The sequence below is a fragment of the Chelon labrosus genome (genome assembly GCF_963514085.1).
Source record: "Chelon labrosus genome assembly, chromosome: 6".
Taxonomy (NCBI): Eukaryota; Metazoa; Chordata; class Actinopteri; order Mugiliformes; family Mugilidae; genus Chelon; species Chelon labrosus.
The window spans coordinates 29,119,531-29,191,619 of record NC_140342.1 but is presented as its reverse complement, the minus strand read 5'-3'; the positions used below and the strand labels follow the sequence as shown (position 1 = coordinate 29,191,619).

Here is a 72,089-nt window from a genome sequence, read left to right as displayed (position 1 = left end):
AAAATTAAAACTACTACACACGTTTTCCGTTTTGTTGTGTCTCTTTGTCCCTCTAGACCTCCCACAGCAACAGGTTCTCACTGACCAGCAGCTCTGTAACCAGGAGTGGAACTCCAGTCTGGACCAGGAGGAACCAGAACCAAACAGTGACCAGCTCCTCTCTCCCATCTCTCCAGTAGCTGAGGACTCAGATCAGGAAGGAAGCAAACATGTAGACTCAGGATCAACTAGAAATGTAGAGCTGAATCCAAAGAAGAGACGTCACAGAGACACAAGACACAGTAACAATGTAGACAACTCTCCCATGTCAGAGAGTCAGAGTGATACTGACACAGGTAGAAAGTCTGTAACATGTGACGTCTGTGGGAAAACCTTTAAATATTAGTCCAATACGAAGAGACATTACAGGTGAGAAACCGTATTGTTGTAAATTTTATGGGAAAAGTTTCACGCATAATAGTGGTTTGATTTTTCACACCAGGATTCACACAGGCGAGAGTACGTATTCTTGTAAAACGTGTGGCAAAATATTTCTTATCTGGTCATCAATGACAGACCATATGACAGTCCACTCATGATATATTTGAAATGTTTCAATTAAAGTAGGGATTGGACCGGACACATTACAGAGTTCACACAGGTGAGACACCTTATCATTGTGAAACATGTGGGAAAACCTTCAGTCAGAGGTGTAGCTTAGTTGTCCACACAAGAACTCACACAGGTGAGAAACTGTACCTTTGTAATATCTATGAGAAAAGATTTTATGATTTATCTGCATAAATAAAGTATTTGACAATCTACTCAGATGAGAAACCGCATTGTTGCAGAATCTGTGGGAAAACCTTCAGTAACAGTAGTAATTGAACTCTACACATGAGAAGTAACACAGGTGAGAAGCTGTAGTCTTGCAAAACATGGTAAAAGTTTCAGTCAGAGTAGTAATTTGAATTTGCATATGATGACTCACACAGATGAGAGACCATATTGTTGCAAAACATGCGGGAAATGATTCATTTCCAGTAAGTATTTGACTTCACACCATGATCTTTAAGAAATATGTGGTCAAACCTTCAATCAAAAGGATAACTTAAATATACACATGAGAAGTCATCGCCCTGAAACATCTGTTGGAAAAATATATCTCCAATGGTGAACTTCAAAAAACATGTCAGATCTTTACCTTTAACAGTATAGCTTCTCTTCAAGTGTTCTGGAGTTAAAACTCTCATCTAAGATCTAAACTTTTAGATTCATGTTTCAAGTCATGTTTATTGTCACTTCCACAATATATTAATAAAAACATCCAGAGGTGTGGAATACTGTTTCTCCTAGTCCTATTGTGCTACATATTTGCTGCCAAGACACATTGACTTACTATAACTGCTACTATTGCTGTGCTACTTCACTACTCTATCTCCTACACTACAACATATTACAACACAGAAATACAAATAGATGATCTAAACTGAAGATACACAGAATCTACAAGTTAAATTATGTGTTTTTTACAGGAAATTAATGGATGCATTGAAAATGAACTACACTGATCTGTAGAGTTTCCATTTTGACCAGGACTCAGGGGAGGGGTGGTGTTGTGAGATATGTGGAACATGTTTTGGTGACGAGAGTGGTTTGAAAATCTGCATAAGATGACATGCAGTTAAGAAGCATCACCCCTGTGACACCTGTGTGTCAGGGGTTTTGTAGCATCAGGAACCAAATGCAGGACACAGGGATGAGGCAGGAATAGGAAACAAAACAAATTTAATGAAAACTTATGAAAGATAACAAAAGACGCTGCAGGGATGGTGGAATAATCCAAAAACACTCATCCAAATACAGATAAGGACCAAAACCAAGACAGAAACACTGGAACACGAGGAAGCATGAGTGTAAGACAAACAGGGTAACATCACAGACCAGAACAGAGGTAACATAGCAGACGTCTCAACAGAGAACAAAGGGAAAGGCCGAGCTATACATACACATGGGCAGGGTGGTGACAAGGCACAGGTCAAACGAATGCATACAAGGAGAAACCAATCCAACAATCAAAGGGGGAAAAACACAGGAAATAAAAGAAGACAACACCATGAAAGAACTTTACAAAATAAAACCAGGAAAGACAAGGAAAACCAAACAGGACCACAGAAAATATCCAGAACTCAGAACCATGACATAGTGGGAATAGATTTCGTGTTCATCAGAAAGGACCCCACAATCATTTGTGAGAGTTGAGAGTTTGGATCCTGGTAGAATATGTCTGAGAAAATTTCATGGAAAGTTTGCTATGAAACCCCCAAGGAGAGTTCACAAATATATTTATGTATTTTGTTTCACATGCTAGCTAGCTAGTGCTAGCCTTGTAATACCACTTTTTCACCATAAGATGATGAACAATAAGAAGGTGTAGCATCTTGTTTGCCCTCAGGTCAACATGAGAGGGAGAAGTATCCAATATGATCCAGTATGCAGAGTGGTATTTGGATTATTCCTATCATGTAGCATTGTGTGTTGAGGGTAGACGTGAACACTCGCCCCTCAGATGTCTGACCTTTGTCATTTTTTTCCTTCACCTCAGTTATATGTGGATTGTGAACTCTGATGTTAAAGCTAAGAAAGACTCAAGTCTCCTTCCTGTAAGATGGAGTCTTTTATTTGTTTAGAGTGTTTCATTTGATGTTTTGTATGTATTCTTTACTTTTCTAGTTTTAAGCTTTAGAGGTGACACTGGCAAACTGTAAAAGATGGATGACACAGTGTTACATAAATCATCTTTCTTTAGTCAGAGAAGTTTCATCGTTTCTTTCAAACTGATGGATTCAATGATGAATGAACTTCGAGAGTCATCAGTCTCACTGGTAGTAATGCAGACAATGATCAGAGATGTTTTTTTTCTCATCCCCAGTGTTGGGCCTGGTACTAAGGCACTCAGTATTGGGGTTTGGCTATCATGAATAATTAATAATTATCAAAAATAATTATTTATTATTAAATAATTGGATCTGAATTACTAGATCACCTCGGGGCACCACCCTTCTAGGAAGGGAAAAGATAGCCAATTAATCAAAACAGTCTCATAAATTATACTAAATTGTCAATTTGGAGTTCGGATTAATAATTAACTTAATAACTATAACCAAAATTACCATGTTAACAACTAGTTACAGTTGAAGGAATTTGGAGTTCTTGACAGTGTAGAGGTTGTTAACATCGTAATTTTGGTTATAGTTATTAAGTTAATTATTAATCCGAACTCCAAATTGACAATTTAGTATAATTTATGAGACTGTTTTGATTAATTGGCTATCTTTTCCCTTCCTAGAAGGGTGGTGCCCCGAGGTGATCTAGTAATTCAGATCCAATTATTTAATAATAAATAATTATTTTTGATAATTATTAATTATTCATGATAGCCAAACCCCAATACTGAGTGCCTTAGTACCAGGCCCAACAAATGGTGCCCCGTGTGAGGCAGAGTACTGTTGGCAATTATTCATAATTGTGCAATATTAATTTCAGCATAATTTTGGCCAAAGCCAAAAATATTTTTGAACAACTTTTAGACTTGCCAGAAGTCTTAACGTTCAATCCCACTAGTCTACCACTGGAGTAGATGTCCAGTTGTACTAACAAGAGGTGCAGTGTGGTGATAATTTATGAAATTCATAAATTAATAATTTATTAATAATTCGTTATTAATAACTACCGTTTTAAGTCCCATTGTACTACATTAAGAGTTGCTTTTGCTGCTAGCCAATTCAAGTTAAACCTACTTTTCGTAGTTGTAAGAATTTCGGCATTCGAATACCACGTATTCATGCAATCCAGTCAAGCTGTTTCCTGTTAATTTAAGTGTTCCCCTGTTGAATTAAACCACAGCGTGCCACCGGCCCTGTGTGAAAGAACTTGTGCCAGCTGTTACTGCCATGCATTTCAGCCTAAGTAAGATAAGGAGTCTGAGATAGAGCCACAGTGTGCTACCAGCCCTGTGAAATATAAGTTATATACCTAGCTGCTACTAACACGTTACAGCCCAAGTTAACTTTAAGAATCACGTCTCTAACTGTTACTGCCCTGCATTTCAGTTATTGCATTTTGAGTTTTGGTGAGTAAATTTGCATTTACTGTGTTACCAAATTTGTTGTGCCCACTAGAGCCACTAGATGGTGCCATAGCTATCTTTCTAGCCTCTCTCTTAGAAGCTACTTAGCTACTTAGCATAGCATTGCTAACCCCATTGCTTTGTTGTTGTTTTTGACACCTTACCTCTATCCCACGTAACAATGGAGAACCCCTGTGTAGAGCAATTCATTTCTTCCCTTGCACAGAGCCTAAACCCAGGCTACCCTGAATTCATTAACAAGTTGAATTTCAGTGAGTGCAGGGAAGAGATAGATTCTCTACTGAAGGACAGGTGTGATGCACAGACTGCATCCAAGGGCCCATTGTTAAGATGTTTGCTTCTGAACTTCCACAGGCAATCCAGCCTTGCCTCTCAGAGCAAAGCAGCCTTAGAAAAGGAGGTAGAATCCCTTAAAGCGCGAACGGCTTGTCTCCTCCATGAGGTACAAATGGCCAATAAGAAAGCTATGCGCTACTTATCAGACCTGCACTCAGCAGAGTCAGATCTTTGTGCACACAAAGAGGAATTGTTAAGGCTTAAATCAGGTTGTCTTTCCCCACCACAGTCATTAAGCCAATGTGATTCTGGTTATTCCGATTCACACTCCTCCTGTAGTGAAAGGTTAACACCCTCTACAGTTAGAAGATGGGAACAATTTCCAGCCGACCCTAAGTTCCTGGGAATGGAGTCAGGTCCTCAACCTCCTCTGAGAGACCGAGGTAACAATTACCTGACGTCCCATCTCTCTAATATAGACCGTGAAGAGATGTGTAGTTTATCCTCCAGAAGATATTCTGCCCAATCATCTTTTCAGCCTATGATGTATGACACTCCCATCCGTGCCCATCTCTCCGAAGGGGGGACTACAACCCCACAGGTTTGCTCAGCCCCCGCCTGTCCACCAGAGATAATTGTTGCATGTGATGCACCTGCCCGGACACCACAGTGTCCCCGCTTTAAAGTGCTTGAGTTCCTTGCCAAGGACATTGAACATTTTGATCCAGACAGCTGTGATCATAACGTTGACAATTACGTTAGGGATTTAGACCACGCCCTAATTGATTTGCCCCATGCAACCCAAAGGGAGAAAGTTAAACTTGTATGGAAAACAAGCTCTAAAGCTGTCCATAAGTTTATCCAGTCGCAACCTCCCACAGTCAGAGATGACTACTCAGAGCTCCGTCAAGCACTGCTAGAAGAATTCTCTTCTACTGCTGATGAGATCGGCTCAATGGTTGCAGCTCTTCAAATTAAACATACCCGTCATGAGCATCCTAGAGATTATTACAAACGTTTGAGACATGTGTACTTTCAGGGCAAGAATGCATCAGGCTTAGAAGAAAACTCCCCCTTCAAGTCCTTATTCTTGCAGAACCTTCACCCATGTGTGCGCACTCACGTTGTACTCATGACACGCCAAGGTGACCCCTCGATGCAGGACATCAGGAAGATGACACAGGTGGCTTGGGAAACTGTTGTCACTTCCAAAACAAGAGGGAAGACAGTTGAGCCCTCCAGCTCAACCACCAAGGCATCATCCCGGTCTACCACCTTTAAACATCACCCTCACAACAGACCAAAGGGGGGTGATAAAGGGCCACACAGGGACACTGAGCGTAGCCGCCATGTCCGCCAGCTTCCCCGAGATAGGCATTCACACAGTCGAAGCTGTAGAAAGCCTTACTCCGAAATTATGGCCCAGCAGTATGATCAGCCAATAGACTGCTCAGATGATGATCGCAGCATCTCTGAGTGCAGTTTAGATGGTCGTAATTTAGCAGACAGTGACAATGCCTCTGAATACCTCTGTGCCTCTGGCTACATGGAGCGTTACAGCCCTGAGCCACGAGTTCGGAAAAACTTAAGGCACCTCAGATTCAGAGTTCCTTCCTCCCAGTGATGATAACAACACAGTCCATTCCTGTACTGCCAGTATGTAGGAAGTACTTTACTTTCTTTGCAGTTAAGTAGGCAAACTTGTGATTTGTTAGCAACAGCAGCAAACTCCATAGTTTCCAACTCACTAATAGTCACACCTGCCACTATTAGCTGAGAAAAGCCTAAATTCTGGTTGGACCCAGACCCACTGTCTAACGTTGCAATTACACCTGAACCAACTCCTTGGTAGTATTTTGCAATTTATACATGTCCTTATTCAACACAAATTTTAGGACACATTCAGACAATGATACAGCCATTGACAACCAAGATTTTAAAATGTGATGACATCCTTCCGCAGCAACATCTGCATGAAGGACAAAATTGTTATTTCTGTTTAGATCAGACCGAGTACTGCATTGAATAATAATTATTCCAATAGGATCCAATGAGTAAACCACAAAACTCTTGGACATTTGGAAATGGTTTTATCATTGTAGGTGCCACTCTCTTTCTGCATCTTACCCTAACAATTTACATCACTGACATTCTTCTTTTCCTCACTAACACTGTTAGTAACTGTCAATGTGCTTATGTGTATTTCAGTTTTTCACCTGATGATTTTGTTTTGCTTAGCTAGGATAGTTAGCGTTTACCACAGCCCAGTTGGTTAACAGACTGCCCAGATGTCATTACCATGAATGAACTTTTCCAACTTGGATTATACACGGACACTTGTGCTCTCACGACCACACATCGAGTGAGGTCGTGAGACCAAAGGGGGGAATGTTGGGATCTGAACCTGGTGGTGAGCTATGGATGCTCACCACGCATAATCAAGTTAACCACATGGCTGCCTTTGTCTTGGAAACAAAGGGAAGCACCAGAACTCTATGTCCCACAATCCTCCAGGTGTGAAACTGACCAAGCAGTTCACTGGCTGACAGTGGCATGTGACCTCTGAGGTCATCAGGTCATATAAAATGCGCTGTTTTGCCAGTGTTCTCTCTCTTATTCTCTTATCCTCCTACCCTCTACAACTCCACACCTCCACTTGGAGACCCCCCAGCTGCTTGGCTGCAGCTGGGTGCCAGGCCTGTTCTCCTTACAGTAGCGAAGCGAGATCCTGCTGAGGAATCTACACCAGGTCTTTTAGCCAACAAACAGAAGGTTTGCAGGCTAAACTCCCAAACAACAGGAGCCACACGGCTAGTTAGCACCGAGCTGCTAACAAGCCACTTCAAAGGACTTCAAGGAGCGGCCAGTTTCCCTCCGACGTCTGCCATCAGGAAAACACAGCAAGGACTACAACTTTTCCCAGTTTGGCCTTCCATCAGGAACTGCCAGCTAAAGGAGCAACACACCAGAAATTGACTTTTCCACCAAATCTGGTAGTATGACCTGGGCCTAGTTAAGCTAAGCAAAGCATAGAACTTAAACTTTGATTTGATGTGATATTTGTTTTATTGAGTGTTTAGTATAGTGATTTGATGTTAGTTTAGATTATGCAACACATAGACTCAGGGTCTCTTGCATGCTAAACTAACCATCCTTTCTCTAACCTGGCACCTCTTATCACATTCCACCAAGGCATTTGGCCAGCACACGGCACATGAGTGTCCCCACTCAGCAGCCATCTTGTTTCCTTTGTGTTCAAGACCTCAAGGCCCAGCGGCCATCTTGGCACGCCCACAACCGGCGGCCATCTTGGCACGCCCACAACCGGCGGCCATCTTGACACGCCCACAACCGGCGGCCATCTTGACACGCCCACAACCGGCGGCCATTTTGGCTCACACACAACCAGCGGCCATTTTGGCTCACACACACACACACACACACACACACACACACACACACACCTGTATTGAGTACACTGTAGTTAGCTTGTATGTTAATTTTATTCTTGTTAATAAATGTCTTTTAAACATACCTGTCTGTTTAATATTGCACAAGAGTGAATGTTGCCAACCTCTACACTGCCAAGAACTACAAATTCCTTCACTTTAACTAGTTGTTAACGTGGTAATTTTGGTTATAGTTATTAAGTTAATTATTAATCCGGAAATCCAAATTGACAATTTAGTATATTTTATGAGACTGTTTTGATTAATTGGCTATCTTTTCCCTTCCTAGAAGGGTGGTGCCCCGAGGTGATCTAGTAATTCAGATCCAATTATTTAATAATAAATAATTATTTTTGATAATTATTAATTATTCATGATAGCCAAACCCCAATACTGAGTGCCTTAGTACCAGGCCCAACACCAGTATAGATTTTAACCATAAAGTTCTGTAAAGTGAGCATGTAAGACGAGTAGATTCACACTGAGGTCTGAAGCTCAGTGTTCATCACATGTACAAAGATGTCACTGACATCACAAGTGAAAGTAGTCACAGTGCTTCAACTGAACAATCATATTTACAGAACTGCAGAGTAACTGAGTACATTTACTGAGACAGATGATGGTTCTCACTAAGAAGTATACACTTACTGTATATTTTATAGTATCTTTGAGAAAAAAAGGAAGTATTGATTTGCTGGCTTGATGATGAAGGAAGAAGTCTCTAAAACACTCCACTGACCAGCCCCAATAACAACGCATCAAAGACAGAAGTGAACAGATAGCTGAGATTCATTTTAAAAACTTGATTAGAAGAGCAAGCCAGTAAGACAAGATCACCATCCCAACCATGAAGCATAGGGGTGGCAGCTTCATGTTGTGGGGGTGCTTTGCTGCAGGAGGGACTGGTGCACTTAGAGCTTGGTTTGGATCTTCCAAACCGGCACTGACCCAAGCATACTCCTCAAGGACAACAAAGTCGAGGTATAGGAATGACCAACACAAAGTCCTGACCTCAGTCCAAAAGAAAACATCGTGTAGCTATGGAATTAGAACCCTGCCATAAATCGTGCGCGTGCAATGAGTAGGGTTGCCAACCGTCCCTTGAAAAACGGAATCGTCCCGTATTTAGAAATAAAAGCACCCGTCCCGTATTGAGCTGAAAAGGGACGCACTTTGTCCCGTATTACTGTGAGAGTCAAAAAATAGTCAGTAAAATGCCAATGGAAAATGAATAACAGGACGCTTTATATGAAAATTTACGGTAAACTTGTTCCCAGGCCCTGTCCTTCTCTGTGACCAATGAGCTGACAGCACATTCACACACGAGTATGACGATACAGAATACGCTCCTCCCATTGGTTGAGGTACTGTCGCTCGCGGAGAAGATAGCGGAAGACAACAAAGCAGCATGGGTGACAGTGACACAGACGCCGACACTGATTTAAGGGGCAGTACACCAAGTTCAAGCAACAATGCGATTTGTACTCCAAGACAAAAGCAGAAAAGAATGCAGAAATACAGAGAGGATTGGGAAAAAGATAACACCTGGATGGAAAAAGTGCGCGATAACTTCTATAAAGCGCACTGCACAGTGTGCCGGCGCACTCTTTCCATAGCCCATGGTGGACTGACTGATCTAAAGCAACATGCTTCCAGTGGTGGGCACATGCGAAGCATAAGGGACAACAAAACTAGGGGAACCCTAGACCAATTTGTTGCATACAGTTATAGCCTTTGAGGCACAAATATGTTTACGATGTTTATAGGTTTTCTACAGACTCTGTTTGCACTTTCGTTATTGCACTAAAAATTAGCACTATTACTGGATGAATGTTCTGCTTTATATCTATTGTTTTATTATTAATTTCTTTTAAGTTAAGCAGGACAGGTTTCTGTTTAAAAGAGATACTTATTTTATTCAGTGAATTTTGTTATTTTGTATTAAAGGGAATTGCTGGATAATAATTAGTTTTCCATGTGTTCATGTCACTCAAAAATATGCATCTAATTCAATTCAGGTTTGAGTCAAATAGTTAAAAAATGCCCTGATGAAGGCCAATATGGCCGCAACGCGTAGGCTCATGTGCTTTTAATCAGTCCTTGCCATGTTAAATTAAAGGCTTTTTTTGATTTTCAACTTCAGAGTGCCTCTGTATTTTCTTTTTTTGAGTTAAAAAAATTGTTTGACTCACAAAAAAAGGGGCTAAAAAGATTCACCACGCCAGGAAGGGTGAAGTGTCCCTTATTTTTTTTTTCAGGAAATTGGCAACCCTAGTAATGAGACTCGCGCGAGCGCAAATCAAACATCCGCGAGCGCAAATCAAACATCCGCGCGCGCATCCCCCCCCCCCCGAGCGCTTTTCCAAGCACTCGCGAGCTATTTTGTATCCTGTATCTATGCCCCCTGGAGCAATATTGTAGCAAAGAGCATAGAAGCCCAAGAGGCGAAACTCTGTTGTGTTATGGGTAACAGTCTGTAGATGGCGCTGCGGAGGCGCGTCCGCCATTATGGACTGAAAGCTGCTGAAATCGTTAGCGCCAGTTTGCACGCCACACAACCAAAGAGTATAGCGAAGATGAGCAAGTGGTCAAAACGCAAGCAGTGTTCTGCAATAAACTGCAAAAATTATCAGTCCACCAGAAGTGATTTGGCATTCCATCGATTTCCAAAGGATGCCCACTGCGCAAAGACACGTTCAAATAACGTCTTTTCAACGTCGTTTTTGGTCCTCTGAAGGTGCAGACTGTTACAACAGACGACGTCTTTTCCCGACGTCGAGTGAACGTCCGTTACCGACGTCCACAGGACTTCTGTATAGGAGCCAGTTGTAGTCCGAATGTGGTCTTCTAGACGTCGTTTCTACGTTAAACTTAAACTCATTTTAGACTACAGTCTGGTCTACAATAAATCACAATCCAATCCCGACAGTTTTTTCCCCAATCTTTATTGCAAACGTCAGTCTTAGGCAACATAAAATGCAGTACAATTTGTGAAAAAGTGGTAAAATACAATAAATAAAATTACCTTCGGTCTGTGAATAAAAATGTAACAATAGCCTACAAATATAATACAAATAGAACAATAACATAATAATAAAAATAAAAGTAAAAAAAAAAGTGCCCTTTGAAGTCCTCAGTTGCCCGATTATGAAACAGGATGACTCCATCTGCACAAGTAGAAAAAGACAAATGATTAGCGATCGAAACGGCAGTTAACACCGCCAGCTTTTTTAGAATGCGTCTGCCGGAAAAAAACAACAACAAGAACAGTTATCCCAACAATGGCGGCCAGCCAAAGTCTCACACAGGAATAACTACTATCGCTCTGATAATGATAGCGACCGAACAACTGTTGTTTGCAGTGTTCCCTGCAAACATTTCGACGTCTAATAAACGCTTTAATGTGTACAATTGTTCACGTTAAAGCGTCTGTAAACGTTAGCACGGTGGTTGTGTTCAAAAGCTAACGAGCTGATGGGAAAAGATGCAATGCTAACTGTAGCAACAACTGTTTAGATTAATACGACAAAGCTAAAACAGCAAACACTATAAATGAACATAAAGTTAACTAGGCAGTATTGGTTGACCGAACTTACCTGCAATTTAGTGAACAATGATTTAGAACAGCTGTAGTAGAGGTCGTAGCCTTCGGTGCAGACTCGGCCATTGCTTCCACAGAAGAGGAACACCTGGGCCAATCAGAGTGGCTCTTACGGTGTATGTGATGACACAATGCCTCAGCCAGTTAGAGTCGCGAATTCGCACACATTTCACCCGATATGACTGTGGCGCAGAACTCAGTTAAATTTAGCCAGACTACGGTCCAGAGACCCTTAAATAAACCAGTAGGAAAAATAAGAAAATGTAAAATAACAAAATATTATGTATACAATAAATAAATAATAAATATTTTTTAATCGCAAATCAACAATCAACAATGAATATGAATATAAATGATTAATCATTCATATTGATTAATCATGTTGATAACAAGAAGTTTGATATTTATCTTAAATAAAAAAAAATACATTCGTCAATTTCCTGCACCTATCTTAGACGTCCATATGACCTCCAGAAAAGTTATCAAGTCTGACGATCAAATGTTGAACGGTATATTGAGGTCTAAATGGGGTCATGGTTAGACGTCGAAATAGCGGACCTAGTTTGCACGTCGTGTAGACGTTCAGAATTGGTCATGGACCGACGGACGCAATATAGACCTGATCTGCACGTCAATCAGACGTCTAATGTTTAGTGGGTGCACAAAGGTAATAACTCATTTAAGTGGAAATATTTTAATGATGTCGTGATTTAACTTGAATGTTGAACGTGAATGACAGCATTGTTAGCGTTAGCAAATCTGCATGAATGCTAGTGCATCTCTGTCAAGTTTGCTTTATAAACTAATGATTGACGGACTAGATCGCATTTATTTTCGCATTTATTTTTAAGGAAAATGCATAATAGAACATAAATATTGATAGATTAAAGGTTTGCAGTAATTTTATAATTGTATCTTTGCAAACCGTAAGTGGTAGGCTAATGAAGCAGATTCAGTGGGGGACGAAAAAGTACTATAGGAATCTTATAATATTTTGGGACAAAATATTATAGTAATCTTATAGGAATACTATAGTAATTTGGGTTATAAAAGTACTATAAGACTACTATAGAAATACTGTAGCGGCTATTAAATATTATAGAGGTATACAGAACATCACAGAAGTATGTTATGTTCTGTAATACCTCTATAATATCCTAGAGCCGCTATAGTATTTCTATAGTAGTCTTATAGTACTTCTATAGTATGTCCCAAATTACTTTAGTATTCCTATACTATAATATTTTGTCCCAAAATACTATAAGATTCCTATAGTAGCCTACTTTTTCCTAAGGGTAATTAGGCCATGCATAACCAACACATAGACGTAACATTTTCTGTCATTTAACGTCGGTCATCCTCATTAATGTATTTTAAATTGTTTTCATATTTAGATATGACGGCCAGAAAAATTTAAGATTACTTTACATTTGTTATGTTAAGTTGGTTCAGTGCCATCGACTCCCGTTATTTTTCGGCGTTTTCCTTTAGTTTTCAGTCCATAATGGCGGCCGCGCTGTCACGTCATGGGGGCAACTGTTGCTATGGAGCGTTCTATTGAGTTTCGCCTCTTGGGCTTCTATGCTCTTTGATTGTAGCCTGCGAGGAGAAAAAACAGCTCGCGCGCGCAGAGTCCGCTCCCAAAACTGTCCCCTGCTCGCGCGCGAGTTATTTCTTTTACTGGGCGTTTTTGTCAGTGAGGGGGACGGGCCTGGGGGCATGCCAATCACCATTGTATCCCCGAATATAATTGGTTGAGCGTATTGGCCAGTTGAACAGCAGGGTACGGCAACACTACTAGGACAAACGGGACAAACCACACAGCCCCGAATGCCTGAATGACATGTATTGTGATTTGGTGTCTTGACTTGAAAGTTTGCAAAATGTCACACAGAGCAATGAACTTCAGTATGTTTGACTGAGTGCTGTCTTTCCTTCCCTCCATCGTCGACATTAATCTGATAAAATGCTGATCATTTTTTGTAACTTGGATCCTGTTGCACAACGACATTTTTTATTTTGGTAAAACTGTTTTGTTCATATTCTCGATCTAGGCTACTTCTTTCTCCCTGAAAATTATAAACGTAATGTTAAAAAATTCTAAAAATAAATAAATAAATAAATAAATAAATAAAAAAGATAGAAGGCCTGTAGTTTATATAGGCGTCAGCAACTCTCGATATGAGAGCAGCATATAGACGTATGGTCCAGATGCAGATGTGTGTCAAAATATAGTAGGCTATTTCTTATTAAAATCTTATTAAGGCAAAGATGCCCATGGACACTCTTTTTTGATGTGCAGAATAAGAACGTAAAATGATGATACACACTGTCGTACAGCAGCTGGCGGTATGCACTTGACAATTGTTCGTCTTCCGCCTGTTCCGCCATTAATCATGACCGACTGCAAGGAGGTAACGTACATTTCGTATCCAAGAAAAGCATAGCTTGCCTTGCCGTATCATTTACTTTGATTGAATACAGATACTTTAATACCTTATATTGCGGTACTTGCCACGGTGTCAGCAGACTGAAACAGCTGTCTGCTACATAAGTAGGCTAATGTTAGCTAGCATATGTTAACTACTAGCATGTCTTTTCCTTGTGGTTGTGAAACTCAATTTAATTACTCTATTTTTTGTTAATGTCTATATAACAGACAGAGTTACAAAATGCGGCCAGACGTGTTGTTGCCTTGATAAAAAGTGTCATGGCAAATGAAGCTGGCCCTGAAAGCCGTAAGTATGTTGTGTGACCTGTGTGTGACACATGTCTCCATAAGCCACAAATTAGAGGGCTGCATTGGGATTGGGACCCGCCGGGTCCCGCGGGACCCAACGTAAATCTCGCGGGAGCGGGCGGTTTGAACTTTGCTGCGGGCGGGAATGGGCGGCTAAAAAAAAACACTGCGGGATCGGGAGGTAGCCTAGCGACATGATGGAGATGTCATTACTACTACTACTATTCATCTTCCTGACCAGTGCGTCAGAATACATGCAGGCCAGGGAAACGAAACAAACAACCCCGTGAATCTCTTTAATAATAGCAATACAAATACGTTTTTTTTTTTTTGTTTTTTTTTCCTGCGGGACGGGAGAAGACACAAAATCAATGCATCTCTATTATCGTGCGGGAATAAATTCTCAGAGTTTTGCGGGTGCGGGCGGGAGTGGACATACATATTGCGGGAGCGGGCGGGAGTGTAACACACACGTTGCGGGAGCGGGCGGTAATGGTCAGAAATTCGGCGGGCGGGAGCGGGATGAAGAAAACAGTCCCGCGCAGGGCTCTACTACAAATTAAGTGCAAAGGTTATGACACTATTTTGTTTTGAGTTTGACTCTGCATTGAGTTGTATGAAAGGCAAGGACACATTAACGTGACCATCGAAATCATGCTGATTTCCTTGAGTGACACCTTACTGATCATATTATTTTCAGGTCTTGTGGCTATCTAACTTGTAAATATCCTTACAATCTTCTCTATGTTTTCCTCTGTATATTTAGCTACTAGGGTTTTATAGATAAGTTTTTATAGACATTTTTGAGTTGTTTTCACAGATGAAGTACAGGTTCAGGGAGAGCAAGGGGCAGTAGGCAACAGACAGCCTGCTACACAGGGACAGCAGCAGTCTGCCCTTGGCAACAGGCAGCAGGCTGGGACAAGGGCCAGGCAGCCTCAGGTAGCCCAGTCACACTTGCAACAGCAGCAGAGGACCCCTGACTGTTCTCGTGCAGCAGCAAATACAGTGGAGCACAATATGGCCAGGTTTGAATCTGAAGTTTGTTCTCATGATTAGTGTAAGAGAACATCTTTTTTTTTTTTTTTAGAATGAATAAGAACTTCCTATATGTCTTTACCATACACATTTCCTTTCATCTCCTCAGTGCTTTCCCTGGCCTATTCAAATCTGGAAAAGGTCAAGTCAACCCCTATCCAGTTTTTTCTACTTAATAAATGCACAGAGCGAACACCTAAGTCCGCTGATGAGATGTTCCTTCTCCAGGCTGGACTCGAGAGGAGGACTATCAGTATTCCAGAAAATGCTGACCATTCCCAGGTAAGATAGAAGAAAAATAATAAAGAGAGGGGTGGAGATGTGTACCTTTAATGTAAAATAAATGAATAAATAGTCCACCCCAGCCAGCCAAGCTGCAGATGTGTTTAGGGACAGTCCTGGCCACTCTGAAAGATAAGTAGCATGAACATAAATTACAGCAAAGCAGAGCAGAGACATACAGCAATGGAGAGTTGGCGAGTTAATTGCAACTACACTAGATGCGTTACCGAATTTGAAATAAAAGCTTTGCAAGTAAAAAGCCAATAGGAGTAATTTATTGACGCAAAAGTTTGACAGACATATGTTGCTGTAAAGAATGTTTTTTGCGACAAAACTAAATAAGTGAGAGATCGTAATATAAAACAATAGGTGTTTTTCTATCATCACACGATATATATCCTCATAGTGCACAGCTCTAACTGTAGTTTCCCAATTCAGTGGAATAGTACCATACCAACTCTACCTGAACAGAGATGACATGGGGATAGGGTTACAGTAGTAACTGCACACTTGTTTTTCCCTTTCCCCATAGATATCAACGTTACTCATGGACACATATTCAAAAATGGTACCACTGAAAGGGGCCTGGATGCTATATAAAGCTGCTGGTAAGACATAGTCCCCCTTAATAAGTTCAACTCTGTGGTATGATATGTTGGGAGCTGAATAAAATTAAATAAAATTTCCTTTCTCTACTTCTACTGTAATAATATCTGGTTAACATTTGCCCATTAATCCTCCTATATCTTATGTAGGTGTAAATTTTGGAGTGCATTACAATAACTAACAGTTTGTCTGTCTCTACACAGTTACGCTTCTAAACAGGAGGATCAGGCCAGCGAAAACTAAGTGTTCTGGCACCTGAGGCAGAGGGTTACACAGGGGCTTACCTTTCTAAAGCTTTTGGTGGAAAGGGCTGTCTCTACATCATGCCTATCCAGGAAACCTTGGACACCTCTCCTCTGCCCTACTCATCCAAGGAGTTTGAAAAGATGCCAAGAGCACGTTGTGCCATTTGTTCTCAGAGCATGCCTGTTCAGCTGCTGGCTTTACATGCCCAGAAGTGTGAGCCCGAGCTGGGCAATTTTTCTGACAGCATAGATTTTGAACAGGTAATGTTAACTGTAATGTTATCCCAAATAACTATGCAGAGTGGTCATTGTCCTTATTCACTGGAACTATTTTTGATAATCACTGTTTCAGAATTTGGCCCCAGATGTGACCACAGATTTTGAATCTCCAGCTTTGGTCAGTCCTGGGAATGTAAGCTCACTCATTTATATCTGTTTGATTAAACTATTTTCATGGGATGCATGATTGATTGACCTTTCTACATTTTTTTTATTATAGGCATCTCCTAGTGTGCTCCCATCTACAAGCCCCTCTCAGAAAATGGATGTTAAGGTAAAAACATCATTGATTTGGACAAGGAGGAAAAAGATACCAGTGAAGAAGAACTGAAAGGGAGAGACAAACGGTCTACCAGGTACAGCTAAACATTTTCCCTGCCTCTTAAACTTTTCTCCAGAAACTCATATTACTGATTTCCCTGTTTCTACAGTCTAAATAACTTTGTTTTTTCCTTCAAGTCTTGCAGAGGCCATCAACACACTTAGTGCACGTGTTGACACCACAACGATTTTCAACATTTGTGTCACACGAGAGGACATGTTTAACAGGGGTATGAAGCAGTGGAGGCGTCAAAAGAGAACTTCTCCAAAAAATTCCCTCCGTGTGTCCTTCATTGGAGAAGCAGGAATAGACAATGGGGCTCTCAGGCTGGAATTCTTAACTGGTATGTGTTATTCCTCCTTATATGAAATGGAGATATTCCATACGGTTTCTTGTGGCTGTTCCCTGGTTGCATGCAATCTCTGTTTTCAAACAGGTTCATGGTTTTATATGATCTATGTTGTACATTTCTTCGTGTATTGATCAATTTTTTCTTTTAATCACAGAAATGATGGGAGGTGTTGAAGCCACATTCTTTCAGGGAGGACATACAGGGAAAACACCAAAGTATTCTATCACCGACTACCATAAAGAGAATTTCAAGTATGTAGAATAGTGTTCTGCAATGTAACATTCATGTGTACATAATTTGACAAGCTTTTTAAATGTAGTTTTAGTCTTAGTCACCTACTGAAAGTTGTAGTTGAAATTGTAGTGAAATTTTAGTTGGTTGTTCTTGTCAGCATTTAGTCAATGTAAATGGATTTTGATTTTAGTCTCTTTTTTTGGGGGGGGGGCTTTCTTTAGTCATTATTTTCAGTTTCCTGATACTATAGTACTGTAGTGGATTTTGCTTTAGAATATTTCTCCTGATTGTAAAAACCTTTAAAAACTCATGCTCAGTTTGGAGATTGAAACAATGACATGAAGCAGGAATACTTCATTTGGTTTTCTTCATGAAAATATCTATATACTTTTAAAAAACAGCATTTAAAAGTAATAGGTACATTTAGTAACATTGCTTGGGTTAAGATATGCATTTCTATGTATTGATTTTTAATTGCCAACTTGTTTCAGATGACCTGGAGAGTAATGAGGTTGAAATGAAGGACAACAACAAGAGCGATGAAGTTGAGAAGGACAAAAACAAGAGCGATGAAGTTGAGAAGTACAACAACAAGAGCGATGAAGTTGAGAAGGACAAAAACAAGAGCGATGAAGTTGAGAAGGACAAAAACAAGGGCGATGAGGTTGAGAAGGACAAAAACATGGGTGATGAGGTTGAGAAGGACAAAAACAAGAGCGAAGAAGTTGAGATGAAGGACAAGAGCGATGAATCACTGATGATCACTGTCAGTTCCTTTCTTCAGTGGCTTACCGGACAGGCCCATGTACCTACCACATCCACTGAGAGAGACAGATTTAGGATTGACATAGAATTTGATCATGACTGTGGAGTGCCCTATGGTAAACAAACCATATGCTTCCCAATAGTTAATGCATGCTCCAACTCTGTTACATTTCCAACAAGGCACCTCAGCTCTTATCCAGAGTTTGTGAACGTCATGACACAGGCTCTTCATTACAGTAAGGGGTTCGGGCGTGCATAAATAAATCGGTTCTGCTGTGAGAGCAACCATGTTATTTTCTTGTTCAAGAAGAGAATGTTCCTATAGAGCAATAATAGAAAAGTTAAGGAGTTTGGTCGTGCATAAATACATCAGTTCTGCCATGAGAGCAACCAGTGTTGTTCCAGACGAGAAGAGAATGTACATATGTGTTTGAGAGCAATAATAATATAATAAAAAGTCTCCATCTGATTCTTTTTTTATGTTATTATTCTAAAAGGTAGACAATGGTATAATGTAAAGAAAAAACAATTAATAGGTGTGTCCAAATTGTTGACTGACACTGTATCATGTATAGTTCATGTCTTCACCATGAGCTATGCAATGCTAATCTCAAGAACGCAAGGCATACATTTGGTAGTAACCTACTCTCAGATCTTTAACTTCATCACACTCACTGTAAGATTGAGGATGTGCCCAATCTCTGAAGGGCAATATATTTTTTTTAGCAAATAACTAACATTCAATCCTTTTTGTCTGGTACGTGTCAGCTTCCTCTGAACTATGGATTAATTTTTTTTAGTTCAGACTCGCCATTTAAAAACCCTGATGACATCACTATGACATCATCAGGACTATTATCATACAACAGAAATCATGCTTTTTATTCATAAGCATAGTGTATTTGAAAATACAGCTAGATAATGTAGATCTTTATCCTGGTTAAACTGAACCATTGTATTTATCCTCCTTCTGTTGTTGTAAGTCAATTATATTAGCTGTATATTCGTCATTTTAGACACTTTGATATTAATGTAATTTTTACCCTTTCTGTCCTCCCAGTTTTTGTAATCAGCTGCTTGGTCTGAAAAAATGTGAGCAGAGCAGATATGGAGGCCTGCAGAGAGTTGCTCGTGACATAACGGTTAACAGTGGTAAAACACTGTATTAGTCTACATTTCTTCATTAAGCAGAGATAAGACAAATAGTGTTAAAAAAGACAGTGACACTTGAAGTTAGTAAAACGGTCAGCCGTTCTTCTCAATGTCTTTATTTGTTCATACAGTCGCTGCCAGCTTTCTTTCTGTAGCTATTTGACAGTAGATATTATCAATCATGTACTGTCCATTCACACAGACGGCTGACATGTAGGATGTTCAAATATGGGAAAAAATGGAAATGCTTAGCAAGAGCTGATGAAGCCTCATCTTAGAGCTACAAACTCGCGGCAGAGTAGGTAAAATTCTTTGACTGAAGTGTGTGGATCCATTGCCTCCAGTACAGACTGCATTTCAGTTACTTCCTCTGGGCTCAAAGGGCACTCAAAATCGGGGACAACAATCCCAGCATCCTCCTCCTCTCCATTGTAGTCCCCAGCGATTTCCCAGTCAACATCTGGCTCCTGAAAATCATAAGCAAGGCTTTATTATTAGTTTTTAAAAAACAAGTCAGAGTAGCACAGAAACTGCCTGTTGCTGCCTGCGGCTTTAATCCTTCCGTTGAGCATGAAAAGATTTGAATTCATGAATTGCCGGCTATATTCATTGTAATTTTGAGTTTCTTCCAAAATGGCAGCCTGAAACCACTGGTTAGTTAACTATCCTCAAAACACTGTGTGCAACACCTCTATAAAGTACAAATAGCACATGACTTGCATATAATTGCTGATAAAAAGGATGTTCCAGGTTTCTCTTAATGAGTAAGACTCACAGGATAGTAGGGCTGCAACTAATGTTTATTTTCATTATCGATTAATCAGTCGATTATTTAAGCGATTAATCGATTAGTTGTTTGGTCAATAAAATGTTAAGAAATATTGAATAATATCAGTGTCTCACAAACCACAAGATGACATCCTCAAATGTCTTGTTTTGTCCACAAACCAAAGAGATACTCAGTTTATTGTCATAAAGGAACAAAGAAACCTAAAATATTACTCAATATTACTCAAAAAGATTACTCGATTATCACAATACTTGACGATTAATTTAATAATCGATTATTGGTTGATTAAAAAGCTCTACAGGATAGGATGTATAATTTGGACAATGCTTAGTTATTGCACAAAGAACATTATTAAAAATAACTAACTTCAGTGACAATCCAATAAAGCAAACTCAGGTTGCTAACAATGCCTGTTAATATTAAAACATGATCAGTACCTCTGGAATCTCCAGCTGGTCCATGTCTGTGTGCATCAGTCCAATTTGCCACAGCTGCTCTGGACTCTGGTTGCCTTCAAACCTGAGTGGATGATGGTTCCAGCCTTCTGTAAATATCTCCAAGTCTGTCTTAAGTCTTGGAAGAATGACATAGTGCACACAGAACAGGTCCTCTGTTGATGAGATGTCCAGCAGTCCTTCATTCTCCAGCGAGTGCAGTAACTGATAGTACTTTGACAGTACTATGACTCTGACATCCCGCCAGAGACGCTCAATCCTATGGATGACAATACAGTGTTAAGGGAAAAAACAAGTAGTCTAAATCCAAGGCAGGTTGTGGTTGTCTCTATGTACATGTGTGTATGTGTGTGTGCATTTGTGTGTGTATGTCTCTCAACAACCTGACACTTCACACTTTATCACACTTTGAATGAAAGAGAGTGCAGCAGCCATACTTGGTAGCCATTTTATAAACACAATAGTTCACTAAAGACCAGCCCTGTGTTCCAATACCCATGGTACCATACTATTTAGTATGCCAGAAAAAAAATTAGTATGTCCCAATAGAGTACATAGTATATCAGATGCAGTATGCCAAAAGTACCAGGATATTCTAACATGCCTGCATGCTGTCAGTGTTTGTATTATTGTATGAGGAACCCAGTAAGATTATCGACCTCAGAAGCTACTGGGGATCTTAAATAAAGAAGAATAAAAGATTCCATGGCAATAAGTGAGTTAATGGAAATATTGCACTTTACCTCTGATTATGAACACTTTTACCAGAGATGAAGCTTCCCTGGTCAGTCCCACGCACAGAAAACATGAATCTCGCAATCTGCACATTTTCGACTCCCTGATCTCCTCTGACCCTGAAATTCACAGTTGACCAAAGGTCTGTCAAAGATATGCTCAGCTACAAGTATCATAGTATGAGCTAGTTTGACAAAGAAAATGCTTTATTCTATGAAATCACCTTAAAGGGACTCCGTGTCTTTGAGTTCCCTCAAGGAAGAAGCCAAAGGCTGTTGATGCCCGGTTGTTAGTTGAAGCATTCAAGTACATCACCTGCATAAAACAAATAAAAAAACATTAAAAACACAGTAGTTCAATACAATAGGTAATGTAGTTGAAATTGTGTATTGTAAAAACATTTTTGAAAAAGTGGTATGAAAGAATTCTTTAGGACTGTTCTTAATACCTTTTCTTGGGGGTTCGAAGCATAAAAATAATGAAAAATAAAATAAAAAAATTCTATTTGCCATTAGAACATCAAAGCATCAAACAAAGCTTAAAATCATTCGGGTCAGCCCCAATGTCAGCCAAGCGTGTCTCCAGACCTAAAACCCTAAAAAAGGTGGAGGAGCACAAGGTACCTAACCTCCACCAGCTCTGTGATGTCATCATGGCTGAGTGGAAGAGGTTTCCAGTGGCAACCTGTGAAGCTCTAGTGAACTCCATGCCCAAGACAAGTAAAGGCAGTGCTGGAAAGAAACGGTAGCTACACAAAAAAATGACACTTTGGGCACAATTTGGACATTTTCACTTAGGGGTGTACGCTGCTATAGACTTAGACCTCGTCCACACGTACGAAAACGATCTTTTCCCTCTCCATTTTCGATCATCGTTTCAAGAAATATCCGCGTCCACACGGATCCGTTTCAGCACGACCGAAAACGCTACTTCATGTTCCGGCCTATAGGTGGCGCTGTTTCAGTTTCAGAAATTCACCAAAAACGGAGAGGAAGAGGCGGAGCATGCGCACAAATCTTGAGCGCTGTTTACAAATCGCCTTTTTTGCTCAGCGTGGTGACACAGGAGCATGATATTTTGCCCTAGTAACCCTAATAGGCTCAATATCGTCTCCAGCAGGAAAACTAGCATGTAGTCCGCCATTGTTGTTGATGTTGTTACGAGACGTCTCGCGGGATGTGGAAGGCTGCTCGGGAGTGTGGCGATGACATCATCGTTTTCCCCGTATTCGCCGTCCACATGAAAACGCAAGAGCTGCGTTTGCGAATTTCTCCACCCTGGGACCCGTTTTCAGAAAAGTGCGTTTTAGGGCTATGCGTTTACAGGATACGTGTGGACGATCGGCCAAAACGATGAAAAACTTCTGCGTTTCAGCGTTTTTGCGTTTCCGTGTGGACGGGCCCTTAGACTGCTGGGGGACACATCTGGTTACATGGATCCCTCTCCTCTCCTCTCCTCTCCTCTCCTCTCCTCTCCTCTCCTCTCCTCTCCTACCAGAAGCTTCCTCCTTCAGCTGTTGTTAACATTTCCATGTTTCTCACATTCTCTGTTATAAACTGTTTTCTTGTCTGTAACAACATCTATTGCACGTCTGCCCGTCCTGGGTGAGGGATCCCTCCTCTGTTGCTCACCCTGAGGTTTCTCCGATTTTTCCCTGTCAAAAGGGTTTTCCATGGAGTTTTTCCTCAGTCGATGTGAGGGTCTAAGGGCAGAGGATGTTGTTATGATGCTATGTGAAGCCCTTTGAGACAAACTGTTTGTAAAAACGGGCTATACAAACAAAATTGCCTTGCCTGCCTTGCCCTCACTTTTGTTGCCAACGGTTCAGAAAGTAATGGCTGTGTGTTGAGTTATTTGGATGGAACAGGAAATTTACACTGTCATACAAGCTGTACAATGACTACTTTACATTGTATCAAAGTGTCATATCTTCAGTGTTGTGCCATGAAAAGATATAATAAAATATTTACAAAAATGTGAGGGGTGTACTCACATTTGTGAGATACTGTGTATATATATATATATACACACATATATTTTTTTAATTTGTGTCCACTCAAGTGAAATGCAGTCTTACCTTCCTTGAATATCCGTCCACTCCACCAAAGATTACAATGTTGTATCTAGGAAACCAAAAACAAACTGTAATGACACTCTGAATTTGAAACACTGATTTGAAATAATTGTCCTACAAGGACACATATAAAGCTGAACCTGAACCTGATTGACCTAGACTGAATATTAAAATGAGTGTTTCTTCTCTAAAAAAGCAAAAAAATAATAAAAATACACATTACCTTATCAATTTGTGGTTTGTGTCCACATGCACAAGCGAGAGGGGTCCTCGCACAGAATAGGTCCTTCTCACAGTGCAGCCAAGACCAGCCAGTCTAGAGAGGATGCCAATAGAATCCACTCTATGCATTGAGGCAATCATTCTTGCCCACTGCACACGAATACCCATGGACAGCAACCTTCCCCTAACCATCCGGTAACCAGCAGTGGGCATGTCATTCTTTATGGCCACCACCACATTGTCCAACTCCTCATCACTCATGGAGCTATAAAGCTCTGAAACAGACAGGCCAAACTCTTTCATCCTCCTAAATATTGTGCGCTCAGAAACACCAAGCAGTTTGGCAATGCAGGGCACTGAGAGATTTGTCTGCAACATCTCAGCCAACTGCTCTCTGTCAATGTCAAACCTCGGACGTCCTCTCAGACCAATTACCACTGCAGGATCTGGTGCTGTTATATCCAAATTTTGCCTGACAAGTCGAAAAACCTCCTGAACAGCTTGAATAATAGCTTGGGGTATGTCCACATGTCTTGCAAGTGCTTGCAGGAGGTACATCTCCTGGCGACACACAAACTCCATGAAATCCAGATCCAGTGGAGTTCGGCTGAGAGCTACCTCAAATTTGTTCAGGATTCGCTCAAGGATGTGACGTCTCAGAATATGCTGTGGAGAACAAAAAAGTGCACTTGAGGAAATGTCACATGTCAGACATCTATGGACTATTTTAAAAAGGCAGTCATTTTTGGGTGATAATTTTTTGTTTATAGGACAATTCCAGACAAATTCGACCTAGAGCTAATAGTTTCCTTGTTTTTAGGTCTAAAAAAAGGAATCTGAAAATTTTATTTCCAATTACTCCTGTTTTGCAGTAATTCTGTCTGTCCCCGCATCAGGCTTTATGCACAGCCCCGAGGCAGCGTACTCTTCTGTCCAATAACTTACACACGAAGCTTCACTTTTAATTCAAACAAACTAATGCTACTGCCACAAGTGTTAGATTTCATCAATGAGACCAACATTTATCTCCTAAAAATAATTTAACCAGTCGGTGGTAAACCTCTAAAAGCCATTGGATCGTTTTGTCCCCCATGACGACATAGGTTAGCCGGCCAGAGCAAGTCAGCAGACGGGCTGCTCCCTCTGTGTTGTCCCGGGCAGTCACTTCTCCGTGACTACTGAGGTCAGAGTCAGACACATAGGGCCTAATCAGTTTGTCCAAAGATAGCCTAATAGCTATTTAGGCTGTTTACATCCCCAAAAAACACATTTGTTCCAGTGTCAGATGGCTATTCTAACATACACCGAGGGATTTGTTTACTTCAAGAAAGCGACATGTTTATAAACAGAGCTGTAGTACAAAGTCTTGCGAAGTAAACTCTGTCTGTGGAAAGACTTTATACTATAAAACAATTCAATGGTGCAGCTCATTTGCGAATGCACGCGCGGATGTTTGATTTACGCTCGCGCGAGTCTCGTTGCGCGCGCACGATTTATGGCAGGGTTCTAATTCCATATTTTGGTCACTGTTTGGTTCTGGTTCACTGAGCTCACTGTCCTCATCAGTAAGAGTGTCCATCAAGGAATCAGTCTCCCGCTTCAGTACAAGATGTTCTACCTGCTGGTCTTCTTTCGTCTGTGGAGGTTCTGGTTCCTCCGGTTCCTCTTTCATCTGTGGAGGTTCTGGTTCCTCCGGTTCCTCTTTCATCTGTGGAGGTTCTGGTTCCTCCGGTTCCTCTTTCATCTGTGGAGGTTCTGGTTCCTGCTGTTCCTCTTTCATCTGTGGAGGTTCTGGTTCCTCCGGTTCCTCTTTAATCTGAGGAGGTTCTGGTTCCTCCAGTTCCTCTTTAGTCTGAGGAGGTTCTGGTTCCTCCTGTTCCAGACTAGAGTTCATCTCCTGGTTACAGAGCTGCTGGTTCCTGAGAACCTCCTCCTCTGTCCAGACATATTGCTGTGGGAGGTCTGGAGGGACAAAGAGACACAACAGAAATGTTACTAATGTGATGACAAGAAAACACAGGTGACATTTAAACTGTAAATTTAATACGGAACACCGACACACTGGCTGCTGCCAGTAAAGTCAGTCCACACTACAACAGACCTTTTCCAAGAACTTCCGATCTAATCATTGTTAATGTTTAGTGAATCATGGAGAATGTATTTTGAGTGTTTCTTGTAGCACACCAGTGAAGATAGATCACAGTGACAAACATGTGCTATGGTGGCTAGGCTAACCACATCCATGTTAGCTAGCACTGAGTAGCAACAGTCCATGTAGCGTTAGCTGTGCTAGTTAGCCTCTTAGCATGTTATCAGTCTTGTAGCTGAGTGTCTTTCCTCTGTGTCTTCTCCATACTGTGTGTTTCCATTCATTAGTTACTTCATTTAGACCATTCTAGTTCTACTCACCTATTCTGTGTAACTTTATCTCGGGTTTCCAGGTGATATCCAGCAGTCTGCGCTGACGATCGATCTCTTCCTCGTACTGGACGACAGTTCTTTCAACGACTCTGAATATTTCTTCAGCAGCAGCAGTTAGTCGCTCGATGATCAACTCTCTCAAACTCTCAGCTGAAGACATTGTTACTTCAACAGCTCTAATATTTATCTGGACACGACGACACGACACAACCGTCTTCCAGCTCAGTCCACAAACACAGTAACACAACACTACTAACGGAGTTTAAAAAACAAACCACTTCCGCCTGGTGTCCCACGATAAAGGTCCGACAGTGGACGACAGTCAACATTTTGTTCCGCTATCTTTTTAAATCTCTCATTTCGGATCATATCATCATTTTCTAGCAGGAATATTAACTCTGCATTCCCCAAAGACAAAACAAACATCTACAGACTGATTTAACTCCTATATTATTTGAATTATTTGAATTGAAGACCAAGTTTATTCACCCTGACACTGTTATTGTCTCGTATTCATACACACACACACACACATGCACACACACACACACACACACACACACATATATATATATATATATGGAAAGTTTGTTATTGTGCTGTGTGTGTATATACACACAGCACAATAACAAACTTTCTTATTGAAGACGGAAATGAACGTTTACTCAGTATTACTTCTGGACCTTCACAGTGGGTACATCTGTCATTTTATTTTGATGCTGGATATGCTCTACAACTCTGCATCTCTCTTTCCAAAGTTGCAGCCTGCTGTGTTTTCCTTGATCATTTATAAACTCGAGTCAGACATTGTAGATAAAAAGTCAGCAGGGGGCAACAACTTCATGAGGTGCAAAACAGAAACTTGTAAAATACTATTATTTTCAAACTTCTTTGTTTGGGTCAACAACAGTCCACTAACATCATATAGGCCTCTAATCCAATCCAATGACAGGCATGCACATTTAGAAAGACAGTCAGGCTGTGTGAAGAGATCCTGTATTTTGAGTATCTGATATTCGAATTACATGTTATAATATCAAATAACATTCTAGTCTCGTCTCATCAGCAGAAAAATGTCTTCTTTAAGAAAATTAAAACTACCACACATGTTTTCCGTTTTGTTGTGTCTCTTTGTCCTTCTAGACCTCCCACAGGAACAGGTTCTCACTGAACAGCAGCTCTGTAACCAGGAGGGGAAATCCAGTCTGGACCAGGAGGAACCAGAACCAAACAGTGACCAGCTCCTCTCTCCCATCTCTCCAGTAGCTGAGGACTCAGATCAGGAAGGAAGCAAACATGTAGACTCAGGATCAACTAGAAATGTAGAGCTGAATCCAAAGAAGAGACGTCACAGAGACACAAGACACAGTAACAATGTAGACAACTCTCCCATGACAGAGAGTCAGAGTGATACTGACACAGGTAGAAAGTCTGTAACATGTGACGTCTGTGGGAAAACCTTTAAATATTAGTCCAATATGAAGAGACATTACAGGTGAGAAACCGTATTGTTGTAAATTTTATGGGAAAAGTTTCACGCATAATAGTGGTTTGATTTTTCACACCAGGATTCACACAGGCGAGAGTACGTATTCTTGTAAAACGTGTGGCAAAATATTTCTTATCTGGTCATCAATGACAGACCATATGACAGTCCACTCATGATATATTTGAAATGTTTCAATTAAAGTAGGGATTGGACCGGACACATTACAGAGTTCACACAGGTGAGACACCTTATCATTGTGAAACATGTGGGAAAACCTTCAGTCAGAGGTGTAGCTTGGTTGTCCACACAAGAACTCACACAGGTGAGAAACTGTACCTTTGTAATATCTATGAGAAAAGATTTTATGATTTATCTGCATAAATAAAGTATTTGACAATCTACTCAGATGAGAAACCGCATTGTTGCAGAATCTGTGGGAAAACCTTCAGTAACAGTAGTAATTGAACTCTACACATGAGAAGTAACACAGGTGAGAAGCTGTAGTCTTGCAAAACATGGTAAAAGTTTCAGTCAGAGTAGTAATTTGAATTTGCATATGATGACTCACACAGATGAGAGACCATATTGTTGCAAAACATGCGGGAAATGATTCATTTCCAGTAAGTATTTGACTTCACACCATGATCTTTAAGAAATATGTGGTCAAACCTTCAATCAAAAGGATAACTTAAATATACACATGAGAAGTCATCGCCCTGAAACATCTGTTGGAAAAATATATCTCCAATGGTGAACTTCAAAAAACATGTCAGATCTTTACCTTTAACAGTATAGCTTCTCTTCAAGTGTTCTGGAGTTAAAACTCTCATCTAAGATCTAAACTTTTAGATTCATGTTTCAAGTCATGTTTATTGTCATTTCCACAATATATTAATAAAAACATCCAGAGGTGTGGAATACTGTTTCTCCTAGTCCCATTGTGCTACATATTTGCTGCCAAGACACATTGACTTACTATAACTGCTACTATTGCTGTGCTACTTCACTACTCTATCTACTACACTACAACATATTACAACACAGAAATACAAATAGATGATCTAAACCGAAGATACACAGAATCTACAAGTTAAATTATGTGTTTTTTACAGGAAATTATTGGATGCATTGAAAATGAACTACACTGATCTGTAGAGTTTCCATTTTGACCAGGACTCAGGGGAGGGGTGGTGTTGTGAGATATGTGGAACATGTTTAGGTGACGAGAGTGGTTTGAAAATCTACATAAGATGACATGCAGTTAAGAAGCATCACCCCTGTGACACCTGTTTGTAAGGGTATTTTTAGCATCAGGAACCAAATGCAGGACACAGGGATGAGGCAGGAATAGGAAACAAAACTAATTTAATGAAAACTTATGAAAGATAACAAAAGACGCTGCAGGGATGGTGGAATAATCCAAAAACACTCATCCAAATACAGATAAGGACCAAAACCAAGACAGAAACACTGGAACACGAGGAAGCATGAGTGTAAGACAAACAGGGTAACATCACAGACCAGAACAGAGGTAACATAGCAGACGTCTCAACAGAGAACAAAGGGAAAGGCCGAGCTATACATACACATGGGCAGGGTGGTGACAAGGCACAGGTCAAACGAATGCATACAAGGAGAAACCAATCCAACAATCAAAGGGGGAAAAAAACAGGAAATAAAACAAGACAACACCATGAAAGAACTTTACAAAATAAAACCAGGAAAGACAAGGAAAACCAAACAGGACCACAGAAAATATCCAGAACTCAGAACCATGACATAGTGGGAATAGATTTCGTGTTCATCAGAAAGGACCCCACAATCATTTGTGAGAGTTGAGAGTTTGGATCCTGGTAGAATATGTCTGAGAAAATTTCATGGAAAGTTTGCTATGAAACCCCCAAGGAGAGTTCACAAATATATTTATGTATTTTGTTTCACATGCTAGCTAGCTAGTGCTAGCCTTGTAATACCACTTTTTCACCATAAGATGATGAACAATAAGACAGTGTAGCATCTTGTTTGCCCTCAGGTCAACATGAGAGGGAGAAGTATCCAATATGATCCAGTATGCAGAGTGGTATTTGGATTATTCCTATCCTGTAGCATTGTGTGTTGAGGGTAGACGTGAACACTCGCCCCTCAGATGTCTGACCTTTGTCATTTTTTTCCTTCACCTCAGTTATGTGTGGATTGTGAACTCTGATGTTAAAGCTAAGAAAGACTCAAGTCTCCTTCCTGTAAGTTGGAGTCTTTTATTTGTTTAGAGTGTTTCATTTGATGTTTTGTATGTATTCTTTACTTTTCTAGTTTTAAGCTTTAGAGGTGACACTGGCAAACTGTAAAAGATGGATGACACAGTGTTACATAAATCATCTTTCTTTAGTCAGAGAAGTTTCATCGTTTCTTTCAAACTGATGGATTCAATGATGAATGAACTTCGAGAGTCATCAGTCTCACTGGTAGTAATGCAGACAACGATCAGTGATGTTGTTTTTCTCATCCCATGTATAGATTTTAACCATAAAGTTCTGTAAAGTGAGCATGTAAGACGAGTAGATTCACACTGAGGTCTGAAGCTCAGTGTTCATCACAGCTGTACAAAGATGTCACTGACATCACAAGTGAAAGTAGTCACAGTGCTTCAACTGAACAATCATATTTACAGAACTGCAGAGTAACTGAGTACATTTACTGAGACAGATGATGGTTCTCACTAAGAAGTATACACTTACTGTATATTTTATAGTATCTTTGAGAAAAAAAGGAAGTATTGATTTGCTGGCTTGATGATGAAGGAAGAAGTCTCTAAAACACTCCACTGACCAGCCCCAATAACAACACATCAAAGACAGAAGTGAACAGATAGCTGAGATTCATTTTAAAAACTTGATTAGAAGAGCAAGCCAGTAAGACAAGATCACCATCCCAACCATGAAGCATAGGGGTGGCAGCTTCATGTTGTGGGGGTGCTTTGCTGCAGGAGGGACTGGTGCACTTAGATCTTGGTTTGGATCTTCCAAACCGGCACTGACCCAAGCATACTCCTCAAGGACAACAAAGTCGAGGTATAGGAATGACCAACACAAAGTCCTGACCTCAGTCCAAAAGAAAACATCTTGTAGCCTACATTTGACTCACTTCATAAAAAACAAAACAAGTATACAAGTTATTTGAGAAGAAATTCAACATTTATTCTTTAGTGAAGTTTCTTATTGTCATATATTCAATTCAATTCAATTCAATTTTATTTATATAGCGTCAATAACAATACAAATCGTCTCAAGACGCTTTACAAAAACCCGGCCTGAAACCCCCAGAGCAAGCCTGAAGGCAACGGTGGCAGGAAAAACTCCCTTTTAACAGGAAGAAACCTTGAGCAGAACCCAGCTCATATGGAGGGACCCATCTGCCTAAGGCCAGCCGGGTACAGACAGAAGAAAGAGAGAACAGCAAAGAGAGAAGAAAGAGAGAACAGCAAGATAAACATACATCTGTCATAGATACACATATCTGACAAAAGCGTATATGTGGAATCTTATGATACAAACTGATGATGTTACAGGACAGTTTGAAAATGTAAGAGGAATCACAGGCAGGTTGGAGAATTGTTCATTCAGGTAGGAGTGGATAACTGCAGGATTCCATGAAGACTGGGCAGGATGAAAACAGTTTTCCTTGTTGCTCTGATAGTGAATGATGATTGCTGGTGAAAATGTCTTTTAAACTTCCTTTAATGTTAACATAAAGGTCAAATAAAACAAGTTAAAAGGTCATAACTATTTCAGTCAATAGAAACAGAGTAGACATAATATGTGTTACGGAAATTATTTCATCAACAATGACAGAGTCACTGGAGTCTCGATTTAAAGTTTTACTTGCAGCAAGGAGTCGACACATGCACTACAGCAAGTACAGAATCCACATGCAGTAATAAGGTTACATTCATTTTTCTATAGTAGACCTAGAGATGGTTACAGAGAGACAGCCTTGCTAGGGAGAAACCAGCTAGTCATAATGAAGGAGCTGTAGACTTGCCTCATCTGTGGGACCTTTCCTCTTCGATAAAATAAGAAGAGGAGAGTAAATATTTTGTGCGACACTTTAACCTTTGTATTTTTCCAACATAAACTCAAGTGTCAGTTAGATGGTCGTCACAGGCAGAGAGAGGTGTCTCCTTTCATCTGTTTTAACCTCATCTAAGAGAATAATTAGATCAGATGTCTGGCACAACATTCAAACTGAACAAATTCTGACATGTTTTTTTACAAGCTCGTCTTCCCAGAGATGTTTTCTTTCCCACAGATGTTTCAGGAAGACGACCCCTCACCTGTGTGAGTCCTCGTGTGGGCAATTAAAACAGATCTGTAAAACTGGAGGTTTTACCACAGAATTTGCAACAATATGGCTTAGATAAGATGAGATAGGGTTTATTTGTCACATGAACAGGTATACACAGTACAATGCCCAGTGAAATGTATTTTTGTACCTGCAGCCAGTATTAAAAAAGTATTACAGTAAAACAGTAATAAATGCAGACAACACACAATCTAAACAATATAAGTGTAAATGTAAAACTGAGTGAAGTAATATAAAATACAGACTGTAAACTTGAAATGTAAACTTAGAGGGGGTAGCACGTATATATACACATTTACTGTATTGTGAAGTTGTGCAGTGGTATTGAGGTCCAGTTTAAGGTTCAGAGTGGAGCAGATGGATGGCATGTGGACAGAAACTCTTCTTCAGCCTCTCAGTCTTTGTCCTCAGGCGGAAACGCCGGCCTGATGGCAGTAGAGAGAAGAGAGAGTGTCTGGGGAGACTGGGCAGTTCCAGGATCTTCTTGACCCTTAACCTTAAGCTTCTGGGCTGTGTGGATTTTTGTATGCCTTGATAATGCTGAGATGTCAGAAAATGTTTTCCCACACACTTTACAAAGGTACGGCTTCTCACCTGTGTGGGTCCTCACGTGGACAGTTAAACTAGTTCTTTTACCGAAGGTTTTCCCACATGTTTCACATGAATATGGCCTCTCACCTGTGTGAGTCCTCTTGTGGGAAGTGAAATGAGATCTTTGATTAAAGGTCTTACCACATGTTTCACACGAATACGGTTTCTCACCTGTGTGAGTTCTTATGTGGATAGTTAAAATAGATCTTAGTCTGAAGGTTTTCCCACATGTTTCGCATGAATGTGGCTTCTCACCTGTGTGAGTCCTGATGTGTTTAATTAAATAACTATTGTAAATGAAGGTTTTCCCACAGAGTTTGCAACAATAAAGATTCTCACCTGTGTGGATTCTGTAATGGACTTTCATTGTGTATTCACTCTTGAAGACTTTTCCACAGACGTCACATGTTACAAACTTGATACCTTCTGGCTCTGGTTCAATGTGAACACTTTCCTCATCAGCAGGAGTCTCCATCAAGGAATCAGTCTCCTGGTTCACTACAAGATATTCTCCCTGCTGACTGATGTAGAGTTCCTCCTGTTCCTCTTTAATCTGTGGAGGTTCTGGTTCCTCCTGTTCCTCTTTAATCTGTGGAGGTTCTGGTTCCTCCTGTTCCTCTTTCATCTGTGGAGGTTCTGGGTCCTCCTGGTCCTCTGTAATCTGTGGGGGTTCTGGTTCCTCCTGGTCCTCTTTAATCTGTGGAGGTTCTGGTTCCTCCTGTTCCTCTTTCATCTGTGGAGGTTCTGGGTCCTCCTGGTCCTCTGTAATCTGTGGAGGTTCTGGTTCCTCCGGTTCCTCTGGTTCCTCTTTCATCTGTGGAGGTTCTGGTTCCTCTGGTTCCTCTTTCATCTGTGGAGGTTCTGGTTCCTCCTGGTCCTCTTTAATCTGTGGAGGTTCTGGTTCCTCCGGTTCCTCTTCCATCCGTGGAGATTCTGGTTCCTCCTGATCCTCTTTAATCTGTGGAGGTTCTGGTTCCTCCTGTTCCTCTTCCATCCGTGGAGATTCTGGTTCCTCCTGATCCTCTTTAATCTGTGGGGGTTCTGGTTCCTCCGGTTCCTCTTTAATCTGTGGAGGTTCTGGTTCCTCCTGGTCCTCTTCCATCCGTGGAGATTCTGGTTCCTCCTGTTCCTCTTTAATCTGTGGGGGTTCTGGTTCCTCCGGTTCCTCTTTCATCTGTGGAGGTTCTGGTTCCTCCTGGTCCAGACTAGAGTTCCTCTCCTGGTTACAGAGCTGCTGGTCCCTGAGAACCTCCTCCTCTGTCCAGACATATTGCTGTGGGAGGTCTGGAGGGACAAAGAGACACAACAGAAATGTTACTAATGTGATGACAGGAAAACACAGGTGACATTTAAACTGTAAATTTAATACGGAACACCGACACACTGGCTGCAGCCAGTAAAGTCAGTCCACACTACAACAGACCTTTTCCAAGAACTTCCTATCTAACCATTGTTAATGTTTAGTGAATCATGGAGAATGTATTTTGAGTGTTTCTTGTAGCACACCACTGAAGATAGATCACAGTGACAAACATGTGCTACGGTGGCTAGGCTAACCACATCCATGTTAGCTAGCACTGAGTAGCAACAGTCCATGTAGCGTTAGCTGTGCTAGTTAGCCTCTTAGCATGTTATCAGCCTTGTAGCTGAGTGTCTTTCCTCTGTGTCTTCTCCATACTGTGTGTTTCCATTCATTAGTTACTTCATTTAGACCATTCTAGTTAAGGATGCACCAAAATTTAAAAAAAACCCAAAAAACTTCTTGGCTGAAACCGAAACACCGAAAGAAATTATTCTGACAATTATTAGTACCACTGCATTCATGGCTATGACTGTGTACTTACAGATGCATACCTCTGGAAATGTCAGCATTGGACGTTTTGTAAATCTCTATCAGTTGGTCTTTATATAACATTTAAACTATATATTGAAATACGTCCACTGGCTGCGGTTGTTGCTCGCGTCATCACAACATCCTGTTTCGGCCGTGTTGTTTCGGTGATAAAAGTCTTCTTTGGCCGAATATTCGGTGCATCCCTAATTTAGTTCTACTCACCTATTCTGTGTAACTTTATCTCGGGTTTCCAGGTGATATCCAGCAGTCTGCGCTGACGATCGATCTCTTCCTCGTACTGGACGACAGTTCTTTCAACGACTCTGAATATTTCTTCAGCAGCAGCAGTTAGTCGCTCGATGATCAACTCTCTCAAACTCTCAGCTGAAGACATTGTTACTTCAACAGCTCTAATATTTATCTGGACACGACGACACGACACAACCGTCTTCCAGCTCAGTCCACAAACACAGAAACACAACAACACTACTAACGGAGTTTAAAAAACAAACCACTTCCGCCTGGTGTCCCACGATAAAGGTCCGACAGGGGACGAGAGTTAACATTTTGTTCCGCTATCTTTTTAAATCTCTCATTTCGGATCATATCGTCATTTTCTAGCAGGAATATTAACTCTGCATTCCCCAAAGACAAAGGTCAACAACAGTCCACTAACATCATATAGGCCTCTAATCCAATCCAATGACAGGCATGCACATTTAGAAAGACAGTCAGGCTGTGTGAAGAGATCCTGTATTTTGAGTATCTGATATTCGAATTACATGTTATAATATCAAATAACATTCTAGTCTCGTCTCATCAGCAGAAAAGCATCTTCTTTAAGAAAATTGAAACTACTACACACGTTTTCCGTTTTGTTGTGTCTCTTTGTCCTTCTAGACCTCCCACAGCAACAGGTTCTCACTGACCAGCAGCTCTGTAACCAGGAGTGGAACTCCAGTCTGGACCAGGAGGAACCAGAACCAAACAGTGACCAGCTCCTCTCTCCCATCTCTCCAGTAGCTGAGGACTCAGATCAGGAAGGAAGCAAACATGTAGACTCAGGATCAACTAGAAATGTAGAGCTGAATCCAAAGAAGAGACGTCACAGAGACACAAGACACAGTAACAATGTAGACAACTCTCCCATGTCAGAGAGTCAGTGTGATACTGACACAGGTAGAAAGTCTGTAACATGTGACGTCTGTGGGAAAACCTTTAAATATTAGTCCAATACGAAGAGACATTACAGGTGAGAAACCCTATTGTTGTAAATTTTATGGGAAAAGTTTCACGCATAATAGTGGTTTGATTTCTCACACCAGGATTCACACAGGCGAGAGTACGTATTCTTGTAAAACGTGTGGAAAAATATTTCTTATCTGGTCATCAATGACAGACCATATGACAGTCCACTCATGATATATCTGAAATGTTTCAGTTAAAGTAGGGATTGGACCGGACACATTACAGAGTTCACACAGGTGAGACACCTTATCATTGTGAAACATGTGGGAAAACCTTCAGTCAGAGGTGTAGCTTAGTTGTCCACACAAGAACTTACACAGGTGAGAAACTGTACCTTTGTAATATCTATGAGAAAAGATTTTATGATTTATCTGCATAAATAAAGTATTTGACAATCTACTCAGATGAGAAACCGCATTGTTGCAGAATCTGTGGGAAAACCTTCAGTAACAGTAGTAATTGAACTCTACACATGAGAAGTAACACATGCGAGAAGCTGTAGTCTTGCAAAACATGGTAAAAGTTTCAGTCAGAGTAGTAATTTGAATTTGCATATGATGACTCACACAGATGAGAGACCATATTGTTGCAAAACATGCGGGAAATGATTCATTTCCAGTAAGTATTTGACTTCACACCATGATCTTTAAGAAATATGTGGTCAAACCTTCAATCAAAAGGATAACTTAAATATACACATGAGAAGTCATCGCCCTGAAACATCTGTTGGAAAAATATATCTCCAATGGTGAACTTCAAAAAACATGTCAGATCTTTATCTTTAACAGTATAGCTTCTCTTCAAGTCTTCTGGAGTTAAAACTCTAATCTAAGATCTAAACTTTTAGATTCATGTTTCAAGTCATGTTTATTGTCACTTCCACAATATATTAATAAAAACATCCAGAGGTGTGGAATACTGTTTCTCCTAGTCCCATTGTGCTACATATTTGCTGCCAAGACACATTGACTTACTATAACTGCTACTATTGCTTACAGTACCCCCCCCCCCCCCCCCCCCAACCAACCAACCAACCACCCACCACCAAAGGAATAACAACCATTCAGAATTTCTTAGTTAGGTTCTCTTTACTTCCAAAATAACTGCTGCAAATAAATAATTTTACATTAACAATGGCACCAAACATGAAAAGAAGGACATATATAAAATATATATATATTCTACTGAAATGCATTTTTGATTGAACCATCATACAAAAATATTGCACACATTAGTCTTTTATATAGGCCTATGTGTCACTGGAACATTTAAAATTCAAAACTCTATTTTACTTTAAAAGAGGTCTGATGAGGCACAATAAAATAATTCTGTACATAATTTGAGAACTCTGTGAATATGAAAATATACAAACACTGAGATTGTGTTTTTTTTTTTTTTTTTCTAATTGCAGTTTCACCAACAGATGTAGCCCTTGGCCTACGAACCTCTTGAAAATGACCGCATAGAACAACAACGAAACTTATCTAAAGCGGTCTAATTTGGCAAAATCACATCACGTTCAGTTGCAGGGTTTTTCTAAAGTTCACCTTACCAAGAGCCGTTTCCCACTCATCATTTCATTACGTTGTGAAAGTGTCACTTGTAGCGTTACCTTTTCACTACACATCGTTTGATTATAATTGGTAACAAACGCCAAAAAAGCGTCCTGAAATGCAAAGCAAACTAGGCTAATAGGCTAACGTTACTTACCTGACTATATCGCTGATGGTTAAAAGAAATAGCAAGCCCAGTTTAAGCATAATCAAACATAGCATTGCTAGATGACTAACTGATAAGTCTACCGTGCAAAAACGCAACACAGGTTCTCTTTTATTTATTTATTTATTTATTAATTACAGTTACAGTAGCCCACACAGCAGCACAGGTTCGCGTGGTCGTCGTCAGATTTGGAAGTCGCTGGAAAGGCTCTTTCGAGGTTGTGTCTTTGAGTCGACTTCAGTGAGGCGCCTTCAGTGAGGCGCGGTGGTTTATGGGATGAGTAGTTCCTTCTCTCGGAAATGAAAATATGTACACTTCACTACTCTATCTACTACACTACAACATATTACAACACAGAAATACAAATAGATGATCTAAACTGAAGATACACAGAATCTATAAGTTAAATTATGTGTTTTTTACAGGAAATTAATGGATGCATTGAAAATGAACTACACTGATCTGTAGAGTTTCCATTTTGACCAGGACTCAGGGGAGGGGTGGTGTTGTGAGATATGTGGAACATGTTTAGGTGACGAGAGTGGTTTGAAAATCTACATAAGATGACATGCAGTTAAGAAGCATCACCCCTGTGACACCTGTGTGTCAGGGGTTTTGTAGCATCAGGAACCAAATGCAGGACACAGGGATGAGGCAGGAATAGGAAACAAAACAAATTTAATGAAAACTTATGAAAGATAACAAAAGATGCTGCAGGGATGGTGGAATAATCCAAAAACATCCAAATACAGATAAGGACCAAAACCAAGACAGAAACACTGGAACACGAGGAAGCATGAGTGTAAGACAAACAGGGTAACATCACAGACCAGAACAGAGGTAACATAGCAGACGTCTCAACAGAGAACAAAGGGAAAGGCCGAGCTATACATACACATGGGCAGGGTGGTGACAAGGCACAGGTCAAACGAATGCATACAAGGAGAAACCAATCCAACAATCAAAGGGGGAAAAAAACAGGAAATAAAACAAGACAACACCATGAAAGAACTTTACAAAATAAAACCAGGAAAGACAAGGAAAACCAAACAGGACCACAGAAAATATCCAGAACTCAGAACCATGACATAGTGGGAATAGATTTCGTGTTCATCAGAAAGGACCCCACAATCATTTGTGAGAGTTGAGAGTTTGGATCCTGGTAGAATATGTCTGAGAAAATTTCATGGAAAGTGCTATGAAACCCCCAAAGAGAGTTCACAAATATATTTATGTATTTTGTTTCACATGCTAGCTAGCTAGTGCTAGCCTTGTAATACCACTTTTTTACCATAAGATGATGAACAATAAGACAGTGTAGCATCTTGTTTGCCCTCAGGTCAACATGAGAGGGAGAAGTATCCAATATAATCCAGTATGCAGAGTGGTATTTGGATTATTCCTATCCTGTAGCATTGTGTGTTGAGGGTAGACGTTAACACTCGCCCCTCAGATGTCTGACCTTTGTCATTTTTTTCCTTCACCTCAGTTATATGTGGATTGTGAACTCTGATGTTAAAGCTAAGAAAGACTCAAGTCTCCTTCCTGTAAGATGGAGTCTTTTATTTGTTTAGAGTGTTTCATTTGATGTTTTGTATGTATTCTTTACTTTTCTAGTTTTAAGCTTTAGAGGTAACACTGGCAAACTGTAAAAGATGGATGACACAGTGTTATATAAATCATCTTTCTTTAGTCAGAGAAGTTTCATCGTTTCTTTCAAACTGATGGATTCAATGATGAATGAACTTCGAGAGTCATCAGTCTCACTGGTAGTAATGCAGACAATGATCAGTGATGTTGTTTTTCTCATCCCATGTATAGATTTTAACCATACAGTTCTGTAAAGTGAGCATGTAAGACGAGTAGATTCACACTGAGGTCTGAAGCTCAGTGTTCATCACAGCTGTACAAAGATGTCACTGACATCACAAGTGAAAGTAGTCACAGTGCTTCAACTGAACAATCATATTTACAGAACTGCAGAGTAACTGAGTACATTTACTGAGACAGATGATGGTTCTCACTAAGAAGTATACACTTACTATATATTTTATAGTATCTTTGAGAAAAAAAGGAAGTATTGATTTGCTGGCTTGATGATGAAGGAAGAAGTCTCTAAAACACTCCACTGACCAGCCCCAATAACAACACATCAAAGACAGAAGTGAACAGATAGCTGAGATTCATTTTAAAAACTTGATTAGAAGAGCAAGCCAGTAAGACAAGATCACCATCCCAACCATGAAGCATAGGGGTTGCAGCTTCATGTTGTGGGGGTGCTTTGCTGCAGGAGGGACTGGTGCACTTAGATCTTGGTTTGGATCTTCCAAACCGGCACTGACCCAAACATACTCCTCAAGGACAACAAAGTCGAGGTATAGGAACGACCAACACAAAGTCCTGACCTCAGTCCAAAAGAAAACATCTTGTAGCCTACATTTGACTCACTTCATAAAAAACAAAACAAGTATACAAGTTATTTGAGAAGAAATTCAACATTTATTCTTTAGTGAAGTTTCTTATTGTCATATATTCAATTCAATTCAATTCAATTTTATTTATATAGCGTCAATAACAATACAAATCGTCTCAAGACGCTTTACAAAAACCCGGCCTGAAACCCCCAGAGCAAGCCTGAAGGCAACGGTGGCAGGAAAAACTCCCTTTTAACAGGAAGAAACCTTGAGCAGAACCCAGCTCATATGGAGGGACCCATCTGCCTAAGGCCAGCCGGGTACAGACAGAAGAAAGAGAGAACAGCAAAGAGAGAAGAGAAGAGAACAGCAAGATAAACATACATCTGTCATAGATACACATATCTGACTAAAGCGTACATGTGGAATCTTATGATACAAACTGATGATGTTACATGACAGTTTGAAAATGTAAGAGGAATCATAGGCAGGTTGGAGAATTGTTCATTCAGGTAGGAGTGGATAACTGCAGGATTCCATGAAGACTGGGCAGGATGAAAACAGTTTTCCTTGTTGCTCTGATAGTGAATGATGATTGCTGGTGAAAATGTCTTTTAAACTTCCTTTAATGTTAACATAAAGGTCAAATAAAACAAGTTAAAAGGTCATAACTATTTCAGTCAATAGAAACAGAGTAGACATAATATGTGTTACGGAAATTATTTTATCAACAATGACAGAGTCACTGGAGTCTCGATTTAAAGTTTTACTTGCAGCAAGGAGTCGACACATGCACTACAGCAAGTACAGAATCCACATGCAGTAATAAGGTTACATTCATTTTTCTATAGTAGACCTAGAGATGGTTACAGAGAGACAGCCTTGCTAGGGAGAAACCAGCTAGTCATAATGAAGGAGCTGTAGACTTGGTGCATCGGTGCCTCATCTGTGGGACCTTTCCTCTTCGATAAAATAAGAAGAGGAGAGTAAATATTTTGTGCGACAGTTTAACCTTTGTATTTTTACAACATAAACTCAAGTGTCAGTTAGATGGTCGTCACAGGCAGAGAGAGGTGTCTCCTTTCATCTGTTTTAACCTCATCTAAGAGAATAATTAGATCAGATGTCTGGCACAACATTCAAACTGAACAAATTCTGACATGTTTTTTTACAAGCTCGTCTTCCCAGAGATGTTTTCTTTCCCACAGATGTTTCAGGAAGACGACCCCTCACCTGTGTGAGTCCTCGTGTGGGCAATTAAAACAGATCTGTAAAACTGGAGGTTTTACCACAGAATTTGCAACAATATGGCTTAGATAAGATGAGATATGGTTTATTTGTCACATGAACAGGTATACACAGTACAATGCCCAGTGAAATGTATTTTTGTACCTGCAGCCAGTATTAAAAAAGTATTACAGTAAAACAGTAATAAATGCAGACAACACACAATCTAAACAATATAAGTGTAAATGTAAAACTGAGTGAAGTAATATAAAATACAGACTGTAAACTTGAAATGTAAACTTAGAGGGGGTAGCACGTATATATACACATTTACTGTATTGTGAAGTTGTGCAGTGGTATTGAGGTCCAGTTTAAGGTTCAGAGTGGAGCAGATGGATGGCATGTGGACAGAAACTCTTCTTCAGCCTCTCAGTCTTTGTCCTCAGGCGGAAACGCCGGCCTGATGGCAGTAGAGAGAAGAGAGAGTGTCTGGGGAGACTGGGCAGTTCCAGGATCTTCTTGACCCTTAACCTTAAGCTTCTGGGCTGTGTGGATTTTTTTATGCCTTGATAATGCTGAGATGTGAGAAAATGTTTTCCCACACACTTTACAAAGGTACGGCTTCTCACCTGTGTGGGTCCTCACGTGGACAGTTAAACTAGCTCTTTTACCGAAGGTTTTCCCACATGTTTCACATGAATACGGCCTCTCACCTGTGTGAGTCCTCTTGTGGGAAGTGAAATGAGATCTTTGATTAAAGGTCTTACCACATGTTTCACACGAATACGGTTTCTCACCTGTGTGAATTCTTATGTGGATAGTTAAAATAGATCTTAGTCTGAAGGTTTTCCCACATGTTTCGCATGAATGTGGCTTCTCACCTGTGTGAGTCCTGATGTGTTTAATTAAATAACTATTGTAAATGAAGGTTTTCCCACAGAGTTTGCAACAATAAAGATTCTCACCTGTGTGGATTCTGTAATGGACTTTCATTGTGTATTCACTCTTGAAGACTTTTCCACAGACGTCACATGTTACAAACTTGATACCTTCTGGCTCTGGTTCAATGTGAACACTTTCCTCATCAGCAGGAGTCTCCATCAAGGAATCAGTCTCCTGGTTCACTACAAGATATTCTCCCTGCTGACTGATGTAGAGTTCCTCCTGTTCCTCTGTAATCTGTGGTGGTTCTGGTTCCTCTGGTTCCTCTTTCATCTGTGGAGGTTCTGGTTCCTCTGGTTCCTCTTTCATCTGTGGAGGTTCTGGTTCCTCCTGGTCCTCTTTAATCTGTGGAGGTTCTGGTTCCTCCTGTTGCTCTTCCATCCGTGGAGGTTCTGGTTCCTCCTGGTCCTCTTTAATCTGTGGAGGTTCTGGTTCCTCCTGGTCCTCTGTAATCTGTGGAGGTTCTGGTTCCTCCAGTTCCTCTTTCATCTGTGGAGGTTCTGGTTCCTCCTGGTCCTCTTTAATCTGTGGAGGTTCTGGTTCCTCCTGGTCCTCTTCCATCCGTGGAGATTCTGGTTCCTCCTGTTCCTCTTTAATCTGTGGGGGTTCTGGTTCCTCCGGTTCCTCTTTCATCTGTGGAGGTTCTGGTTCCTCCTGGTCCAGACTAGAGTTCATCTCCTGGTTACAGAGCTGCTGGTTCCTGAGAACCTCCTCCTCTGTCCAGACATGTTGCTGTGGGAGGTCTGGAGGGACAAAGAGACACAACAGAAATGTTACTAATGTGATGACAAGAAAACACAGGTGACATTTAAACTGTAAATTTAATACGGAACAACGACACACTGGCTGCTGCCAGTAAAGTCAGTCCACACTACAACAGACCTTTTCCAAGAACTTCCTATCTAACCATTGTTAATGTTTAGTGAATCATGGAGAATGTATTTTGAGTGTTTCTTGTAGCACACCAGTGAAGATAGATCACAGTGACAAACATGTGCTACGGTGGCTAGGCTAACCACATCCATGTTAGCTAGCACTGAGTAGCAACAGTCCATGTAGCGTTAGCTGTGCTAGTTAGCCTCTTAGCATGTTATCAGTCTTGTAGCTGAGTGTCTTTCCTCTGTGTCTTCTCCATACTGTGTGTTTCCATTCATTAGTTACTTCATTTAGACCATTCTAGTTCTACTCACCTATTCTGTGTAACTTTATCTCGGGTTTCCAGGTGATATCCAGCAGTCTGCGCTGACGATCGATCTCTTCCTCGTACTGGACGACAGTTCTTTCAACGACTCTGAATATTTCTTCAGCAGCAGCAGTTAGTCGCTCGATGATCAACTCTCTCAAACTCTCAGCTGAAGACATTGTTACTTCAACAGCTCTAATATTTATCTGGACACGACGACACGACACAACCGTCTTCCAGCTCAGTCCACAAACACAGCAACACAGCAACGCTACTAACGGAGTTTAAAAAACAAACCACTTCCGCCTGGTGTAACACTATAAAGGTCCGACAATGGACGAGAGTTAACATTTTGTTCCGCTATCTCTTTAAATCTCTCATTTCGGATCATATCATCATTTTCTAGCAGGAATATTAACTCTGCATTCCCCAAAGACAAAACAAACGTCAACAGATTGATTTAACTTCTGTATTATTTGAAATGAAGTCTAAGTTTATTCACCCGGACACAGTTGTTGTTTCATATTCATATTTGTTTTTTACAGCACAATAACAAATTTCCTTATGGGAAACAAAAAAAATGTTGTCATCACCATCTGATCTAATTATTCTCTGAGATGAGATGAAATATCATTTTTTTTTCAGACAAAACATTCTGCGAAAACAACCCACTCATCCTTGAGCATAAAATATCGAGCCTGAACAATAAACAGAAAAACAGAGCTGAATCCAGCTGTGGAAAAACCTTTAAACATGAATCCAATATAAAGAATTCATGCAGGTGAGAAACCGTATTGTTGTAAAATATGTGGCACCATCTTCAGTCATAGCGGTAACTTCAATGTAAACAAGGCGTCACACAGGTGAAAAACCATATCTCTTCAAATCATGTGGTAAAAGTTTTATGCTGCATTGTGGTTTTATTTCACACATCACGTCTCACACAGATGAGAGACCATACCTTTGTGAAATATGCGGTAAAAGATTTACTGCCTTGTCATCAATTAGAAAACATACGACAATCCAATGAGATAATAAACCGCTTTCTTGCACGCCGTGTGGGAAACACTTCAATCAAAGTAGCTTTTGACTAAGCACATGAGGACTCACACGGGTGAGAAACTGTCGTCCTAAAACAAAAAACATGACGATTTTTTCAGTTTGAATGCTGTGGCAGACTTCTGATCTAATTATTCTGTGAGATGAGGTTAAAACAGATGGAAGGAGACATCTCTCTCTGCCTGGGACGACCATCTATATGACACTTGAGTTTACAACAGGATTTAGAGAGGACCACTTTACGACCTCCTTTGTTTGTCAACCTAAAGTTTGTACAGGAGCCACAGGACAAAGAGAAGACAAGACAACCAGACTGTGTTTTAATGGCGAGAACTGAAAGAACATGCTGTGGGAGGTCTGGATCGACAAAGAGACACAACATAAATGTTACTAATGTGATGACAGGAAAACACAGGTGACATTTAAACTGTAAATTTAATACGGAACACCGACACACTGGCTGCTGCCAGTAAAGTCAGTCCAAACTACAACAGACCTTTTCCAAGAACTTCCTATCTAACCATTGTTAATGTTTAGTGAATCATGGAGAATGTATTTTGAGTGTTTCTTGTAGCACACCAGTGAAGATAGATCACAGTGACAAACATGTGCTACGGCTGGGCTAACCACATCCATGTTAGCTAGCACTTCGTAGCAGTTGTCGAGTAGCCAAGTAGCCAAAATCGCTTCAGCCAAATGTACCCACTGTGAAGGTCCGGAAGTATCAGTTGTGCTGTAGACCATCTACTGTATAAGGAAAACATAATCTTTTTATACAGTCAATGCTGTTCAGTAAAATAATAAAAAATCTAAAACTTCTAAAAAAAAAAAAAAAACAATCAATATGTTGATGTTTGTTTTATATTTGGGGAATGCACAGTTAATATTCTTGCAAGATTACATGATCTGAGTAAAGATGCAACGGAACAAAATGTTAACTCTCCTCCTCTGTCGGACATTTATCGTGGGACACCAGGAAGTGGTTTGTTTTTTTAAACTCCGTTAGTAGTGTTGTTGTGTTGCTGTGTTTGTGGACTGAGCTGGAAGACGGTTGTGTCGTGTCGTCGTGTCCAGATAAATATTAGAGCTGTTGAAGTAACAATGTCTTCAGCTGAGAGTTTGAGAGAGTTGATCATCGAGCGACTAACTGCTGCTGCTGAAGAAATATTCAGAGTCGTTGAAAGAACTGTCGTCCAGTACGAGGAAGAGATCGATCGTCAGCGCAGACTGCTGGATATCACCTGGAAACCCGAGATAAAGTTACACAGAACGGGTGAGTACATCCAGAATTAGGGATGCACCGAATATTCGGCCACCGAAGACTTTTATCACCGAAACAACACGGCCGAAACCGAATGTTGTGATGACGCGAGCAACAACCGCAGCCAGTGGACGTATTTCAATATATAGTATAAATGTTATATAAAGACCAACTGATAGAGATTTACAAAACGTCCAATGCTGACATTTCCAGAGGTATGCATCTGTAAGTACACAGTTATAGCCATGAATGCAGTGGTACTAATAATTGTCAGAATAATTTCTTTCGGTGTTTCGGTTTCAGCCAAGAAGTTTTTATTTTTATTTTTTTAAATTTCGGTGCATCCTTAACTAGAATGGTCTAAATGAAGTAACTAATGAATTGAAACACACAGTATGGAGAAGACACAGAGGAAAGACACTCAGCTACAAGACTGATAACATGCTAAGAGGCTAACTAGCACAGCTAACGCTACATGGACTGTTGCTACTCAGTGCTAGCTAACATGGATGTGGTTAGCCTAGCCACCATAGCACATGTTTGTCACTGTGATCTATCTTCACTGGTGTGCTACAAGAAACACTCCAAATACATTCTCCATGATTCACTAAACATTAAAGGGGAACTCCGGCGCAAAATTAACCTGGGGTTAATAACACATGTGTACCGAGTTCGACCGTTCTCTGGTATTTGTTTTCATGCATTTGTTTTGTTAGTCAAATGTGACCAGTTTTCTTGCAAACCGCTATTTAGCGTATAACGCTAGCCTTCGGGGCACACCGACACATAAAAAGAAATCGCTATTTCTATACCACTAACAAGGCTCACAATATCACCACACTTACACGGTAGCATAACTAGGGTCTCTACATGTAAACCGAAGCATTGAGAACTTTGCAAGTATACAGGTAGTTTATTAAAAAAGGAATACAGTACCGTTCGCGTCCGGCTCGCATATCCAAGCGGGCGCCATCTTGGGGAAACTGAACACTCTTCGTTCAGTGCTCTCAGTGCTTTCTTCCGGCAACAGACAGTTCAGATCCCCAAGATGGCGACCGCTTGGATATGCGAGCCGGATGCAAAGTTCTCAGTGCTTCGGTTTACATGTAGAGACCCTAGTTATGCTACCGTGTAAGTGTGGTGATATTGTGAGCCTTGTTAGTGGTATAGAAATAGCGATTTCTTTTTATGTGTCGGTGTGCCCCTAAGGCTAGCGTTATACGCTAAATAGCGGTTTGCAAGAAAACTGGTCACATTTGACTAACAAAACAAATGCATGAAAACAAATACCAGAGAACGGTCGAACTCGGTACACATGTGTTATTAACCCCAGGTTCATTTTGCGCCGGAGTTCCCCTTTAACAATGGTTAGATAGGAAGTTCTTGGAAAAGGTCTGTTGTAGTGTGGACTGACTTTACTGGCAGCAGCCAGTGTGTCGGTGTTCCACATTAAATTTACAGTTTAAATGTTTTCTTGTCATCACATTAGTAACATTTATGTTGTGTCTCTTTGTCCCTCCAGACCTCCCACAGCAATATGTCTGGACAGAGGAGGAGGTTCTCAGGGACCAGCAGCTCTGTAACCAGGAGAGGAACTCTAGTCTGGACCAGGAGGAACCAGAACCTCCACAGATGAAAGAGGAACCAGAGGAACCAGAACCTCCACGGATGAAAGAGGAACAGGAGGAACCAGAACCTCCACGGATGAAAGAGGAACTGGAGGAACCAGAACCTCCACATATGAAAGAGGACCAGGAGGAACTCTGCATCAGTCCACACGGAGAACATCTTGTGGTGAACCAGCAGACTGATTCCTTGATGGAGACTCTTGCTGATGAGGAAAGTGAGCACGGTGAACCAGAACCAAACAGTGACCAGCTCTTCTCTAACAGCTCTCCTGCAGCTGAGAGCTCACATCAGGAAGGAAGCAAACATGTAGACTCAAGATCAACTAGAAATGCAGAGCTGAATCCAAAGAAGAGATGTCACAGAGACACAAGACACAGTAACAACGTAGACATCTCTCCCATGTCAGAGAGTCAGTGTGATACTGACACAGGTAAAAAGTCTGTAACATGTGACGTCTGTGGAGAAACCTTCAGTTGCAATAGTTATTTAAATAAGCACATGAGAACTCACACAGGTGAGAAGCTGTATTCTTGTGAAACATGTAGTAAAACCTTCAGACATAGATGTACTTTAATTATCCACATTAGGACTCACCAAGGTGAGAGGCCGTATTCATGTGAAACATGTGGGAAAAGCTTCGGTCGAAGATCTGCTTTAACTAAGCATATGAGGACTCACACAGGTGAGAAGCCCTATTCATGTGAAACATGTAGTAAAACCTTCGGTCGAAGATCTCATTTAACTGTCCACATGAGGACTCACACAGGTGAGAAACCGTATTCATGTGAAACATGTGGGAATACCTTCAGTCGAAAATCTACTTTAATTTTTCATATGAGGACTCACACAGGTGAGAAGCGGTTTTCATGTGAAACATGTGGTAAGACCTTCAGTCGAAGATATAATTTAACTTCCCATATGAGGGCTCACACAGGAGAGAAACCCAATCCGTGTAAAACATGTGGGAAATGTTTTAAGTAGTATTTTAACTATCCACATGAGGACTCACAGGTGAGGGGTCATCTTCCTGAAACATCTATGGGGAAAAACATCTCTGGGAAGACGAGCTTATAAAAAACATGTCAGAATTTGTTCAGTTTGAATGTTGTGGCAGACATCTGATGTAATTATTCTCTGAGATGAGGTTAAAACAGATGAAAGGAGACACCTCTCTCTCTGACTGGGACGACCATCTAACAGGACAGGGAGAAGATAAGACAACCAGACTGTGTTTTAATGGCGAGAACTGAAAGAACATGGCTAACAAAACAACTCTTCCAGAGACTGCAGTACCATGTAGAGAAACTGACAATGTATCAGTGTGATGAAATCCTTCTGTTATTGACAGATTTGACCAGGATACCATAATCTGTATTCTTTCCTCTTGTCTGTCTCTCACACATAAACACACACCATCTTCCTCTCTGTCCTCTCAACTTGAGATAAACCAGCCAGATGCCAGTCATCAATAAGGGACACATTCCTGCAGTGACTTGACACTAGTTACCTTTAAGATCAACTCATATCTTAATCTGTATGTTTTAATAGTTTAAATGGGTTTAACCCAGATAATAGTCTGCATCAGTTGTTTTCATGTGTTTGGCTGCAAAACTTGTTCTTATATTTTTATTTTTATATTTCAGAGAGTCACTGAGTTATAGACTTTTTTAGTTAATGCATATTATATCTTCTCAATGTTTCTATTGACTGAAATAGTTATGACCTTTTAACTTGTTTTATTTGACCTTTATGTTAACATTAAAGGACGTTTAAAAGACATTTTTACCAGCAGTCATCATTGACTGTCAGAGCAACAAGGAAAACTGTTTTCATCCTGAATATGTGACAATAAGAAACTTCACTTAAGAATAAATGTTGAATTTCTTCTCAAATAACTTGTGTGCTTGTGTTTTTTATAAAGTGACTCAAATGTAGGCTACAAGGTGGTTTCTTTTGGACTGAGGTCAACATATTATGTCTACTCTGTTTCTATTGACTGAAATAGTTATGACCTTTTAACTTGTTTTATTTGACCTTTATGTTAACATTAAAGGAAGTTTAAAAGACATTTTCACCAGCAATCATCATTCACTATCAGAGCAACAAGGAAAACTGTTTTCATCCTGCCCAGTCTTCATGGAATCCTGCAGTTATCCACTCCTACCTGAATGAACAATTCTCCAACCTGCCTATGATTCCTCTTACATTTTCAAACTGTCATGTAACATCATCAGTTTGTATCATAAGATTCCACATGTACGCTTTAGTCAGATATGTGTATCTATGACAGATGTATGTTTATCTTGCTGTTCTCTTCTCTTCTCTCTTTGCTGTTCTCTCTTTCTTCTGTCTGTACCCGGCTGGCCTTAGGCAGATGGGTCCCTCCATATGAGCTGGGTTCTGCTCAAGGTTTCTTCCTGTTAAAAGGGAGTTTTTCCTGCCACCGTTGCCTTCAGGCTTGCTCTGGGGGTTTCAGGCCGGGTTTTTGTAAAGCGTCTTGAGAAGATTTGTATTGTTATTGACGCTATATAAATAAAATTGAATTGAATTGAATTGAATATATGACAATAAGAAACTTCACTAAAGAATAAATGTTGAATTTCTTCTCAAATAACTTGTATACTTGTTTTGTTTTTTATGAAGTGAGTCAAATGTAGGCTACAAGATGTTTTCTTTTGGACTGAGGTCAGGACTTTGTGTTGGTCATTCCTATACCTCAACTTTGTTGTCCTTGAGGAGTATGTTTGGGTCAGTGTCGGTTTGGAAGATACAAACCAAGCTCTAACTTCCTGGTTGATGTTTTGAGATTGCTTCAATATATCCACACAATCTTCCTCCCTCAACTGTTTTCTGAAGTGCACCAGTCCCTCCCATATCAAAGCACCCCCACAACATGATGCTGCCACCCCTATGCTTCATGGTTGGGATGGTGATCTTGTCTTACTGGCTTGCTCTTCCAAGCAAGTTTTTAAAATTACTTCATTGATAATCTCAGCTGTCTGTTCACTTCTGTTTTTGATGCATTGTTATTGGGGCTGGTCAGTGGAGTGTTTTAGAGACTTCTTCCTTCTTCATTAAGCCAGCAAATCAATACTTCCTTTTTTTCTAAAGGATACTATAAAATATACAGTAAGTGTATACACCTCTGTAAATATGATCATTCAGTTGAAGCACTGTGACTACTTTCACTTGTGATGTCAGTGACATCTTTCTGCAGCCTTGATGAACACAGTTTACTGAGCTTCAGACTTCAGTGTGAATCTACTAGTCTTACATGATCACTTTACATAGCTGTATCATTAGAATCTATACATGGGCTGAGAAAAATAACATCACTGATGATGGTCTGCATCACTACCAGTGAGACTGATGACTCTCTTGTTAGTGTCACATCTGAAGCTTAAAACCAGAAAAGTAAGTAACACATACAAAACATCAAATGAAACAATCTAAACAAATAAATGACTCCAGGAGGAGACAAGAGGCTTTCTTAGCTTTAATGTCGGAGTTCACAATCCACATATAACTGAGGTGAAGGAAAAAAATGACAAAGTTCAGACAGAGTCACCTGACTCCAGTACATGTACATCTTCTCAGCTGTGTGGATTCTCACATGTTTTAAGCACTCAGAAGGCCGTAAATATTTTTCCACAGGTGATACAAAGATATGGCCTCTCAGCTATAGAAGTGAATGCTTCAATAAATATATTCCTAAACATTTTGCAAGAATGCAATGTCTCACCTGTGTGAACAGTAAGAAGGCAGGAGCCTTTTCCCACAGCTGCAACAATGGTATGGCTTCTCATACGGTGACAGTCCTGTATGAAGTAATTGCTCTACCCATAGGTACTCAAATCACTTTACAGTCATAATGTGGCTTCTCACGTGTATTTACATGTGTTGTGTCCTTTCTGGAAATCTATTCCCACTGTGTCATGGTTCTGAGTTCTGGATATTTTCTGTGGTCCTATTTGGTTTTCCTTGTCTATCCCGGTTTTATTTTGTTCTTCCATGGTGTTGTCTTGTTTTAATTCCTGTGTTTTTCCCCTTTGATTGTTGGATTGGTTTCTCCTTGTATGCTCTGCCCTCATTCGTTTGGCCTGTGTCTTGTCACCACCCTGCCCATGTGTATATATAGCTTGGCCTTTCCTTTTGTTCTCTGTTGAGACGTCTGCTATGTTACCTCTGTTCTGGTCTGTGATGTTACCCTGTTTGTCTTACACTCATGCTTCCTCGTGTTCCAGTGTTTCTGTCTTGGTTTTGGTCCTCATCTGTATTTGGATGAGTGTTTTTGGATTATTCCACCATCCCTGCAGCGACTTTTGTTATCTTTCATAAATGGTAAATGGCCTTGCTTTTATATAGCGCTTTTCTAACTATTGGTACTCAAAGCGCTTTACAGTCATAGACAGAGGTGGCAAAAGTATTCACATTCTGTACTTAAGTAAAAGTATGGATAATTGGGTAAAAAAATACTCTGGTAAAAGTAAAAATACTGATTCAACTCCTTTACTCAAGTAAAAGTAAGAAAGTACAGGCTCTGAAATGTACTTAAGTAAAAAGTAAAAATTATTTTGCCATTAATGAAACAATTCATCTGTAGATAATTTTGCAAAATGAAAAAGTTCTTGCAGAATAACCTAGACTGAATTGACCAGATGTCCTGCATGAGCATCTGGATAAGTTTTAATAGTAAATTGAGGGTTACTGGGTTGTTGTTTTTAAACCGCTAGTGTTAGCTATAAACTATCAAAATGGTGTGTTTCCATTGAATTGCTAACGTTGAAAACTAGCTTCCAAAAAAAGCTAATGATAGCAACAAAAACCACACCATACCTGAATTTATTTATTTATTTATTTTTCCTTCACATTAGACCAGTAGTTCTCAAATGGTGGGGTCAGGTGGACTTTCAGTATTACTGTCTTTATTGATGCTTGAACGATAAACAAGCCTCCAGTCACTAGGTGGCAGCAGAGCTCAAACTAATCAACAGGCTGCCTGTTCAAAACAGTAGAAGAAGAACACAGGAAGCTCATCGTCAACTTTCTTTCTCTAGTTCGATGCTCTAGTCATGTCCGATCATGTCACGTCTTTAACGTCTTGTCGTCCGTGGAGGTTAAAAAAGTAACGAGCCTGTATTTCAAATGTAAGGAGTAGAAAGTACAGATATTTGTGTACAAATGTAAGGAGTAAAAGTAAAAAGTCGTCAGAAAAAGAAATACTCAAGTAAAGTACAGATACCTGAAAAATCGACTTAAGTACGAAGTATTTGTACTTCGTTACTTGCCACCTCTGGTCATAGACGCATCTACCCATTCGCTCACACAAGCACTCACACATTCACACACCAGTGCCACGCACTGGGAGCAACTGGGGGTTCAGTGTCTTGCTCAAGGACACTTCGGCATGTGGCACATTCCGGGGATCGAACGGCTAACCCTCTGGTTCGTAGACAACCCGCTCTACCTACTGAGCCACAGCCGTTTAAGTTTTCATTAAATTTGTTTTGTTTTCTATTCCTGCCTCATCCCTGTGTCCTGCATTTGGTTCCTGCTGCTACAAAACCCCTGACACACAGGTGTCACAGGGGTGATGCTTTTTAACTGCATGTCATCTTATGTAGATTTTCAAACCACTCTCGTCACCTAAACATGTTCCACATATCTCACAACACCACCCCTCCCCTGAGTCCTGGTCAAAATGTTTCTAAATGTCTTTTAAATAAATAACTCTGCTGTAATATGAATAGCAGGTATTTTTACTGAACATTAGTTCATACAATGATGCATCAAATGGAAACTCTACAGATCAGTGTAGTTCATTTTCAATGCATCCATTAATTTCCTGTAAAAATACATAATTTAACTTGTAGATTCTGTGTATCTTCAGTTTATATCATCTATTTGTATTTCTGTGTTGTAATATGTTGTAGTGTAGTGGATAGAGCAGTGAAGTAGCACAGCAATAGTAGCAGTTATAGTAAGTCAGTGTGTCTTGGCAGCAAATATGTAGCACAATGGGACTAGGAGAAACAGTATTTCACACCTCTGGATCTTTTTATTAATATATTGTGGAAGTGACAATAAACATGACTTGAAACATGAATCTAAAAGTTTAGATCTTAGATGAGAGTTTTAACTCCAGAACACTTGAAGAGAAGCTATACTGTTAAAGGTAAAGATCTGACATGTTTTTTGACCTTTGGAGACATATTTTTCCAACAGATGTTTCAGGGCGATGACTTCTCATGTGTATATTCAACTTACATTAACTTCAACTTATGAATATTCAAACAACAGGTTTGACCACGTATTTTTCAAAGTTCATGGCTTCTCAATAGTGTGATTCTTCGAGTGTGAAGTCAAATACATACTGGACATAAATCATTTCCCGCATGTTTTGCAACAATATGGTCTCTTATATGTGTTAGTCCTCATGTGCAAATTCAAATTACTACTTTGACTGAAACTTTTACCATGTTTTGCAAGACTACAGCTTCTCACCTGTGTTACTTCTCCTGTGTACAGTTCAATTACTACTGTTACTGAAGGTTTTCCCACAGATTCTGCAACAATGCGGTTTCACATCTGAGTAGATGTACATGTCATGTACTTTATTTATGCAGATAAATCATAAACTCTTTTCCCATAGATATTACAAAGGTACAGTTTCTCACCTGTGTGAGTTCTTGTGTGGACAATTAAACTACTCCTCCGACTGAAGGTTTTCCCACGTCTGTTATATGTCCGGTCAAATCCCTACTTTAATTGAAACATTTCAAATACATCTTGCAAGAGAACGGCTTCTCACCTGAGTGGACTGTCATATGATCTTTCATTGATGACCAGTTAATAAATCTTTTGCCACACATTTTACAAGAATACGTACTCCCACCTGTATGCATTCGACAAAGTTGATGTACAATGGAGTGGAGTGGAACAATCCATTGTACATCAACTTTGTCGACTTCCGGAAAGCTTTTGACAGCTTGCATTGTGACACCTTGTGGAAGATCGTGCAATCACATGGAGTTCCCCCAAAGATGATATTAGCATTTTAGCTCAACAGCTTCCAGGTCATGTCATCTATTGACTCCAAATCAGTGTGGGATCATAGTCCTCCATGGCCAGCATGAGATACACCTGTGTTTTTGACATTTTAAATGTCTCAATATTTTTTATTAATTATTTTATGTAAATATTAGCATTTTAGCTCAATAGATTCCAGGTCTTGCGATGAGTTGACTCCAAATCAGTGTGGGATCATAGTCCTCCATGGGCAGCATGAGATACACCTCTTTTTTTGGACATTTTCAATCTCTGAATACTTTTTATTAATTATTTTATGTAAATATTACCATTTTAGCTCAATAGCTTCCAGGTCATGTCATCGATTGACTCCAAATCAGTGTGGAATCATAGTGCTCCATGGGCAGCATGAGAGACACCTCTATGTTTGACATTTTAAATCTCTAACTATTTTTTATTAATTATTACATGTAAATATTAGCATTTTAGCTCAATAGATTCCAGGTCATGTCATCTATTGACTCCATATCATTGTGGGATCATAGTCCTCCATGGGAAGCATGAGATACACCTCTTTTTTGACATTTCAAATCTCTCAATATTTTTTATTTATATTATATGCAGATATTAGCAACTTAGCTCAATAGCTTTCAGGTCATGTGATCTACTGACTCCAAATCAGTGTGGGATCATAGTCCTTCAGTAGCTACATGGGATACACCTCTTTTATGGACATTTTAAATCTCTGAATACTTTTTATTAATTATTTTATGTAAATATTAGCATGTTAGCTCAATAGCTTCCAGGTCATGTCATCTATTGACTCCAAATCAGTGTGGGATCATAGTCCTCCATGGGCAGCTTGAGATACACCTCTTTTTTTGACATTTTAAGTCTCTCAATATTTTTTATTAATTTTTATATGCAGACATTAGCATTTTAGCTCAATAGCTTCCAGGTCCTGTGATGAGTTGACTCCAAATCAGTGTGGGATCATAGTCCTCTATGGGCAGCATGAGATACTCCTCTGTTTTTGACATTTTAAGTCTCTCAATATTTTTTATTTATTTTTATATGCAGATATTAGCATCTTAGCTCAATAGCTTCCAGGTCATGTGATGTACAGACTCCATATGAGTATGGGATCATAGTCCTTCAGTAGTTGCATGGAATACACCTCTTTTTTTGGGCATTTTAAATGTCTCAATATTTTTTTATTAATTATTTTATGTAAATATTAGCATTTTAGCTCAATAGATTCCAGGTCTTGTGATGAGTTGACTCCAAATCAGTGTGGGATCATAGTCCTCCATGGGCAGCATGAGATACACCTCTTTTTTTGGACATTTTCAATCTCTGAATACTTTTTATTAATTATTTTATGTAAATATTAGCATTTTAGCTCAATAGCTTCCAGGTCTTGTGATGAGTTGACTCCAAATCAGTGTGGGATCATAGTCCTCCATGGGCACCATGAGATACACCTCTTTTTTTGGACATTTTCAATCTCTGAATACTTTTTATTAATTATTTTATGTAAATATTACTGTTTTAGCTCAATAGCTTCCAGGTCTTGTGATGAGTTGACTCATGAGAGCAGTGAAGTAGCACAGCAATAGTAGCAGTTATAGTAAGTCAGTGTGTCTTGGCAGCAAATATGTAGCACAATGGGACTAGGAGAAACAGTATTTCACACCTCTGGATCTTTTTATTAATATATTGTGGAAGTGACAATAAACATGACTTGAAACATGAATCTAAAAGTTTAGATCTTAGATGAGAGTTTTAACTCCAGAACACTTGAAGAGAAGCTATACTGTTAAAGGTAAAGATCTGACATGTTTTTTGACCTTTGGAGACATATTTTTCCAACAGATGTTTCAGGGCGATGACTTCTCATGTGTATATTCAACTTACATTAACTTCAACTTATGAATATTCAAACAACAGGTTTGACCACGTATTTTTCAAAGTTCATGGCTTCTCAATAGTGTGATTCTTCGAGTGTGAAGTCAAATACATACTGGACATAAATCATTTCCCGCATGTTTTGCAACAATATGGTCTCTTATATGTGTTAGTCCTCATGTGCAAATTCAAATTACTACTTTGACTGAAACTTTTACCATGTTTTGCAAGACTACAGCTTCTCACCTGTGTTACTTCTCCTGTGTACAGTTCAATTACTACTGTTACTGAAGGTTTTCCCACAGATTCTGCAACAATGCGGTTTCACATCTGAGTAGATGTACATGTCATGTACTTTATTTATGCAGATAAATCATAAACTCTTTTCCCATAGATATTACAAAGGTACAGTTTCTCACCTGTGTGAGTTCTTGTGTGGACAATTAAACTACTCCTCCGACTGAAGGTTTTCCCACGTCTGTTATATGTCCGGTCAAATCCCTACTTTAATTGAAACATTTCAAATACATCTTGCAAGAGAACGGCTTCTCACCTGAGTGGACTGTCATATGATCTTTCATTGATGACCAGTTAATAAATCTTTTGCCACACATTTTACAAGAATACGTACTCCCACCTGTATGCATTCGACAAAGTTGATGTACAATGGAGTGGAGTGGAACAATCCATTGTACATCAACTTTGTCGACTTCCGGAAAGCTTTTGACAGCTTGCATTGTGACACCTTGTGGAAGATCGTGCAATCACATGGAGTTCCCCCAAAGATGATATTAGCATTTTAGCTCAACAGCTTCCAGGTCATGTCATCTATTGACTCCAAATCAGTGTGGGATCATAGTCCTCCATGGCCAGCATGAGATACACCTGTGTTTTTGACATTTTAAATGTCTCAATATTTTTTATTAATTATTTTATGTAAATATTAGCATTTTAGCTCAATAGATTCCAGGTCTTGCGATGAGTTGACTCCAAATCAGTGTGGGATCATAGTCCTCCATGGGCAGCATGAGATACACCTCTTTTTTTGGACATTTTCAATCTCTGAATACTTTTTATTAATTATTTTATGTAAATATTACCATTTTAGCTCAATAGCTTCCAGGTCATGTCATCGATTGACTCCAAATCAGTGTGGAATCATAGTGCTCCATGGGCAGCATGAGAGACACCTCTATGTTTGACATTTTAAATCTCTAACTATTTTTTATTAATTATTACATGTAAATATTAGCATTTTAGCTCAATAGCTTCCAGGTCATGTCATCTATTGACTCCATATCATTGTGGGATCATAGTCCTCCATGGGAAGCATGAGATACACCTCTTTTTTGACATTTCAAATCTCTCAATATTTTTTATTTATATTATATGCAGATATTAGCAACTTAGCTCAATAGCTTTCAGGTCATGTGATCTACTGACTCCAAATCAGTGTGGGATCATAGTCCTTCAGTAGCTACATGGGATACACCTCTTTTATGGACATTTTAAATCTCTGAATACTTTTTATTAATTATTTTATGTAAATATTAGCATGTTAGCTCAATAGCTTCCAGGTCATGTCATCTATTGACTCCAAATCAGTGTGGGATCATAGTCCTCCATGGGCAGCTTGAGATACACCTCTTTTTTTGACATTTTAAGTCTCTCAATATTTTTTATTAATTTTTATATGCAGACATTAGCATTTTAGCTCAATAGCTTCCAGGTCCTGTGATGAGTTGACTCCAAATCAGTGTGGGATCATAGTCCTCTATGGGCAGCATGAGATACTCCTCTGTTTTTGACATTTTAAGTCTCTCAATATTTTTTATTTATTTTTATATGCAGATATTAGCATCTTAGCTCAATAGCTTCCAGGTCATGTGATGTACAGACTCCATATGAGTATGGGATCATAGTCCTTCAGTAGTTGCATGGAATACACCTCTTTTTTTGGGCATTTTAAATGTCTCAATATTTTTTTATTAATTATTTTATGTAAATATTAGCATTTTAGCTCAATAGATTCCAGGTCTTGTGATGAGTTGACTCCAAATCAGTGTGGGATCATAGTCCTCCATGGGCAGCATGAGATACACCTCTTTTTTTGGACATTTTCAATCTCTGAATACTTTTTATTAATTATTTTATGTAAATATTAGCATTTTAGCTCAATAGCTTCCAGGTCTTGTGATGAGTTGACTCCAAATCAGTGTGGGATCATAGTCCTCCATGGGCACCATGAGATACACCTCTTTTTTTGGACATTTTCAATCTCTGAATACTTTTTATTAATTATTTTATGTAAATATTACTGTTTTAGCTCAATAGCTTCCAGGTCTTGTGATGAGTTGACTCATGAGAGCAGTGAAGTAGCACAGCAATAGTAGCAGTTATAGTAAGTCAGTGTGTCTTGGCAGCAAATATGTAGCACAATGGGACTAGGAGAAACAGTATTTCACACCTCTGGATCTTTTTATTAATATATTGTGGAAGTGACAATAAACATGACTTGAAACATGAATCTAAAAGTTTAGATCTTAGATGAGAGTTTTAACTCCAGAACACTTGAAGAGAAGCTATACTGTTAAAGGTAAAGATCTGACATGTTTTTTGACCTTTGGAGACATATTTTTCCAACAGATGTTTCAGGGCGATGACTTCTCATGTGTATATTCAACTTACATTAACTTCAACTTATGAATATTCAAACAACAGGTTTGACCACGTATTTTTCAAAGTTCATGGCTTCTCAATAGTGTGATTCTTCGAGTGTGAAGTCAAATACATACTGGACATAAATCATTTCCCGCATGTTTTGCAACAATATGGTCTCTTATATGTGTTAGTCCTCATGTGCAAATTCAAATTACTACTTTGACTGAAACTTTTACCATGTTTTGCAAGACTACAGCTTCTCACCTGTGTTACTTCTCCTGTGTACAGTTCAATTACTACTGTTACTGAAGGTTTTCCCACAGATTCTGCAACAATGCGGTTTCACATCTGAGTAGATGTACATGTCATGTACTTTATTTATGCAGATAAATCATAAACTCTTTTCCCATAGATATTACAAAGGTACAGTTTCTCACCTGTGTGAGTTCTTGTGTGGACAATTAAACTACTCCTCCGACTGAAGGTTTTCCCACGTCTGTTATATGTCCGGTCAAATCCCTACTTTAATTGAAACATTTCAAATACATCTTGCAAGAGAACGGCTTCTCACCTGAGTGGACTGTCATATGATCTTTCATTGATGACCAGTTAATAAATCTTTTGCCACACATTTTACAAGAATACGTACTCCCACCTGTATGCATTCGACAAAGTTGATGTACAATGGAGTGGAGTGGAACAATCCATTGTACATCAACTTTGTCGACTTCCGGAAAGCTTTTGACAGCTTGCATTGTGACACCTTGTGGAAGATCGTGCAATCACATGGAGTTCCCCCAAAGATGATATTAGCATTTTAGGTCAACAGCTTCCAGGTCATGTCATCTATTGACTCCAAATCAGTGTGGGATCATAGTCCTCCATGGCCAGCATGAGATACACCTGTGTTTTTGACATTTTAAATGTCTCAATATTTTTTATTAATTATTTTATGTAAATATTAGCATTTTAGCTCAATAGATTCCAGGTCTTGCGATGAGTTGACTCCAAATCAGTGTGGGATCATAGTCCTCCATGGGCAGCATGAGATACACCTCTTTTTTTGGACATTTTCAATCTCTGAATACTTTTTATTAATTATTTTATGTAAATATTAGCATTTTAGCTCAATAGCTTCCAGGTCTTGTGATGAGCTGACTCCAAATCAGTGTGGGATCATAGTCCTCCATGGGCAGCATGAAATACACCTCTTTTTTTGGACATTTTCAATCTCTGAATACTTTCTATTAATTATTTTATGTAAATATTACCATTTTAGCTCAATAGCTTCCAGGTCATGTCATCGATTGACTCCAAATCAGTGTGGAATCATAGTGCTCCATGGGCAGCATGAGAGACACCTCTATGTTTGACATTTTAAATCTCTAACTATTTTTTATTAATTATTACATGTAAATATTAGCATTTTAGCTCAATAGCTTCCAGGTCATGTCATCTATTGACTCCATATCATTGTGGGATCATAGTCCTCCATGGGAAGCATGAGATACACCTCTTTTTTGACATTTCAAATCTCTCAATATTTTTTATTTATATTATATGCAGATATTAGCAACTTAGCTCAATAGCTTTCAGGTCATGTGATCTACTGACTCCAAATCAGTGTGGGATCATAGTCCTTCAGTAGCTACATGGGATACACCTCTTTTATGGACATTTTAAATCTCTGAATACTTTTTATTAATTATTTTATGTAAATATTAGCATGTTAGCTCAATAGCTTCCAGGTCATGTCATCTATTGACTCCAAATCAGTGTGGGATCATAGTCCTCCATGGGCAGCTTGAGATACACCTCTTTTTTTGACATTTTAAGTCTCTCAATATTTTTTATTAATTTTTATATGCAGACATTAGCATTTTAGCTCAATAGCTTCCAGGTCCTGTGATGAGTTGACTCCAAATCAGTGTGGGATCATAGTCCTCTATGGGCAGCATGAGATACTCCTCTGTTTTTGACATTTTAAGTCTCTCAATATTTTTTATTTATTTTTATATGCAGATATTAGCATCTTAGCTCAATAGCTTCCAGGTCATGTGATGTACAGACTCCATATGAGTATGGGATCATAGTCCTTCAGTAGTTGCATGGAATACACCTCTTTTTTTGGGCATTTTAAATGTCTGAATACTTTTTATTAATTATTTTATGTAAATATTAGCATTTTAGCTCAATAGATTCCAGGTCTTGTGATGAGTTGACTCCAAATCAGTGTGGGATCATAGTCCTCCATGGGCAGCATGAGATACACCTCTTTTTTTGGACATTTTCAATCTCTGAATACTTTTTATTAATTATTTTATGTAAATATTAGCATTTTAGCTCAATAGATTCCAGGTCTTGTGATGAGTTGACTCCAAATCAGTGTGGGATCATAGTCCTCCATGGGCAGAATGAGATACACCTCTTTTTTTGGACATTTTCAATCTCTGAATACTTTTTATTAATTATTTTATGTAAATATTAGCATTTTAGCTCAATAGCTTCCAGGTCTTGTGATGAGTTGACTCCAAATCAGTGTGGGATCATAGTCCTCCATGGGCACCATGAGATACACTTCTTTTTTTGGACATTTTCAATCTCTCAATATTTTTATTCATTTTTATATGCAGATATTAGCATCTTAGCTCAATAGCTTTCAGGTCATGTGATCTACTGACTCCAAATCAGTGTGGGATCATAGTCCTTCAGTAGCTGCATGGGATACACCTCTTTTTGGACATTTTAAATGTCTCAATATTTTTTTATTAATTATTTTATGTAAATATTAGCATTTTAGCTCAATAGATTCCAGGTCTTGTGATGAGTTGACTCCAAATCAGTGTGGGATCATAGTCCTCCATGGGCAGCATGAGATACACCTCTTTTTTTGGACATTTTCAATCTCTGAATACTTTTTATTAATTATTTTATGTAAATATTAGCATTTTAGCTCAATAGCTTCCAGGTCTTGTGATGAGTTGACTCCAAATCAGTGTGGGATCATAGTCCTCCATGGGCACCATGAGATACACCTCTTTTTTTGGACATTTTCAATCTCTGAATACTTTTTATTAATTATTTTATGTAAATATTACCGTTTTAGCTCAATAGCTTCCAGGTCTTGTGATGAGTTGACTCATGAGAGCAGTGAAGTAGCACAGCAATAGTAGCAGTTATAGTAAGTCAGTGTGTCTTGGCAGCAAATATGTAGCACAATGGGACTAGGAGAAACAGTATTTCACACCTCTGGATCTTTTTATTAATATATTGTGGAAGTGACAATAAACATGACTTGAAACATGAATCTAAAAGTTTAGATCTTAGATGAGAGTTTTAACTCCAGAACACTTGAAGAGAAGCTATACTGTTAAAGGTAAAGATCTGACATGTTTTTTGACCTTTGGAGACATATTTTTCCAACAGATGTTTCAGGGCGATGACTTCTCATGTGTATATTCAACTTACATTAACTTCAACTTATGAATATTCAAACAACAGGTTTGACCACGTATTTTTCAAAGTTCATGGCTTCTCAATAGTGTGATTCTTCGAGTGTGAAGTCAAATACATACTGGACATAAATCATTTCCCGCATGTTTTGCAACAATATGGTCTCTTATATGTGTTAGTCCTCATGTGCAAATTCAAATTACTACTTTGACTGAAACTTTTACCATGTTTTGCAAGACTACAGCTTCTCACCTGTGTTACTTCTCCTGTGTACAGTTCAATTACTACTGTTACTGAAGGTTTTCCCACAGATTCTGCAACAATGCGGTTTCACATCTGAGTAGATGTACATGTCATGTACTTTATTTATGCAGATAAATCATAAACTCTTTTCCCATAGATATTACAAAGGTACAGTTTCTCACCTGTGTGAGTTCTTGTGTGGACAATTAAACTACTCCTCCGACTGAAGGTTTTCCCACGTCTGTTATATGTCCGGTCAAATCCCTACTTTAATTGAAACATTTCAAATACATCTTGCAAGAGAACGGCTTCTCACCTGAGTGGACTGTCATATGATCTTTCATTGATGACCAGTTAATAAATCTTTTGCCACACATTTTACAAGAATACGTACTCCCACCTGTATGCATTCGACAAAGTTGATGTACAATGGAGTGGAGTGGAACAATCCATTGTACATCAACTTTGTCGACTTCCGGAAAGCTTTTGACAGCTTGCATTGTGACACCTTGTGGAAGATCGTGCAATCACATGGAGTTCCCCCAAAGATGATATTAGCATTTTAGCTCAACAGCTTCCAGGTCATGTCATCTATTGACTCCAAATCAGTGTGGGATCATAGTCCTCCATGGCCAGCATGAGATACACCTCTTTTTTTGGACATTTTCAATCTCTGAATACTTTTTATTAATTATTTTATGTAAATATTACCGTTTTAGCTCAATAGCTTCCAGGTCTTGTGATGAGTTGACTCCAAATCAGTGTGGGATCATAGTCCTCTATGGGCAGCATGAGATACACCTCTTTTTTTACATTTTAAATCGCTCAACATTCAATCATTCAATCAATACACAGGATTAGATGTAACAATCCCTTGTGCCAAAATCCCAGTCAAAACACATTTAGAGGCCCTGTCCAACTGAGAAACCCTGATAAACCTATAGTCATGTGATATGACACTTAACCTACAATCTAAATTAAAAGTAAAAGCTGCTGGCTTGTATGTCCCGCTCAGCAGCAGACGCCAACTCAAACCTTGTGAAAAATAAGCTAACCAAATACTGCTGGTTAGCTTAACCTACAATCTAAATAAACTAAGTAAATGCTGCTGGCTTGTAGGCCCACAGAGCAGCAGAGGATAATGCAAACCTTGTGAAATATAAGCTAACCTAACGCTGCTGGCTTGTATGGCCCGCTCAGCAGCTAACCATCGCTACCAAGCAATATGAAGACATCAGGAACCTGGCCTAAACAACAGCAGTATGCAGCATGTCATTGGGGTTTTCAAGTGGGCACCTCCCTTCACCGATGTTTCGTTAAGTTAGGCCCACAACACCTCGAGAAGGCTTAACAGTGACTCCAGCGTCCTGGAGTCACCCCCCTCCACACTGCCACTGCACAACCCTGCTTTCCTCACCATTCAATGTCTATCAACAACTAATATTTCTATTTCAATCATTAGCCTAGTCCTTTTATGAACCACAAGCCAAACAAACAAATCTACCGCGATTCGCCCCATTGATGCGGACTGAACCACATAACAAACAAACAAATCATGTACCAAACAAACAAATCTACCGCGATTCGCCCTGTTAATGCGGACTGAACCACGAACCAAACCGACCACATCTAACATGATTTGCAAGCACATTAATGTCACACAGCCATCCTTACCTTTAGCTAGCTCCCCAGCTAGCATGCTTTCTACGTACCCATAGCCACTCGCTCGCTCTCTCTGCTGCCCGAGACATGTTACATACCGCAGTCCTGTGGCTTTTTCCACGTATGCCCAGCTCGCTCAGAAGAGCAATCGCTGACTTTGCCACAAATCCACGGCAACCCACTTCTACCGGGCGGAGATAAACCTTCCATCCATTCTGCTCTGCGTCTGCTGCTAACTCTGCATACTTAGCTCTCTTGCGCTCGTTAGCCTCCTCAACTCTATCCTTCCCACGGGACAGTCAGCTCTATGAAATAGACTACTTTCTCTGGCTCAGACCACAACAGCAGATCTGGCCGTAGTCGGGTGCTAGCTATCTCAGCTGGAATAACTAGTTGTCCATTTAAATCTGCCCTCATCTCCCAGGCTCCTCCTACTCTTAGCTGTCCCGTGTTACGCCTGATGCCTGCTGGTCTAGCCTTTTCTCCCTCCTTGTTAACAGCCATGGAATTTACATTCACCCGTTTATCCTCTATTGCAGCTGCTAAACATTTCAGTACCTGATTGTGACGCCAGGTGTAACGTCCTTGGGAAAGATTAACCTTACAACCTGTCAGAATATGGCTAAGCGTGCATACACAAGCGCACAGTGGGCAGGCAGCATCCTCGCCTACCCACTGGTTTAGGTTCTGGGGAGTTGGCAGCACATCATAAGTAGCCCCTATCATAAATCTAATCCTGCTAGCCTCCATGTTCCAAAGCTCTCTCCACTTCAACTTCCTTTTCTTCACACTCTGCCAGTTCACCCATTGATCCTGCTTAGCCTGCAACACTGCCTTAGTGCATCTTACTGCTTCCTCTTGTTTCTGTACCTCTTCCACTACCATCTTTCTCCTTTCTACTGCTGATGCCGTGCTCCAAAGAGGTTTCCCTGCACACAGCCCTAAGCCTCCACGCCCTTGCTGTACATATTTTATATGAATTTTTATATGCAGATATTAGCATGTTAGCTCAATAGCTTCCAGGTCATGTGATCTACTGACTCCAAATCAGTGTGGGATCATAGTCCTCCATGGGCAGCATGAGATACACCTCTTTTTTTGACATTTTAAGTCTCTCAATATTTTTTATTAATTTTTATATGCAGATATTAGCATCTTAGCTCAATAGCTTCCAGGTCATGTGATCTACTGACTCCAAATCAGTGTGAGATCATAGTCCTTCAGTAGCTGCATGGGATACACCTCTTTTTTTGGACATTTTAAATCGCTGAATACTTTTTATTAATTATTTTATGTAAATATTAGCATTTTAGCTCAATAGCTTCCAGGTCATGTCATCTTTTGACTCTAAATCAGTGTGGGATCATAGTCCTCCATGGGCAGCATGAGATACACCTCTTTTTTTGACATTTTAAATCTCTGAATATTTTTCATAAATTTTTATATGTAAATATTAGCATTTTAGCTCAATAGCTTCCAGGTCCTGTGATGAGTTGACTCCAAATCAGTGTGGGATCATAGTTCTCCAGTAGCTGCATGGGAAACACCTCTGTTTCTGACATTTTAAATCTCTAAATATTTTTTATTATTTTTGTTTATGTAAATATTAGCATTTTAGCTCAATAGCTTCCAGGTCATGCCATCTATTGATTCCAGATCATTCTAGGATCATAGTCCTTAACTAGCTGCATGAGATACACCTCTTTTTTTGACCTTTTAAATCTCTCAATATTTTTTATTAATTTTTATATGCATATATTAGAATTTTTATCTCAATAGCTTCCAGGTCATGTCATCTATTGAATCCAAATCAATGTTGGATCATGTTACTACACTGGCTGCATGAGATACATCTCTTGTTTTCAGAGCCGTTTCTTGCCATAGGCGAACTAGGCGAATGCCTTGGGCCCCCAAGCCACCAGGGAGACCCAAAGCTGCATGTTCATCCTCATCTAAGGAGAATTAAAATGTCCTATCTTTATCTGTAGCTTTCTCGTGTGTTTGGTTACATCCCTTATATGCTTAAAAATAAACGTAGAATATAAATAAAATAAACTGCAATGACAAGCAATGGCTGGTGCTTTTACGGCATTATTGTGTCATATTCGTTGGACCCTAGTATCGACAGGACCGCACTGTCGCACAGTGAGTGACGTAGCGGGCCATCGACAGGTATGATGGGCATGATTGATAGCTACCCATCATTCCCGTTAGTGAGAATATTAAACAAAACAAACACAGTAATGGCATCAAAAAGAAGTTATCTCAGTGGCGTGAAAAAAAAAATGGAAGAAAAGAAAACGGAGGAAGAAAAACAGTTAAAAGATAAAGGTGAGGCATTTGTTAGTGATGTGGGCTGGATAGGCGCAGGTGAAACTCCGTTTTTAGCAAGTTTGTTATTTGTCCTGCTAGCCAGCTAGCTAGCCCTGGATAAATGTTAGCTAACTGGCTAGTATTTGTTTGTCATAAACTCAGCTTTAGTGTTTGCTTCATGAAAGTTGTCTAATATAAAATGAATATGTCGCATGTGAATGGACAGTCTGTCCTGTCATGGTCATGACTGACTGACTCCAGACCCCTTTATTCATATTATTATTATTATCATTATTTAGTCTTCTCTGTCATTGTTTAGTGGAAATTGTCTCTCAGATATTTGACAATTAACATTATTTTAGCATTACTTAGGATTCATTTACAAAGTTTAGTGTGTGTTCTATACGCCTCTAATTAGAAGTGTGCTACTGTTTTATAATTTAAATAAATATTTGAAAGGTTTGTTTTTTAAGTGATTTATAAATATGAGGCATCGTGTTTATTATTTTAGACTATTGTGGCAGTGGAACATTTATCTTAGTGTCATTTCTTTAACTAATCCAAAGTGTAAATTAATGCAGAAAAGTCTTAAAAGTGGCAACTTTTAATTGGGTATTTGGGTACAAGCTTTAAAGGGACACTGTACATCACAATATTTAATATAAAAAAGATTAATTTTAATTTTCTGTATTACTGCAACAACACTACAGTTATATACTAGGAATATGCGCCATGATCTATTTTGCTTGATAACCTAAGGAGCCTTGTCTTTGCAGGAGCAATTCTAAAATATTTTGGAGCTTCAGACGTTGAGCCAGAGGGATCTTCCTTACAAGGAAGCTCCATGACCATCACCTAAACACATAAAATGTTATTATTACTTTGATTAAGTATATTAGGTGTTATGCTGATTAGTGTCAGACTGTGATGTTAAATAAGCATTATTTTTAGTGTTGTTTTCTTTTCATTGTTGCACTTTAAAAAAAATGTTGGTTTGTTGTATTTTCTTATTTTAAGTTTAACTTAAACACTCAAAATCAGTTTTTTTTATTGACGTTTAGAGGATTGTTGTTTTCCTTGTATTATAGTTTTTTATCAGTTTGACTTGCCTGAGTGGCTCAACTTAAGATGTTTAATTTTAACTGTAGCCTGTTTTACTCATGAAGTGTAATAGATTGTGGCATGGGTTAGGAATCTCTTCATAGTTTGACAAACTAGGGGCCCCCAAACAGCATCTTGCCTAGGGCCCCCACAAAGCTAGAAACGGCCCTGCTTGTTTTAGCCCAATACCTTCTCAATAGCTTTAAACACACAGTATCTCTGCTTTAAATAACACACATTTTTTGTGCAGACCGTTTTTTTCACTTAAAAAAAAAATCTGCCAGCGTTTTTCCAAAAAGCAGCCGGAAGCGTCTTTTTTTGCCGGAAGCGTCTTTTGCGATTTAAAGCAACGGACACAGGTTATCACAATAATCCATTTAAAATAATGTTACATTAGCGCTATAATGTTACGTTAGCTAGTTAACGTTAACGTTAGCTACGTTAAGGCTGATGATGCTATAGTTTCGTTAAGAAGTAATAGATGATAAATTTACCTGAAATCCCGAGGAGTAGTCCAATCTGGCGCCACACTGCTTATTTGTGTTGAATGTTATGGTATAATTTAGATGTCATGTCAAATAATTAGTTGCGTTCTGACACTAAAACGACGAGTCTCTCGACTGGCACCGTCTCCATTTTTTCTCGTTGTCATGGGTAACCACAGGTCTCATTAAAACGCTTGTGATTGGTCAGCTGTAAAAAAAGACAGCATGACGTATGGCGTTTTTCCGCTAGAAGTTGAACATTTCTCAACTTCGAGCTGCAGAAAAAAGACGGTTGCAGTCGCGTTTTAAAAGAAGCCGGCAACTTTTTTGAAAAACGGTCTACTCCATAGGGTTATAATGTAAAACAGACGCCGGCAGCTGCAAAAAAGAGCAGCGATAAAAGTCGTCTTTTATCGCCTTGTGTTTACCGTAAAGTCTGTAGTACGGGTGCACTTGAAATGTTGGAGTGGCTTGCTTGGAGTCGCACTGTGCCAGAAGCGAAAAGGAGGTTTACCCAGAGCGAATGTCTGTCGAATATCCTTAAACTACTTAAACTAACTTCACTGCGGTACACCACAGTAGTCCATGTAGCGTTAGCTGTGCTAGTTAGCCTCTTAGCATGTTATCAGTCTTGTAGCTGAGTGTCTTTAGACCATTCTAGTTCTACTCACCTACACTTTGGAACTTTATCTCGGGTTTCCAGGCGATATCCAGCGATCGACTGACAAGTTTCTTCAGCAGTACGACTTTTCAAACTAAAATCACTTCCGTCGGATGTACCAGGTGTGAATGTCCAGAAGTAACAGAGTAAACGTTTATTTCCGTCTTCAATAAGAAAGTTTGTTTTTGTGCTGCAGACATTAAAGTTTAAACCATGGACTGTATATAGAAAACACAGAAAATAATTTACAGTTAAAATATATTCATACAGTCAACGCTGTTCAGTAAAATAATAAAAAATCAAAAAATTAAATCAATATGTTGATGTTTGTTTTATCTTTGGGGAATGCGCAGTTAATATTTTTGCTAGATTAAATGATATGAGTAAAGACGCAACGGAACAAAATGTTGACCGTCCTCCTCTGTCGGACCTTTATCGTGGGACACCAGGCGGAAGTGATTTGTTTCTGAAAAGCCGTTCGTAGCGTCGCTGTGTTGCTGTGTTTGTGGACTGACCTGGAAGACGGTTGTGTCGTGTCGTCGTGTCCAGATAAATATTAGAGCTGTTGAAGTAACAATGTCTTCAGCTGAGAGTTTGAGAGAGTTGATCATCGAGCGACTAACTGCTGCTGCTGAAGAAATATTCAGACTCTTTGAAAGAACTGTCGCCCAGTACGAGGAAGAGATCGATCGTCAGCGCAGACTGCTGGATATCACCTGGAAACCCGAGATAGAGTTACACAGAATAGGTGAGTAGAACTGGGGACGTGTTGCTGACATGCGTCGCGCCACGCGGAGGCTGTTGCGGGAATACTGACTATGTGGTGGTGGGCCAGAGCAGGACCGAGTTGTTGATTGTGTATCTGCTGCCACCTCATGGCAGATATGGGACACTACCTCTGTGGTTTTATACCTGCATAGGGACTTAGTAGTTATCATACTTATAAACCATTTAAGATACTTACCTCGGTGCCATCAGGAACTTATTCAAAGTATGTATGGTGCAACTGAAACTAGAATGGTCTAAATCACAGGTGTCAAACATACGGCCAGCGGCCCACCAGGGGGTCTAATCTGGCCCGGAGCAGGAAAGTGCGAAAATTACGTAGAAGACTGCAATTTTTTATTTTTTATTTTAAAAATGAAAATACCTGCTATCCCTAATTTGTCCAGAAAGAGAAGTGAACAGAACACAAACACTGAGACCCAGGTCTATACAGCAGACAGCAATGTGCCCAGATTGCACTTATTTGTCTAGTTTATTAAATACATTCTCCTAATTTACTTGTTCTTCTTTCCACTAAAACAAATTGAAAAAAATTGTGGAGCTGTGGCCCCCGAACTAAAATGAGTTTGCCACACCCGGTCTAATGAATGGAAACACACAGTATGGAGAAGACACAAAGGAAAGACACTCAGCTACAAGACTGATAACATGCTAAGAGGCTAACTAGCACAGCTAACGCTACAGGGAATGTTACCTGTAAAGGTGAGGAAGTCAACAAGCTAATGAGACAGTAGATTACGTAGATCATTCTCTGCAAGAAGTGACTAGATTTGACACTTGGCACTAGCTAACATAGCTGTGGTTAGCCTAGCCACCGTAGCATGAAATGTGGTGACATTTGAATGTTTCTGTTTGTAAAGTTTGACCTGTCTTGTCTCGTGCACATGTTGGATCTCCTGCAGAAAATATCAAAAGCCAAGTGAAGTTCTGGTTCTCTGCTCAGGGTGAGAAATGAAGGTGTGCTGGGATGACTTCTGAAGTGAAGGAAGCACACACATGAAGAGTTAGAGAATATAGAAGTAGTGTTATTAAACTGAAAGCCACAGGGCATATTATATATTCATGCCACTGATTAGTCGGGCAGGTTGATCTGCGAGTTTGGACTTTTACCAATGGAGAAATAAAATTGTTCTGATGGATTGACAGACTAAGCATCAGACTCATCTGTCAGATGTGTAGAAACGTCCACAGTGCCTGCAGACTATGGTGGTACCACATGGCTTCTCTGAAACACTTCTTATTGACTAAGGTTTGGTCGACCATCAGTGCGCAGCCCTCGGAGCTACTGTTAGTTAACAACAGCTGATTTAACCTCATGTTTGTCATTTGAAGAAACAACAGTGACGATCAGCACCGACTAAAAGTGTGAAGCTGCTACCTGAATGTTTTGTTCACTGAACTTTTCTACCAAGACTGTCAGAACACAAGAGTCACTCACACTGGTGCTCCCAAATAATTACTCGCATTTATAGCCTTTAAATGTCACCTGTGTTTTCCTGTCATCACATTAGTAACCTTTATGTTGTCTCTCATTGTCCCTCCAGACCTCCCACAGCAACATGTCTGCAAGGAGGAGGAGGTCCTCAGTGACCAAGAGCTCTGTGACCAGGAGTGGAACTCCAGTCTGGACCAGGAAGAACCAGAACCTCCACCGATTCAAGAGGAACAGGAGGAACCAGAACCTCCACAGATTAAAGAGGAACAGGAGGAACCAGAACTTCAACACATGAAAGAGGAACAGGAGGAACATCTTGTTCTGAAGCAGGAGACTGATTCCTTGATGGATGATGGGGAAAGTGATCACAGTGAACCAGAACCAAACAGTGACCAGCTCCTCTCTCCCATCTCTCCAGTAGCTGAGGACTCAGATCAGGAAGGAAGCAAACATGTAGACTCAGGATCAACTAGAAATGTAGAGCTGAATCCAAAGAAGAGACGTCACAGAGACACAAGACACAGTAACAATGTAGACAACTCTCCCATGTCAGAGAGTCAGAGTGATACTGACACAGGTAATATGTCTCTAACATGTGACGTCTGTAGAAAAACCTTTAAGAGTAACTCAGAAATGAAGCGACATTGCAAATTTCACACAGGTGAGACACCTTATCCTTGCAACATATGTGGTAAAAGTTTCATGCACAAAAGTGGCTTGATTGTACACACCAGGATTCACACAGGTAAGAGTATGTATTCTTGTCAAACGTGTGGTAAAGTCTTCAGTCAAAGCAGTAATTTAACTAGACATTTGAGGACGCACACAGGTGAGAGACCGTACCTTTGTCAAATATGTGGAAAAAGATTTATTAACTGGTCATCAATTAGAGATCATATGACAATCCACTCAGGTGAGAAGCCATTCTCTTGTCAGATATGTGGGAAACGTTTCAGTCAGAACAGTGCTTTGACTCGGCACATGAGGACTCACACTGGTGAGAAACCATATTCTTGCAAAACATGTGGGAAATGTTTCAATCAAAGTAGTGCTATGACTAGGCACATGAGGACTCACACGGGTGAGAAACCGTATGGCTGTGATACGTGTGGTAAATTCTTCAGTCGTAGTACTCATTTAAGTAAACACATGAGGATTCACACAGGTGAAAATTTGTTGCCCCGAAGCATCTTTGACACCTGAACTTGAACATTTTAAACAAAGCTGAAA

The 72,089-nt window shown here is 39.7% G+C and overlaps 5 protein-coding genes across 9 annotated transcripts in view; 2 read left to right on the top strand and 3 right to left on the bottom strand.

Annotated features, from left to right (window-relative positions):
* Positions 1-1,423, bottom strand: part of LOC311489721 (uncharacterized protein) — an 8,363-nt gene extending 6,940 nt beyond the window's left edge. For all 5 annotated transcript variants that reach the window (XM_084546936.1, XM_084546937.1, XM_084546934.1 and 2 more), the window contains exon 1: positions 1-1,423. This exon is cut by the window's left edge and continues 622 nt beyond it. The gene's annotated coding sequence lies outside the window, so the exon portion shown is untranslated.
* A 16,562-nt stretch (positions 1,424-17,985) lies between these two features.
* LOC311489720 (uncharacterized protein) lies at positions 17,986-26,405 on the bottom strand. The gene is made up of 8 exons (XM_084546933.1): positions 26,156-26,405; positions 25,365-25,708; positions 23,748-24,412; positions 23,528-23,573; positions 21,674-21,765; positions 21,459-21,569; positions 20,698-20,974; positions 17,986-19,937 (listed from the first exon to the last, which is right to left on the bottom strand). Exons 1-8 carry the CDS (start codon positions 26,325-26,327, stop codon positions 19,740-19,742), a joined length of 1,905 nt encoding a protein of 634 aa, XP_084403059.1. The 5' UTR covers positions 26,328-26,405; the 3' UTR covers positions 17,986-19,739.
* A 13,575-nt stretch (positions 26,406-39,980) lies between these two features.
* On the bottom strand, positions 39,981-44,197 carry LOC311489511 (uncharacterized protein). Its single transcript, XM_084546626.1, has 2 exons — positions 43,181-44,197; positions 39,981-42,733 (listed from the first exon to the last, which is right to left on the bottom strand). Exons 1-2 carry the CDS (start codon positions 43,350-43,352, stop codon positions 41,478-41,480), a joined length of 1,428 nt encoding a protein of 475 aa, XP_084402752.1. The 5' UTR covers positions 43,353-44,197; the 3' UTR covers positions 39,981-41,477.
* On the top strand, positions 44,191-49,010 carry LOC311489512 (uncharacterized protein). The gene is made up of 2 exons (XM_084546627.1): positions 44,191-45,505; positions 47,016-49,010. Exons 1-2 carry the CDS (start codon positions 45,334-45,336, stop codon positions 48,101-48,103), a joined length of 1,260 nt encoding a protein of 419 aa, XP_084402753.1. The 5' UTR covers positions 44,191-45,333; the 3' UTR covers positions 48,104-49,010.
* Positions 49,011-69,028: 20,018 nt separating this feature from the next.
* Positions 69,029-72,089, top strand: part of LOC311489419 (uncharacterized protein) — a 4,564-nt gene continuing 1,503 nt past the window's right edge. Inside the window, exons 1-2 of the mRNA XM_084546491.1 lie at positions 69,029-69,386; positions 70,969-72,089. The exon at positions 70,969-72,089 is cut by the window's right edge and continues 1,503 nt beyond it. Of these exons, the coding sequence (XP_084402617.1) occupies positions 69,215-69,386; positions 70,969-72,062 (1,266 nt within the window). The 5' untranslated portion in view covers positions 69,029-69,214 and the 3' untranslated portion in view covers positions 72,063-72,089. The remainder of the gene's footprint in view (positions 69,387-70,968) is intronic.

Coding starts and splice junctions, on each gene's coding strand:
- LOC311489512 (XM_084546627.1), top strand. CDS start 45,334: ATGTCTTCAGCTGAGAGTTTGAGAGAGTTGATCATCGAGCGACTAACT. Junction 45,506..47,015: donor GATAAAGTTACACAGAACGG/GTGAGTACATCC, acceptor TTGTCCCTCCAG/ACCTCCCACAGCAATATGTC.
- LOC311489720 (XM_084546933.1), bottom strand. CDS start 26,327: ATGTCTTCAGCTGAGAGTTTGAGAGAGTTGATCATCGAGCGACTAACT. Junction 25,709..26,155: donor GATAAAGTTACACAGAATAG/GTGAGTAGAACT, acceptor TTGTCCCTCCAG/ACCTCCCACAGCAATATGTC. Junction 24,413..25,364: donor AGACGAAAGAAGACCAGCAG/GTAGAACATCTT, acceptor TGTTCTCCACAG/CATATTCTGAGACGTCACAT.
- LOC311489511 (XM_084546626.1), bottom strand. CDS start 43,352: ATGTCTTCAGCTGAGAGTTTGAGAGAGTTGATCATCGAGCGACTAACT. Junction 42,734..43,180: donor GATAAAGTTACACAGAATAG/GTGAGTAGAACT, acceptor TTGTCCCTCCAG/ACCTCCCACAGCAACATGTC.